This window comes from Gymnoscopelus microlampas, assembly GCF_963454915.1.
Source record: "Gymnoscopelus microlampas genome assembly, chromosome: 15".
Classification (NCBI taxonomy): Eukaryota; Metazoa; Chordata; class Actinopteri; order Myctophiformes; family Myctophidae; genus Gymnoscopelus; species Gymnoscopelus microlampas.
In genome coordinates, this window is record NC_139952.1 from 18912539 (window position 1) to 18984627 (window position 72089).

At 41.8% G+C, this 72089-nt stretch overlaps 3 protein-coding genes and 1 long non-coding RNA gene across 5 annotated transcripts in view; all 4 read right to left on the reverse strand.

Moving 5' to 3' along the window:
• Positions 1-14184: 14184 nt before the first annotated feature.
• Positions 14185-54797, reverse strand: LOC311061081 (serine/threonine-protein phosphatase 6 regulatory ankyrin repeat subunit A-like). Of its 2 annotated transcripts, none has more exons than XM_084079588.1 (29): positions 54657-54797; positions 41858-41941; positions 38998-39076; positions 36223-36293; positions 35078-35278; positions 34783-34870; positions 33480-33622; positions 32201-32308; positions 31649-31753; positions 25916-25994; positions 25349-25463; positions 25054-25136; positions 24795-24858; positions 24590-24658; positions 23969-24109; positions 23253-23364; positions 23095-23121; positions 22253-22327; positions 21322-21523; positions 21094-21181; positions 20674-20791; positions 19764-19983; positions 19265-19352; positions 18456-18539; positions 17518-17666; positions 17192-17274; positions 16919-17001; positions 16672-16763; positions 14185-15867 (listed from the first exon to the last, which is right to left on the reverse strand). In XM_084079588.1, exons 1-29 carry the CDS (start codon positions 54687-54689, stop codon positions 15563-15565), a joined length of 3189 nt encoding a protein of 1062 aa, XP_083935714.1. In that variant the 5' UTR covers positions 54690-54797; the 3' UTR covers positions 14185-15562. The 2 variants fall into 2 exon arrangements, with proteins under 2 accessions (XP_083935714.1, XP_083935713.1); XM_084079587.1 differs by lacking the exon at positions 54657-54797 and adding an exon at positions 44156-44871.
• Positions 54798-57671: 2874 nt separating this feature from the next.
• Positions 57672-58489, reverse strand: LOC311061402. The gene is made up of 2 exons (XR_014602385.1): positions 58351-58489; positions 57672-57894 (listed from the first exon to the last, which is right to left on the reverse strand). It is a non-coding gene; the product is annotated as an uncharacterized lncRNA (long non-coding RNA).
• Positions 58490-61619: 3130 nt separating this feature from the next.
• Positions 61620-64920, reverse strand: LOC311061923 (progranulin-like). Its single transcript, XM_084080630.1, has 5 exons — positions 64802-64920; positions 64344-64487; positions 62460-62804; positions 61977-62151; positions 61620-61729 (listed from the first exon to the last, which is right to left on the reverse strand). The coding sequence occupies exons 2-4, from the start codon at positions 64485-64487 to the stop codon at positions 61984-61986; spliced, it is 657 nt and encodes a 218-aa protein (XP_083936756.1). The 5' UTR covers positions 64802-64920; the 3' UTR covers positions 61620-61729; positions 61977-61983.
• A 4335-nt stretch (positions 64921-69255) lies between these two features.
• LOC311061166 (progranulin-like) overlaps positions 69256-72089 on the reverse strand; it is a 3185-nt gene continuing 351 nt past the window's right edge. The window contains exons 2-5 of the mRNA XM_084079725.1: positions 71372-71521; positions 70942-71157; positions 70022-70159; positions 69256-69480 (exon numbers count right to left, since the gene is read on the reverse strand). Of these exons, the coding sequence (XP_083935851.1) occupies positions 69349-69480; positions 70022-70159; positions 70942-71157; positions 71372-71521 (636 nt within the window). The 3' untranslated portion in view covers positions 69256-69348. The remainder of the gene's footprint in view (positions 69481-70021; positions 70160-70941; positions 71158-71371; positions 71522-72089) is intronic.

The following is a 72089-nucleotide window of genomic DNA, read 5'->3' on the forward strand; positions in this document are numbered from 1 at the left end:
TACTCATTGCTATAGACTCGAGTGTTTGTTCAGTAACAGGAGTCTCCATGTCTCTCCAGCTCTTTATTAAACAGAAAATGCATTTTCAGGTCAGAATACCAATTTTAACCAATCAGGATAGAGAACTCAGACAGGATACAGATTAAACAAGTGAAATTGGAAGTGATGACTGAATGGGTAATCTCCTGAATGGCTGAACATTTGTCATCTACCTGGTCTGATGATCAGGCTCTCAGCACAGAGATTCCATGAAATCCGAGGTCTCCTAATTCAATGCTGGAGTACATTTTTAGTAAAGTGCATGAGCCAAGTGCCTTTAATTATTTTGGGGGAATGACCCATCACGTTCATGCAATGTCAATGTACAATGTTTCTTATGTCTGGGTAGCTCAGTCAGAAGAGCTCTTGACTCTGAACAACAAGGGGCCTATTACACGAAAGGAGAATTAAATAAGCCTGGATTTAAGTCAAATCCAGGTTTGACAAAGTCTGGTCCGTACAGCCTGGTTTATTCCGTTCCATGAACGCCAAGCCAGGCTGAAAAGGAGCAACTTTGTCGAGCTAGACCTTGTCAAGCCAGGACGGTAAAGCCAGGCTTCACGTATACCATGAAAGTCTATAGCAGAATCCTTGAAACCAGAGCGGCGTTCTTCTCTGTGGCTGAACAGTAGCACTGCAGCAGCTCATGGAACAGTGGCGTTCCCAGGAATTACATTTAGGGCAGGCGAGATCTCCATGAATTCAAGGCTTCATGGAGTGTGTAATTGATAGAAAACAAGTATTTTTTGGGAGAACTATTCTTTTAAGTGTCTTGTTCAGGGACACTTTGACACATTGCTGAGGCCTGGGATCCAACCTGGGATTTATGGCTTGCCAGGCAGGCTCTCTAACCATTCAGCTATGGCCACCCACATCATCAGCTGAGGTTCTAAGGCAGTACTCTGTAACAGTAAAGGGGTTTCAGGGGAAACCAGCAAAATGAGGAATAATATAATAAAAGACTGTCTTGCTAATAAAGCGTCATGTCTCTCATTTTTTACAATGTATTTGATATTACCTTTATATTATTTGATAAATTATGCATTTCATCCTCTATATATATTGTCCAGCAACCTTTATGATGAAGGCGAAAAAAGATAGTAGACCCTTGGGAGCCAGATTGCTCAGATGCCAAGGTTCCTGTTCTGTGATTCGATCCTATGATCTTGTGGTCTGAAGTCAAGACCTCTTCCGACTGAGCTATGGATAGAGCAGCCGCATGGAAATCAGAAGTCACACTTTCAACTCCCACCCTCGCCAGGGTCAAAAACTTTATATTTGAAATCCGAACGTTTTATTTAGATGAATGAACGGGTCAAAAATGGAGAAAGTGCAAACACCAGGTTGAAGTTCATCCATGACGGTCATGACAGATCTAGACTGCACCAGCGATTTGTTTTCATTCGACCGCATGGCTCATTTGCATAAGACGTTACCATATTGATTTTATCCCACTGTTGAGGGTTAGGGTTATGTTTTATATATTTTGTTTAAGACTTACAGTAGGCTGCCTTGCCCCACTGGAATACAGTGACTGATATGAATTAATAATATAGCTACTGGACCATATGTAAAATGAAGAATACCATGTCAGTGACATTTTATTACAAATGAAAAATAAAATAAGAAACAGTGCAGTAACTACGTTTTCGGGTAGCACTTTACAATAATGACCCGTTATAAAGCATTTATAAACGTTTATAAGTAGTTTGTAGACTATTAACAAATCATTAACAACCTGTTTGTTGACATTCGTAAATGATTACTAAAACCTTTATAACTACAGTTACAAATCATTTGTAAAGTATTAGTAAGTAGTGAACTATTCATGAATAAGCCATTTATATACATCTGTAAAAGATTATTAAATCATTTGTAACGACCCATTCTAAAGCATTTATAAACGTTTATAAGCAGTTTGTAGACTATTAACAAATCATTAACAACCTGTTTATTGACATTCGTAAATGATTACTAAAACCTTTATAACTACGGTTACAAATCATCTATAAAGGTATTAGTTAACTATTCATGAATAAGCCATGTATAATATATCTGTAAATGATTATTAAATCATTTGTACCTGATGTTACATAATATATACAAGCTATTGGTAGCTTGTTCATGTTTAACATATGCTTTGTTAAACATTCCTAAAGTATCTATAAATCCTTAGTACATGTTATTATGTGCCCTATAGTAAAGTGAAGACAGTTCATCATTTACAACTGTCTGTTAATGTGTTTGTTCATGTTTAACATGCTTTGTAAAACATTCCTAAAATATCTATAAATCCTTTGTACATGTTATTATGTGCCCTACAGTAAAGTGAAGACAGTTCATCATTTATGACTGTCTGTTAATGTGGACTTTCTCCTTACCTGTTGCAAACTACCTGGCTTTCATGAATGCAGACACCAAACAATTACTAGAATTATCATTCATGTTAAGCAAATGATGCGTAAGACATTCGTAAACAGTATGTAAACCATTTGTGGTGTTAGGGACCAAAAAAGTCACTACAAAGTACTACCAATCAACTCTAAATTGCCTGAAACGTACTCCTAACAGGTTTTTGGGGGGACGATTTTGGCCTCCACACTTAGTGATTATTTCGGATTTAACTTTCGTTTCGGTGGTGACCAACTTTCGTTTCGGTAGTTTGATTACAAAATGTAAGTTGTGTAAAAAATAATCTGACTATACTAAGTTGTTATTTGTTTGTTTAAGTCAGGCTATACTCTACTCAGAGTCATAAGTTTACAAAATGTACTAAAGTACAGTGAACGTCTGTGCGGTTTGTCTTCATCACTGAAAATAACGTACATGTAAACTGATGTCATGTGCAGTTGGGGTGAAGAAACACAACCATTTCACTCCTAATAATACCTATTTGATTTGACATCCTGACTTGCTGCTGTAGCTGAGGCTTGAACCTGTTACCTGCGGCTCACTAGTCAGTGACTCCATTCACCTACAGCTGTTTCCTTGGAAGCTGTGGTTCTGAAACGTTTTGTTGTCAACCCCCCAAATTGACATGTATTTGGGCAGTGGACCCCAATGTGAAAAGATGTAGTGTCAGGGCCCCCCATGAAAAAGATTTATATTTATGCTGTAACACATTTTTTTTAAAGTTATTTGTCTTGTTTGTTGTTCAAGTCAAAGCACCAGGAAGGCTGTACTTGTCAGCCATCTGTTAGCTCAATGGGTTGAGACGCAGTATTCATGATCCAGAGGCTATGAGTTCAAATCCCATTGATGTCTTTCCTATGATTCTTTCCTTTGCAGACTGGCTTCCAGAAGATCAACTGAAAACTACCAGGAAGGCTATATTTGTCATCCAACTGTTAGCTCAATGGGTTGAGACGCAGTATACATGATCCAGAGGCCATGAGTTCAAATCCCATTGATGTCTTTCCTATGATTCTTTCCTTTGCAGACTGGCTTCCAGAAGATCAACTGAAAACTACCAGGAAGGCTGTACTTGTCAGCCATCTGTTAGCTCAATGGGTTGAGACGCAGTATTCATGATCCAGAGGCCATGAGTTCAAATCCCATTGATGTCTTTCCTATGATTCTTTCCTTTGCAGACTGGCTTCCAGAAGATCAAGTGAAAACTACCAGGAAGGCTGTACTTGTCAGCCATCTGTTAGCTCAATGGGTTGAGACGCAGTATTCATGATCCAGAGGCCATGAGTTCAAATCCCATTGATGTCTTTCCTATGATTCTTTCCTTTGCAGACTGGCTTCCAGAAGATAAACTGAAAACTACCAGGAAGGCTGTAGTTGTCAGCCATCTGTTAGCTCAATGGGTTGAGACGCAGTATACACGATCCAGAGGCCATGAGTTCAAATCCCACTGGTGTCTTTACTGTGATGCTTTCCTTTGCAGACTAACTTCTAGAAAAACAAGTTAAAACCACCAGGAAACCTGTAACTCTCAGCCAACAGCTTAGCTCAACTGGTAGAGCGTCTGTCCAATAACATGACTTGACCTGACTTGAGTGGGTTCGATTCCCACTGGAGTCAAGTGTCCCCGGTAACTTGGGGCAACGGATAAATTGACTGATATCCTTAGTGATGCTTCCCTTTGCAGACTAACTTCTAGAAAAACAAGTTAAAACCACCAGGAAACCTGTAACTCTCAGCCTACAGCATAGCTCGACTGGTAGAGCGTCTGTCCAATAACATGACATGACATGACTTGACTTGACTTGAGTGGGTTCGATTCCCACTCGAGTCAAGTGTCCCCGGTATCTTGGGGCAACGGATAAATTTACTGATATCCTTAGTGATGCTTCCCTTTGCAGACTAACTTCTAGAAAACAAGTTAAAACCACCAGGAAACCTGTAACTCTCAGCCAAAAGCATAGCTCGACTGGTAGAGCGTCTGTCCAATAACATGACTTGACTTGAGTGGGTTTGATTCCCACTGGAGTCAAGTGTCCCCGGTAACTTGGGGCAACGGATAAATTGACTGATATCCTTAGTGATGCTTCCCTTTGCAGACTAACTTCTAGAAAAACAAGTTAAAACCACCAGGAAACCTGTAACTATCAGCCTACAGCATAGCTCGACTGGTAGAGCGTCTGTCCAATAACATGACATGACTTGACTTGACTTGACTTGGGTGGGTTCGATTCCCACTCGAGTCAAGTGTCCCCGGTATCTTGGGGCAACGGATAAATTTACTGATATCCTTAGTGATGCTTCCCTTTGCAGACTAACTCCTAGAAAACAAGTTAAAACCACCAGGAAACCTGTAACTCTCAGCCAAAAGCATAGCTCGACTGGTAGAGCGTCTGTCCAATAACATGACTTGACTTGACTTGAGTGGGTACGACTCAAGTTATTGGACAGACGCTCTACCAGTTGAGCTATGCTGTTGGCTGAGAGTTACAGGTTTCCTGGTGGTTTTAACTTGTTTTTCTAGAAGTTATTCTGCAAAGGGAAGCATCACGAAGGATATCAGTCAATTTGAATGTGAATAAACAAGCTTAGTTATAGAAAAGCTCAGCAGTCAGCGCTCAGCAGCACACACATCAAACAGTGAGGTGGGAGGAGAACAGTGAGGTGGGAGGAGTGCAGTTCAGGAAGTGACCTCACCTAATTGTCATTGTTACCTTGGTTACATAAAAGTTCAGATAGGTGTGATTTCTTTTGCCATAACCACCTAGTTTTACTGTGTGGAAACACCGGGGAGCTAAACCGCTCCCCGGCCCCACTGTACTGCATCCCCGTAAACCGGGGGTAACAGAGTACATCGATGAGTATGTGCTTCAGTGCCTAGGCGGGACTTGAACCTGCTTTGGCCTTTTACAAGGTCGCCTAGGTATCCACGTCAGAACTCGCTTGCCTATGGCACCTCCACACATTTCCACATGTTTCTTTAGTGCTTTTAAGTGTGGTGTTTAAAACATGCTTCAGATTAAAGAAGAACCACTGTAACTTCCACTGTCCCTTCACTTCCTTAATTACTGCAACAAAATACATATCAAAATATGCAGTTAAAATTATTTAGTTTAGCTTAGATGTTTCAATGTTTATGGAAAGAATCCTCTGTCTTTTTTGTGATTAGTCTATTCTATTTGGCTGTTCTAGCAGTCACCACAATAGCTCACTGTGAAAAGACTTTTTCTGCATGTCCGAAAAGGTCTTGGGTTCAAGTCCTACAAATAACAGTTAAACGTTTTGAAGAATCTTGACGGCCCTTATTATGGCCACGCCAGCACAATCTTTTCAGATGGAGGTCTGTGGCCAATACGTATCAATTTTTGATGCCAGCTTTCTTCCACTACACAGGACTAGTATTATAGTATCCCTACTGGTGTGAGGAACAATATACAAATGGTATACAGTGAAATGGATTCAAATTGAGGGTGAGTGAAGCATTAAACAAAAGCTCAGTGGCTCACCGAGTAATGGCGCCTGCCTATGATATGGGAGATTGCAAGTTCAAGTCCAGGTTCTGACAATGTATCAAGGTGTACCCAACATCTTGCCAAATTGGAACACTCTTTTTCCCCTCCAAGTTATTAATATAAATCTTACTTATGGGGGGTCCTGTCACTACATCTTTTGACATGGGCGTCCACGGCCATATACATATCAATTTGGGGGTCCTTGTGATGAAGATGTTTGAGAACCACTGTAACTAAAGAGACAGCCATAGCTGAATGGGTAGAGTGGCTACCTGGTAAGCAGAAAGTCACAGGTTCAAGTCCCACCTCAGTAGTAAGTTTGAGTATCATTTCCTCCGAGAAGGTGTGGGGAAAGGGACTTTAGACGCAGTTGGCTTTGAACTATACAGTACATTAAAACACAAACATATTGATGTTGTAGAACGTAAATGTTTACATCTAATAGCCTTAGTTAAATTAGTTACTATGTATAAGGTAAGTTTGAATCAGGCATAAATGCATTTAAATAAAGTGAATTCCAGTGGTGAAAAAAGTACTCAAATGTTTTACTTAAGTAAAAGTATCAATACTGCAATGTAGAAGTTTACTTGAGTAAAAGTGCAAAAGTATTGGTATCAAAATGTGCTTAAAGTACCAAAAGTAAAAGTACTAAAATGTTTGAAAATAGCAGATCTACAAGCTCACAACGCTCTGAGATGTAGTGGAGTACAAGTAAAAGTATAGACACTTTGAGGTACCTCAAAAATGTACTTAGTTATTTTACACCACTGGTGAATTCAGAGTTTCATTTATAACATGAATGCTTCCCGAGTCATAAAAGCCAACAGGGACAAAAGTAATAATGTAAAAGTAGTAATGCATATTCATTTTAACCTGTACCTCCCCCCTCCTATGACACATTTTAACACTGCCCCCCCATAACATGTAATAAATGTAAATGCAACGCAAACCATGAGCAGGGCGCCACAGGGAATCGAACCCTGTCCTAGTAAAACCAGGAGAACCAGACCAGCGCCTTTTTTTGGTTTTTTTGCGTTTGTTTTTTTTTATGACGCGAACGGCGCATTTTATGACACGAATGGCGCAACGCAAGTGACCTCCCTAACCCTAACCAGCAGCACCCTAACCAGCAAATAATCAAAAAAAGTTCCTACCTTCCAGCCATCTTCACTGCACACGCTGCAGCAACAGCATCATAGTTCCTACCTTTCTGCCATCTTCACTGCACACGCTGCAGCAACAGCCATAGATATAGAAACCTAGATCGTCACAGCGGATCATCCGTTTCCATCTGCGTCTTCCTCTGTCACTCCAACCACCTGCATGTCCTCAAGATGTCTTCTTCTGGTCAACTTCAGATTCTGGAAAGAAAGACAAAACAGTTCAGTTGTGTAGGCCATTGTTTTCTTTTTGTTTTTTGCGTTGGCGCATTTCTTTTGCGAATGGCACATTTTATGACGCAACACAAGTGACCTCCCTAACCCTAACCAGCAGCAGCAAAGAATAAAAAAAAGTGCCTACCTTCCAGCAATCTTCACTGCACACGCTGCAGCAACAGCATCATAGTTCCTACCTTTCTGCCATCTTCACTGCACACGCTGCAGCAACAGCATCATAGTTCCTACCTTCCAGCCATCTTCACTGCACACGCTGCAGCAACAGCATCATAGTTCCTACCTTTCTGCCATCTTCACTGCACACGCTGCAGCAACAGCATCATAGTTCCTACCTTTCTGCCATCTTCACTGCACACGCTGCAGCAACAGCCATAGATATAGAAACCTAGATCGTCACAGCGGATCATCCGTTTCCATCTGCATCTTCCTCTGTCACTCCAGCCACCTGCATGTCCTCAATTAAAGATGTCTTCTTCTGGTCAACTTCAGATTCTGGAAAGAAAGACAAAACAGTTCAGTTGTGTAGGCCATTGGTTCTCAAAGTGGGGTCCCGGGACCCCCAGGGGGTGTTAATATAGCATCACAATAATTTTAACCACTTTAACCTTTTATACTTTGGCTACTCAAAAATAGCAGATAAACAAGCTCATAGCACAGCACCGAGTACAAGTTATGAGCTTGTAGATCTGCCATTTTTGAAAAAGTAAGTGTGTGTGTGTGTGTGTGTGTGTGTGTGTGTGTGTGTGTGTGTGTGTGTGTGTGTGTGTGTGTGTGTGTGTGTGTATATATTTTTTTTTTAAAGCAAACATATGACATAACACAAATCTTTGCTTCTGGGGGTACCTGGAACCAAATATTTGAGATGGGGCCAAATACATAGAATTTTGGGGGTCCTTGACATGAAAGTTTGAGAACCACAGGTGTAGTAGGCCTACAGGGTCACATTTTGGAAGCCTTCACTACCGTGCTTATAGTCGGTTCTGGTTTCAGAAATACACATCAACTAAAGACAGGTAGCGGTTCTCAAACATTTACATGTCAAGGACCCCCCAAATTCATCTGTATTTGGCCACAGACCCCATCTCTGAAAACATATGCCAGGGACCCACATACAAGATGTGTGTTAATAATATTGTTAGTAATACAACACACATCTTGTAGCCTTACAGGGTCCCTGTCATAGGGGAGTCCTTGATATGGAAGAGGTTTGAAAACAACTGATTGAGTTAGTTTTAGTAGTTGTAGTTTAGTTGTAGGCTATAGTTTAGGCTATAACCCCAATTCTTAAACAATAATGTTAAATATTCAGGCTAAAAAGATGTAATTTTCATATCATTCAAACAGTTTGTATTTACCTGCAACAGAGGGGACAGGTTCCATTCTGAAGTGATCCACCCTGGCATCTCTCACCTGCCTTCTATTTATATCTAATAAGCACTGCTCAAATCCAGTCTGGAGGGAATGGATCCCAGTTTGCTTTCAATTAACACTAATGATGATGATGACACGTGTGTGTGCGTGTGTGCGTGTGTGCGTGTGTGCGCGTGTGCGTGTGTGCGCGTGTGCGCGCGTGTGCGCGCGTGTGCGCGCGTGTGCGCGCGTGTGCGCGCGTGTGCGCGCGTGTGCGCGTGCGTGCGCGCGCGTGCGTGCAAGTTTAGTTAGAGAAAAGCTCAGCTGTCAGCAGACAGGGCAGCAGCACAGACATCAAACATCAAGTGAGGTGGGAGGAGTACAGTGAGGTGGGAGGAGTGCAGTTCAGGAAGTGACCTCACCTAATTGTCATTGTTACCTTGGTTACATAAAAGTTCAGATAGGTGTGATTTCTTTTGCCATAACCACCTAGTTTTACTGTGTGGAAACACCGGGGAGCTAAACCGCTCCCCGGCCCCACTGTACTGCATCCCCGTAAACCGGGGGTAACAGAGTACATCGATGAGTATGTGCTTCAGTGCCTAGGCGGGACTTGAACCTGCTTTGGCCTTTTACAAGGTCGCCTAGGTATCCACGTCAGAACTCGCTTGCCTATGGCACCTCCACACATTTCCACATGTTTCTTTAGTGCTTTTAAGTGTGGTGTTTAAAACATGCTTCAGATTAAAGAAGAACCACTGTAACTTCCACTGTCCCTTCACTTCCTTAATTACTGCAACAAAATACATATCAAAATATGCAGTTAAAATTATTTAGTTTAGCTTAGATGTTTCAATGTTTATGGAAAGAATCCTCTGTCTTTTTTGTGATTAGTCTATTCTATTTGGCTGTTCTAGCAGTCACCACAATAGCTCACTGTGAAAAGAATTTTTCTGCATTTTCAAAAAGGTCCTGGGTTCAAGTCTTACAAATAACAATTCAACATTTTGAAGAATCTTGACGTTTTAAACAAATCCTTATTATGGTCACCCCAACACAATCTTTTCAGATGGAGGTCTGCGGCCAATACGTATCAATTTTAGTAATAGTTTTCACTTTTGATGCCAGCTTTTTTCCACTACACAGGACTAGTATTATAGTATCCCTACTGGTGTAAGGAATAATATACAAATGCAATACAGTGAAATGGATTCAAGCTGAGGGTTTTTCATAAGCATTAAACAAAAGCTCACTGGCTCACTGAGTAATGGCACCTATCTATGAAATGGGAGGTTGCAAGTTCAAGTCCAGGTTCTGACAATGTACCAAGGTGTATCTACAATCTTGCCAAATTTGGAACACCCTTTTTTTCCTCCAAGTTATAAATATAAATCTTTCTTGGGGGGGTCCTGGCACTACATCTTTTGACATGGGCATCCACGGCCATATACATATCAATTTGGGGGTCCTTGACATGAAAGTGTTTGTGAACCACTGCAACTAAAGAGACAACCATAGCTGAATGGGTAGAGCGGCTGTCTGGAGAGCGGAAGGTCACAGGTTTAAGACCCCACCCCAGTATGTATGGGTGTCCCTTCACTTCCTCTGAGACTACGTGCGATGTGGGGAAAGGGACATTAGGTGCAGCTGTGCTGTTGCAGGTGGCTTAGAACTACACAGTACATGTAAGCATATTGATGTTGTAGAAAGTAAATGTTTAATAACTAGTGTTACACCTAGTAGCCTGAATTAATCTAGTTCAGGCATAACTCCATTTTAACCATTTATTTTGTGGGACCAGGAGAATCCTAACTTCTCAAAATCTATTACAATATACTTGTGGGCACATTACCTTACCTATAGGGCATAGCAGTGGCGGCCATTTTCTGGTTCCATCGTTCCAGACCCCATTATCTTTTCCCATAGAGATTTCAAAAAATATTTATATCAATTATATTAAGCCTAGAATCAAGCCATCCAGGATCCTGGTGATTCATGACCATAAAACATTTGATTCTGTGAAAAAACGAAATGTGAAAACCGCAAAACAAAGGGTATTTATTAAATATAGAATATCATATAATATTTGCCTGATGAAGACCTAGAAGGTCGAAACGTTGCAAAAATAAAAAGTGAGTTTCTTGGAGCTTGAGAACAGTGTGCGGACTTCCTTCATCTTTTCCTTGATTCTTCCCTTGATGTCCAGCACCTGGCCTAAATACAGGTGTGGGATGTGCACACAATCTTCTCTTTGAAATGGTCATGATTCACCAGGATCCTGGATGGCTTGATTCTAGGCTTAAATGAATTGATATAAATGTTTTTGGAAAAGTCTATGGGAAAAATGAATGTGGTCTGGAACGATAGAACCAGAAAATGACCGCCACTGCTACAGTATGCCCTATATCAATTTATTACCTGGAGATGTTTCATTTTACCAACTGAAGAATTGAGTTCATTCAGGTTCAAAAGGTTCTACGCACCAAACCTCTTTGCCAAAAATAGCAGATCTACATCCTACTGGTACCTGCTGGTATATGCTATATATGTAGTAGATGTTTGTTCCCTTTATTTTACTCTTCTTGACATGTTTTACTGTCCACCAAATCTTTGTGTGCTATGATTTTCTTTTTTACCGTAACCACTTGAACCCTAGCATCCCTTTTCTGAGGAGAACTTTAGCCAAAAATAGCAGATCTATAAGCTCACAACGCCTCGCAGCGCAGATCTTGTAGATCGGCTATTTTTGGCAAAGAAGTATAGAGGTGTAGAGGGGAAAAAGAGCAGACCAAGTAAAAAAGCTAGGGGGGCCTTGGCCTAAAAACGATGAAGACCCCTGGTGTAGACAGTAATTTGAGCTTGATTGCTGAAAGTAGACCTACATAAAAAAAAGGTTGTGTAGACATTTACATTTCCACCTGTTAATTATACATTTGTTTTACAAAGTTTAACCTACTAAATTTCATTTTGAAATGGAATTGTTCTGCTTTCAAATTTTTTTTTTCACCTCTCATATCATATTTCCTGTAGCCTAATAACCAATAATGAAAGTCAATAATTAAAGTAGCTATTCTTCTTAATAATAAACAAAATGTGTAAATTGATATACGTTAGTTATAGCAGTTTGTGACAGCTGTGTAAGTGAACACACACATGCGCGTCCATGCGGAACCAGACAGACAAGGAATACCTGCCAAAGTTTGGCAGAGGTAGTCAAAAATAAAGAGTTCGAATGTGTTTTTATTGATGATGAATAGAAGTTTATTGAATGACTTGTAGATTTTGATTAAACACAGAAGAGAGAAACATTCCCTACCCCTCCCAAAAATGTCACATCCCTAATGACAGAGCGTGATGATCTAAAAATGTATGATTTTCAATAAGTATTTGATGGGCAGTAGAAGAGAACTGGAGGTCTGCTGCACAGCTGACACCTCATGCAGTAGTGCACTTCATGATGACTCCACCTTGGGACACACCATAAATAGTACCAAGATCATATGAGACTTGTCTCATGGTCAAGCACATGGGAATCTGCTGCCAACCGCTCCCATCCGGAAGTTCTTTGGTAATGCCAACTCTGTTAGGACACAATATTGATGTATTCTGAATATAAATGTTAGTCACATACCATGGTATTGCGTACATGGAGGTAACACTTCCTATGAAGCCCACACACACACACACACACACACACACACACACACACACACACACACACACACACACACACACACACGAATTTTGACCTGATGGTCAAGATTCAATTTATGCCCTGAGCAAGTAGGCAGGCTCTATTCATAGTTCAATGGTAAAATTGGCGGCACTTGTGCAGGAAACCGGGTTCAAATCCTGGGTAGAAGGACAGTTACACAGTGCAGCTTTAAACATTGAAGAGCTATTTCAGTCTAAGACCAGGACTATTTATGTAACATTGTAACTGGCTTGACATTTAGTGGGAGGGGCCTATTTAAAAAGAAAATCCTTATGAACATCCAATCAACCCTAAATTTGAATCCCATGTTGGCACTATTGTTAACCAGAGGATTCCTCAGGTCCTTAGGACTGCATCTCACATCTTGCATCGGGGCAACCACACTTGCAATTTTATGAAATTGCACCTTTCTAGTTTCTATTAATATGTTGGATTCATGTAATGTGCATTTTCAGACAATTAACCATCAATACTTTGGCTCTGTAGTCTAAATAATAATTTGATAAATGAAAACTCACAGGGACATGAAATAGACAATTGGAATAGTATATGAGAAATATGACTGATAGGTTATCTTGATCAGATGACTTCAGAGATAATGTGTACTGATTTTTGGACAAAAGGTTGGGGCCTATTAGCAAACTTGCATCATGGTCCAAGGAATCAAGGGGAAAAAAAGAATAAAGTGCCAAGGAATCAAGGGGAAAAAAAGAATGAAGTGGGCAGTTGAAGTGCCACCATGAGGCCGATTTGAAAACTTTGGGGTGGAGTTTCTTCTTTGGCCTAATGGGAGTGTGTGAGCAAAGTTTCATGACAATCGGACACTGCATTCATGCAGCAATGTGCCATTTGTGGAAACCCTCCCAGAAACATTGAAAGCCAATCATAGCCAATCTGAATGGAATCTTAAAAAGCTGATAGATACATCTTGATCACCGATTTGTGCAAGTTTTGGACAAAATCTGTACGAGTTGTAGCAAAAGGTGTGTTTTGAAGAATCTTGTAAGGTGGAAATGGGCGTGGCCTACATGGGACGTTTTATTGTACACCTGCAGTTCAAGAGTTACAGGCCATGATTGATTTGAAAGTTTTTTGAGGCAGAGGTTAATGTAAGCTGTGTCCATGGTGATTGCACAGATCTGAAATGCCCTTTGAGATAGGAGTAGCTGCTTACCTAGTACAGGTAGGGTTTATCACACTGGCCATAAGGATTTCAAGATTTTATTCATGTGTATATTCATCTGGTAATTTTTCATTATAAGCCAGGATATTTTTTTCTTGAATGTCCACCTTTAGTATTGTATATCCCCTTAATACTCCAGTCAGCTATCAATGTCATAGTCTCAGTGACATTTGTTTATTGCAAGAAGCTAATCCTCTGGGCTGTAGTCAATCTTCTCTATGGAACCTTTTCACAGACATTTCATAACATGGGTTCGGGTATTAAAATGTAAGGGTGGGTACATTTGAATTAGGTGTACCAAAGAGCACAATAGTGTTGTCAATGCTTGCTAACGGAATTGATACCTATTGAACAAGGCTGTGACTAAATCACTGTCGGCCAGTCTCCGCCCCTTACATGTACAGTATGCATCATCATTTGATTTCTACAACAGAATGCTGTAAGAACTCCAGAGAAATTTCACTTTTATTTATTCATATTTTTTTTATTTTACATTGCACCAAGATAAGTTAATTGCCCAAATGTTGCTCCTAAAAAGGCAAAGTTTCTGCACTTTTGTCACATACACACACATATACACACACACACACACACACACACACACACGCACGCACGCACGCACACACACACACGTGTTCCTGTCTTACAGTACAGTACATAGACAATAAGTAGCACAGAGCCCAAGGTTGCTTGTTAAGGTTGATTCATACTTGGTTGCGTGCTGTGTCATGCACCGAAAACAACTGATAGAGCGGCTGTTTTCGGTAGACGACATGGTGCGCAACCCAACCATAAATCAGGCATTAAAAACACTGAGGGAACTGTATCGCCATCATAATTTCTCGAAACAGCAGAGATAAACGCCTCAACAGGTTTGATCTCCAAATGAATGTGTGTGGTAGTCCACTGGTCAGCCAATCACGTAGTTAAACACAGCTTACTGTACATTCAACCTGCTGCCATAAACTAATCCCGTCTCCATCAGAAGGACACAGCATTCAGCCCCCTGTGAGAATCATTTTGCATCATTCATTTCACTTCTCCCGGGTAGGAACCGACACACGATTGAGGGGCAAAGAAACTGAAAACAGGACTTGCCGTTTCAAATGTGAGCGACAGCAAGCGGTGTCCACTGACGGCTTGGAGGACGACTCAGGAGACAAAATCCGAAAACAAAACCACCACAAAGTAAGAGAGTCCTCAAGCCTCTTGGTCCCTTGAAGATTGTCTCTCTGCTATTGCTGTAGATGCATGTCGATGAAGTGTTTCAAATCTGGTAAAGGAAAAAAAAAAGAAGCAGCAGCAGGCAATAGGGTGCCCGTAGTGTCATGACCTTGGCTCAAGGGCGCGCCAGCCAGTTAGAGCGCACACCAAATCATCACAACGTACAGGGTTCAAACACTAAACCCCCTTACCTCCCTTCCTTGTCTCTTTCCTACTGTATTATACAATAGAAAAAGCAGGCCTTCACAGTACAGTAGTTCAACTACCGTTCTCATATAGTGGAGGAAATAATGAAAAAGCCACCAACCATTGTACAAAACATGAGTGAAAAGAACAAAAAGGGGAAAAAAAACAACACACACAATGCTGCTTCAAGTTCACAGAAAAAACAACCAGTAACCACACAGTGAAGTTGGTAGAAATAATGTAGTGTGTGCATACATCTTAGGCTACTATGCTTGTCTTGCTATCTGGATTTGCTTTCTACCCTTTGGACAAATCAAACACAAAAGAAAGCCCAAAAAATGGAATCCAGCCACTACTTTTTTTTTTCGTTCTTCTTTCTTTTTTGTAGTAGTAGTTCTCCACCGTTTTCTTCTTCTCTGGTTTACGTCTGTCCCCATCATTTCTGATGGGGTTCCTGAGTAGTGGGGCCGGTCCGCCAAGTCCTTTTTAGGGACCGAATCCAAATAGCAGAGTTCGGGGGAAAACGCCGGCGAGAGGCGGTCACCCCTCAGTACGTCTCCGAGTCGGAATCGTTGAGTTCGTCGTCCCCGGAGACGGAGGACAGCGACGGGCGGTCCGGTCTGCAGTATGACGCGTGGTCGGGGCGCAGAGAGGGCAGGGAGTCAAAGGTCACGCCTTTGGAGATGTGGTTCGAGGAGGGTTGGTGGTGGTTGACCGCCGAAGGGGCGAGCGAGAGCGCGGGCAGCGTCGCTATGGTGACCATGGGCGAGGCGGGCATCATGGAGTTGAGGATGAGCGCCAGGCAGTCCGCCACGTCTCTGTTGGGGGCGCACGCCAGCGCCGGAGTGTAACCTGATGACACAGAGGCATGGGGGAGTGAGACATGGTCGTGATCTCAAATATGTTCCTCAGTGTTAATTATGGATCCGGTCCATTAGGGCATTGGTTCTCAAAGTGGGGCCCGGGGACCCCCAGGGGTCCTTGGGGGGGGGGGGGGGGGTACCAGGGGGTCCCCAGCAAAATTTGTTAATAAAGCATCACAATCATTTTAACCACTTTATCCATATTTTATACTTTGGCTATTCAAAAATAGCAGATCTACAAGCTCATAGTGCCGTGCTACTGTATGAGCTTGTAGATCTGCTATTTTTTTTTTTAAATCTTGAAAATGTGTGCAAATCTTTAAAATAAAAATGTAAAGGCGAAAACACAAATCTTTGCGTCTGGGGGTCCCTGGCGCAACACATTAACAGGTGGGGGTCCGCGGCCACATACAGTACATATCAATTTGGTCCTTGGCACGAAAAGGTTTAAGAACCACTGCATTAGGGTCCATTTTACTTGGGCTATATAAATACTTTGTTAGTACACAGTATAATCCTCTGTTAATTGATCCATTTGTGTAACCAAATCGAAACTTATGGGTCTGTTTGGTTATATTTGTACATTCTCAGAGTTAAATGAGGAAGAGGATGTGTGTGTGTGTGTGTGTGTGTGTGTGTGTGTGTGTGTGTGTGTGTGTGTGTGTGTGTGTGTGTGTGTGTGTGTGTGTGTGTGTGTGTGTGTGTGTGTGTGCGCGTGCGTGCGTGCGTGTGCGTGCGTGTGCGTGTGCGTGTGTGTGCGTGTGTGTGTGTGTGCGTGTGTGTGTATGCTGACCATTCTCATCCACTGCCAGCACGCTGGCGCCTTTCGCCAACAGCTCCTGGACCACAACTGTCAGACCGTTCCTGGCTGCTACATGAAGGGGCCTGGCGGAGGGGGAGTGGACACAGTGAGTACAGTTACATTTTTACACCTGCTAGTGAAATTGTTATTTAGTTTTGATTATGGCCACAGGAGGCAAAGATACTCTATCACTGCCTGCCGGAGTGCGTATCCTTATGGCTTGTCTAACAGTACGTACGTCTGTAGAGCACAGTTGGTACAGTTGACGAGGTTCTTGTCGTTGACCTTCTCCAGAATCAACAAGGCACTCGTTTCGTGACCCTGGGAGGATCAGAATGTGGAGAGAGAGACAGAAAAGAAGGTAATGAACAAACGTCTGGATACTGTATGTGTGTATGGCATAAATATACCACGTCAGGACTGTACATTATTTTGCATTTGGCTAATGGCTAGTCTGATTGTAATATAGTCCTGTAATTTTGGTTATTAAAACAGTCGCAGTGGGGGTTACCTTGCTGCATGCCAGATGTAAGGCTGTGTTCCTGTTGGAATCCTGCACTGTGAGGTCCGCTTTAGCACTGCTAACTAGCACTTCTGTAACAAACCCAACAGAGGCAAACGTCACTTTTACTGTCTGCTTGCCCATGGAATTCACTTGGTGGATAATATGTAAATGTGTGTTCAGTATAGAGAACAGAAGATAAAAGTGACTGGCGGTTCGACTACAGAGACCATTTAGAGATAAAATGCCAACACTGATACCGTGTGTGTGTGTGTGTGTGTGTGTGTGTGTGTGTGTGTGTGTGTGTGTGTGTGTGTGCGCGCACACACACTGACCGACAGCATTGGTCTGTCCATTGTGAGCGGCCATCATGAGCGGCGTGCTGCAAGTGTGTGTGTCAGCGGTGTCAGGCTTGGCTCCGTGACTCAGGAGCAGGGACACACACTCCATATGGTCAGAGAATGCTGCAGCATGGAGGGGGGTCCTGCGATGATATATAACACACACAGTTGACATGTACATTTCCCATGTCTTGCGGGTTGTGGAATGTTGATTTCGTCGACTAAAACTATGACGAAAAATGTTCGTCGACTACCTTTTTTCACTGAAGAAAACTAAATAAAAACTAAGCTATGATGACTAAAACTAAGACTTAATATATTGACAATTTCGTCAACAAATACAAACTAGACTAAAATGTTAGTGAGGGACGAGTGGAGAAAAGATCCAGTAGAACTAAAAGACAAGTCATTTTTCTCTGAAAATAGCAGATCTACAAGCTCACAACGCGTCGTGCTGCGACGCGTTGTGAGCTTGTAGATCGGCTATTTTCAGTATGCAACCAAGTGTAAAATCAGCCATTACGACGCCATCAAGGCACCACCAACATACATTTTAGACGACTAAATCAACTGCAGATTTAGTCAACTATAATCGTATGATATTAGACAAAAACTAAAACATTTCAAATGACTAAACTATCACTAAAACAGACTAAATAAAAATAAAATGGAAGCTTATTAAAAAGACTAATCAAAATTTGCTGTCAAAATCAACACTAGGGTTGTGGAATGAGTGCCAGTTTTCTGGTGAGTAGTTCATTTGACTTATGTTAGAGCGGTTGGCTCACTGAAAGGTAACTACAAGCAAAATGGCTGCCAAGTGGGGTCAACGTTCGCCCTTCTTTCCGTATTGGTTGGGGCCTGGTCAAAATTCACCAATGTTGAACTCCATGCCCTTCACAAGCGCCGTCAATGTGACACAACGGACTCACCTGCCCTTCGAATCAGTGTTGTTGACGATGGCAGCGCCCAGAGTTTCGATCAGCATCTCAGCCACCGCCTCATTATCGCTCATACTGAAACAAGACAACAAAAGCAATGTAATGTAAATACATGCACATTCAGTCATAATGTATTGCAAATCTCATTTTTATATAAGAGAAAGTGTTTCAGCTACAAAGTATGAGGCTGTACAGAAGTTCAAGACATTAAACCAAACTTTTGTTTAGCTCTCAGTATCCCCGGCCTGCCCCTTTTGAACTGTATTTGAGCCCAAAAATATGCAGCAATATGACTTTCTCATCAGTATCATGCAGCCCTAAAAGCTTTGTTACGACTGGAGTCAAATCCAATTTATTTTTCAAAAGCGATCTTCAGGACTGACTGTCCACACTTTTATTTGCAAGTTAACAGAATGGATTTTGTATTCCGGCATCGTTGGCCTATCTGAATTGCTTGCTGTGATAACGACATAGGCACAAGTAATAATATTTATATGGCGGTGTCGCCCACTGAAAATAGCAGATCTACAAGCTGACAAGGCACCGCAGTGCGACTTCGTGCGACAACATTTTAATCAGGCCTCAGAGTCCGAAAACACACACACTGAAACACATATTTAGAAATCAGACTTGAATCGCATTTCAAAAAACACCTCTGAATGCGGTTCATATCTGATTAGCAAAAATCAGTTTCCAAGCTGTTGCTGCTGACCAAAATGACTCCAACCTGGACAGGCTTGGGTTGCCAGCCTGAACATAATGTACATGCACTTCAGACATTGACAAACACACAGTCTTACACAGCACAGTGCAGTGGGCTGAAGGGGTTGCCCTGAAGCTTCTTGAACGCCTCGTGTTCCAACAACATCTCCACACACGCATCATAACCTGGAGAGCAACAAAGGAACAACAACTGAAGATTGTTTACTCAAGACAGTGATTCTAAACCTTTTTAATTTCAAGGACCCTCACTTTGATATGCATTAGGCCACGGACCCCCATTTTATACCATTTATTTTATCTCTGGGTGTGTCCAAGTGTCCATTTGGTCAATCAATTTCCGGGGAGCTTTAATGGGAATATAACAATGTTTCGGTCTAAGACCTTCATCAGGTTATCTTAAAGAGTAAGATAACCTGAGTAAGTAAAATACCTCAAAATAGAAGAATAGATGTATGAGTTATATGTAGGAAAGGTCCTATATAAATTCTTTATTGTTAGCAGTAAACAGTAAAATGCTCAGCGTTCATTTACTGTACCCATTTATCACGGAGGATTTTACAGGGTAGCTATTAATACCATTGTAGCAAGCCCAGTGCAGTGGTGTGTAGCCCTGGCTGTCGGTGTGGTGCATGTCATTGTGTGAAGTGCTGGTAGCCCGCAGCAGGTCTCCCAAGACGCCCACACGGCCGCAGGCGGCAGCCAGGTGGATGGGCGTGCGGCCCCGGATGTCCCTCACACACACTGTAGCCCCCCGCTGGAGGAGGGCCTCCACGCACTCCTTCTGGCCTGTCACTGCCTGGGGGAGAAAGGAAATAACGTCGCTGACACAACATCGTGACATGATCTACACAAACAACTTGGATTGATCAGAACAAAGAAAATATTCTATCAAAAATGGTGTTGGTTATAGGTAGCCGTGTGTGTGTGTGTGTGTGTGTGTGTGTGTGTGTGTGTGTGTGTGTGTGTGTGTGTGTGTGTGTGTGTGTGTGTGTGTGTGTGTGTGTGTGTGTGTGTGTGTGTGTGTGTGTGTGTGTGTGTGTGTGAACTTCTACTGCTACAGGATAGCAATTTGAGTAAAAGTAAAACATTCTGCAGGTCCTCACTTTGCAAGAGGCTGTTTTAGGGTTAGGTGATATAATTACAGTTAGGTAGTTAGTGATATAATTAAAGTTATAGGTAGGTTAGGAGTAAGGTAGGAGTAAAAGGTCAGGCATAGTGGTGGTGGTTAAAGTTGCAATCCATAATTTACTACTGGTTGACAAGAGGTATTCCTTGAAGCAATATCTCCCATACCCAAAAGGGCTTTCCGTCTTAGCTCAGCAGTAGACATTTTGGCACTCAGGCGGCTCGAATGCCGGATAGGACAGATGCAGCTTTAAGGTTAGAGATTAGGGAATGAACGCAATAGATGGAAAACAGTCTAAAGTCTTCACAAGTGTAGCAATGCAAGGAGATGTGTGCGTGCATGTGTGTGTGTCTGGCTCACCCCGCGGTGTAGTGCTGTCCTGCCCCAGCGGTCCCGGGCCTCTACACTGGCTCCCTGACTGAGTAGAGCATACACACACTCTGTGTGTCCGCTTAGTACTGCTAGCATCAACGGACTCCTGCACGCACACACACACACACACACACACACACACACACACAACAGAACAGAACCATCAACTAAACAGACAATAATGTTGTCATTGTCATTGAGTACACACACAGTGTGTGTCTACTTAGCACTGCTAGCATCAAGGGACTCCTGTGCAACCTCCCCCCCCCCACACACACACACACACTCAATGAAAACTTCCCACTGAAGCCATTTTGTACACACACACACACACACACACACACACACACACACACACACACACACACACACACACACACACACACACACACACACACACACACTCACTGTCCGTTGGCATCCTGTATGTCCACAGAGGCGAGTTGGTCTTTGTTGTTGAGGAGAAGGCGCAGGCACTCTGGGTGGCCATTCATAGCTGAGGGAACACATGCACACAATGTTATTTAATAGACCGATTTATAATGTATGGCCAGCAGCCCCGCACCCAAACTTGTTGAGCTAACCATGCCAGTAACATTAGTATAACAAAGTGTGACAAACCAAAAACCTGTGTACCTGCGGCATGTATGGCCATCCTCTTCTGCGTGTAGTCGCGGGCCATGGATGAGGCTCTGTGGTGCAGCAGCAATGACACACACTCCTGGTGGCCCCTGGAGCAGGCCAGGCTCAGCGCGGTCCGCCCCTCTGGGCTCCGCACGTCCACCTCACACAGGGAATTCAGGAGCACCTCCAGCGCCCCACAGTGACCGTGGTATGCCTGGGGAGAGACACATGCAAAGAGGTGCCATACTAGTCAAATACAGCTTCATTTCATGCTATTGTTATGGAGGGGAGAGAATGGGTGAAGGTAAAACAATTACAAACAAAAATTAAACTATTTCAGAAAAAAAGAAAATCCCCAAATAAAAAAACATAGCAGTTAAAATAGCTGGTCTACGAGCCCACAACGTGTTGCGATGAGACGTGTTGTAGGGCATTAACGACTTGTGGTTTTAGGAAGTCGACTCGACTTCAGTAAAAGTCGAGTTGAGGTAGTGGCGCATACGATTTTAATGTTGGATGCATTCATGCAATGTTGGAACACAATAAAGTGTGGGGCTTCTGTTACTCCTCACATAGTGCAGTTTAGCCTGTTTGAATTATATATATATATATATATATATATATATATATATATATATATATATATATATATATATATATATATATATATATATATATATATTATATTATAAAAATAAAAATAAAATACTTTTCGACTTTCGACTTCTCCTGTTGGGAGTTAAGTCTAAGTCGACTTTTTAGTGAATGCCCTAACGTGTTGTGAGCATGTAGATCGGCTATTTTTTTAAATAGGGCTTTAGTGGTTAATTCATATGATGTATTTGTGTAAGCTTGTGTCCCGGGGAGAGCCCAAAACTATCTTTTGTGTGACAAGCTGATAAAGTTTGGTTAACTCTGCAGTAGAGGAACACTGAGGACTCACCGCTAGGTGTAGCGGGCTGAGGGGGGCTTGGCTTTCTGAATCATTCAGGAGGTCTGTTCCTGAAGTGTCCAGAAGCTGAAAGTGACACACACACACACACACACACACACACACACACACACACACACACACACACACACACACACACACACACACACACACACACACACACACACACACACACACACACACGATAGAAAATTGTCGATCTCCGCGTCATATAGTACAACCTCACAGCAAACAAATTAAAATTCTGCAGCATTTTAAAGTTGGAGCAGGGGTATGCCCTACTGGGGGTCAAGGGATGTGACCTTTGTTAATCCCACAGGGCAAATTCAGAGGGGGACGGGAGGCGGGGCAGCTGTTAGGGGCCAAGTGTCTTTCTTGCTCAGGGACTCTTTGACACATAGACATGGGCGGGCCAGGAGGCGAACCGGTGACCTTCAGATTACCAAACGACCTCTCTACACACTTGGCTACGCCCCGACCCCAGTGGGATTGTGTATTCTACATACAGTAATCTATATACCTCCATGTTATTTTGCTACTGGTTGCTGTAACCATCCAAATTTCCCCTAGAGTAAACATGATTATATCATCATATAATAATGCAGAATCCTAACTGCAGACTAATATTTTGACCAGCAGAGGGGGCTCTTGCCACAAAGAGCATTAAGTTAACTGAATCAGATGTCCTTCCACTCTGGCCCCCCAACTCATTATAGTTTTTTGCAGTATGTTGGAAATATTTAGATCTACTTTTGAAGTTGTTGCCCTTTGAATTATTTCATTGAATTAATGAAATATGTAAGACAGAAAACTGTTAGTATTGCTAATATTACCACATCAAGAGGTGTCTCAGCTGCCATCTGGAAGTGAAAAAAAGAAATACTTTTAAGTATACCAGTTATTTGCAGGGGGATATTACAACATACTGGATTGTTTTTATACATTATTTTTTATTATTATTATCATTATTAAATTCCGTATTAGTCCCCACCAGCTCCAAACAGAGGATGTGTCCGTAGGCGGAGGCATAGTGCACTGGGGTGTAGCCCTGTCGGTCTCTTATTCCTGGGTTGGCATCATTTCTCAGCAGGTACTCCAGACACCTGGCACAGAGAAAATAACATGAGTCACCACATCCTGAGTTCTCCCCCAGCCAGGACCCGTGTCACACGTTCGCCCCTCTCTCTGCTATCCTTTGGCTGTGTCCACCTCCACAGTACTGTCTAGATAGAGCTGGGATGCCTTTACAAAAAAAGCATTAATTGTGAATAACCTAACAGGACATAAATACATAACAGAGTATGATTAATATCTGGACACCAGCCAATTGTGCCTCCTGGCTCCAAACTCTGCTTCTTACGCACACACATATACTGTAGTCACCTGGGTATTCGTTGTTGAATAATATGATGGCCACGATGAACACCGGGTGATCATTTGTTTATCACATACCCACAGCCTTAATTACTCACAAAGACAATGAGAAAATTGCCATTTGGTTAATATCTTCAATGGTTTCCGTTTTCCACTGTGTGTTGTGGCTTCTTTGTATCCGGATAAACACCAGGGTCTCCTCAGTTGTGAACTCTACTCTACCAAGCCACCTGGAGCTACCGGGTTTGTATATATATTTTTTGTATCACAGCTTTATGTGATAAATATGGATAAAGAGGCATATGTGCCCACACAACAGTGAGTAAGGCTTACTTTCCCTCTGTATCGGCTGCAGCAGTGTAGTGCAGGGGGCTGCAGCCTCTCTGGTCCACCTCGTTGACACTGGCGCCGGAGCCCACCAGGGCAAAGACACACTGGTAGTTACAGTTGGCGGAGGCATAGTGGAGTGGTGTCCTGGGGATGGACGCACCATTAGTTCTCACTCAGTGGGACACCACAGTACAGAGTCTAACTGGTGAGTGATGACCCAGCCAATTGACCATACTCACGCGAGAATAATGTAATGGCCGCTGTATGATTAATATGGTCAATTAGAACCAACAGTTACCTCCAATGCAGAACGGCTAGAATCTAGAGCCTAACCATCATGGGTTGATACAGACTGGCCAAAAAGTACTGTATTTACAATTTAGTTTTTCGTTCTCACTGCACAGGGATGAACAATACATCTTTGAATGTACTGGGCCATTCTAATACATCTGCCTAGAACGTTTAAATCAGAGTGTATCACTGATCTCTTCCTGCTGCGCTCAGAACAGATGCACACATAGTACAAATCTGATATGAACAAACAAGTAACTGAAAATAATAATACGACTGCCAATATATCAGCAGAATAAATATAAATATCTAGTTCAAAGCCTGAAACCTCACCTCCCAAAGTGGTCTTTCCTATTGAAGTCTGCTCCTGTGTTCAGCAGCAGGTTCAGACACTCCAGGTTCCTGGTCAAATAATAATAATAATAAACATATCATTGATCATAACAAAAGAGGAAAAATTATGTACAGTAGAAGTAGGGAGCTTGGCATGACGGCTTGAATGCTCAAGACCATTTGCGGTGAGGAAACACAGATTTACCCCCCAGCTGCCGCGGCGTGTAGACAGGTCCTTCCGGAGTCGTCAGGAGTGTCTATGTCAAAGTCTGAACAAATACAACATCGGTTCAGAATGTCAGTTGCAGGTAATGGCAGCCGAGTTACATTCTCAAAGAGTGGTCCCAGGGGACCGGATGTGTGTGTGTGTGTGTGTGTGTGTGTGTGTGTGTGTGTGTGTGTGTGTGTGTGTGTGTGTGTGTGTGTGTGTGTGTGTGTGTGTGTGTGTGTGTGTGTGTACAAACCTGAGGTCAGCAGCTTCCGGCAGCAATCGGAGAAGCCACTGAGAGCTGCCAGGTGCAGTGGAAACATCCCATGAACGCCTCTCCTAGGAGAGAGACCAGACATACATACAGTCACAGACCACCCCACAGGACACCAGCAGCCAGGCTCAAGGACAAACCGCACTGCTGCATTACTTTGTATTTATGATGATTATTTTAGTCATATTATTCATTTGACAAAAAAAAACAGTGTTATTGTTTGTCAAAAGATTAATATAGCAATATAAATTAAATGCAGTTAATGGTGTATACTGACCTGGTGGTGAGTGCTCCATGGTTGAGTAGTGTGGTGATTATGAGCTCATGGCCGTAACGAGCAGCGATGTGAAGGGCTGTGTTTTTGCTCTTGTCCTCACAGTCAACCTCCGCTCCTACTCACACACACACACACACACACACACACACACACACACACACACACACACACACATTGTTTAAGAGCACACATTAAGGCAGCACTGGGACATACACATACTTTCACTCAATTTAGCAAGTAGTACATATTGATAGCATCCAAAATCACACATCCAAAGGGAATACTGTATATATATTACAGGAAGCCGTTGAAAATAAGAGCAGGCAATGAACAGTTGCTTGATCCTGCCCCTAGACAGACCTGCCATCTGTGGGTGTCTCACCATCAGTGTGCGCACACACACACACACACACACACACACACACACACACACACACACACACACACACACACACACACACACACACACACACACACACACACACACACACACACACACACACACACACACACACACACACACACACACACACACACACACACACACACACACACCAGAAGGCTCACCATTTGTAATGAGGGCTTGAGATCGAGAGAACCTGCCGTGGGCAGCAGCCATGTGGAGAGGCGTCTTACCATCCTCACTCTGGAGAGAGAACGACAGGAAACGGAGAGAAATTACAGTTTGATACAGACCGAGAAAAGGACGGAGCGTGTTTGACAGTGTGCAGAGAATAGAGATAGAAAAAGAGAATAGGCTCAGTGCATTGTGGCTTGAACATCCTAACCGCTGACAGAACTCTTCATACAATCTATGCAAGAAATAGTGCATTACTCATTCCAGCAGCAGGAATTCAGAAACAATGGTCAGAATCTCAGATGAACAATCGTTTCTTTTGCAAATGTAATATCATAATTGGTATTGGTTCCAAGAATACCATATTGGTTGGGCTTTAGCCTCAAGGGGGAGATAACCCCCCCTCCACACACGGCTTGCAGCCGCAGGGAGTTAGCTCCCTCATTCTTCCATATGGCCTGACTATAACCACCAACTCATTTATTTCAGCTTTGTGCTGGTACTGTACCATGTAGGGACGAGTGTAAATATGCAGTGGATATCTGGTGCATATCTTAAACTATCACATAATGATAAAGAATGATAATTAGCCTACACCTACATTTAAGTGTAAAATCTGTTACCACTGCAGAACAAAAAAAAAAATAATTTTCTGCAAAGACATAACACCTAAATTTGTGTCCATAACTTTGTCAGAACAGATAGTAATCTGTATAAAACAAAAATATAAAAATGTAAATGCAAATCTTTTGGTACACTCCTCAGGCTAGTCTCCAGACCAAACAGAGCTATGCATTATGAACAAATGAGCAAATCAAAATATACCGGAAATACCTACGACCTGCTACTCTCAGTTGATGATGGAACAAAATACATTCAGCGTGACACAAAAGGATAGGCACAACAATAACTCAAAACGTTTAAATATAATGTACATCTATATGTACTACATCACTGGGGAAGCAACAATGACTCGTCAAAATTGACAGCTGAATAATTGCTTTCTTTGGTGCTGTAAGAGGGTGTGCTGTATGAAAAGACTTAAACATTATCAGAAGTGGGGACACAGATGATGAGCTCGATTTCCAGGCAGGGATCGATCCACTCAAGAGAAGGGAGATTTGAAAATACAACGGCTTTCTCTCTCTTGATGTGTTGAGAGAGCGAGACCAATAATGGGCCAGGGCAGCACTGGTCCATTCACTAAGCCTGGTTATCCTTAGTTGCGTTTGCGTGCCGGTGTCGCTCACCTAAAATACCCGATGTACAAGCTCACAAATCATCACAGTGCGATGCGATGTGAGCTTATTGATCAGGTATATATATATAAAAGTATGGGGCGCCCGCTGGCCTAGCGGTCCAGGCGCATACCACATATGCTGGTAATCCACCACCTTTACTTTGTGTCACCCCCCATCTCTCTCCCCATTTCCTGTCAGCCTACTGTCCTGTCAAATAAGGCATAAAAGGTAAAAGCCGCAAAAAATATCTTATCTATCAAAAAAAAAAAAAGGTATATGTAATACCCAGGATACAAACCACTAGCCTAAAGGGGAATTATGTGTAACGCCCAGGATTCTAACCACTAGCCTAAAGGAGAATTCCCCCTTGGCCGGGGGAGATATTAGGCTTTTGGTCGTCAGGCAGAGGCTCTGAGCCACTACTGCTACATATACATCAGGAAAAAAAGCTCGACTTATACTTCCGCTAAGCATTGAAGCGCTGTGAGCTTGTCGAGCTGCAATTTTCGGTGCGAGATACCGGTGCACAACTAAGTATAAATCAGGCTTAAGGATGGAGAAGCTTTGCTATATTGTATTACTTCTCGATATATTTTCTGTTTGATCCCGTCAGACAAATTTGAATGTTATGGATTTCGATTAGAGATGAATTTTGCCGGTGAATTGATCATGTTTCCTTTCAGTTCTTCATGCATGGCTTCATAGTGGCACTGTTGCCAAAATATTTATTTCTTGACTGCATACTTGTCATCGGGTCTGTGAGATGTGTCAACGAACACAACGTGATGCCGCTTATTAAGCTAAGAATACATACACTGTCCTTCATATAGGACCAGGTGAGGTTAGAGACTAAACAAAACTAATTCCACTGTGGGAGATAACAGCGTTCTAGAGCCATCATGACAACAGAACCAGCAATGAGGTCAAAGTTCAAGGTAATTCAGCCATCAGCTTTTGCATGTGTTGGAGTTCAACTTCAGTGGCATTAAAAAGTGGAACAAGGTCAAGAGTTGCCAAATGTAATTAATATTCAAACGACAACACAGAAATTATTCAGGCTCATTTACATATACAGCAATAAAATAGCTGTAGCTTTGCACTGCTTACTGCTGGCACTGCATTTTAGTGGTCTTCCTTAATTTAGTATGCATGCTGCCATACATGCTCCACGGCTAAATCGCTGTATGCCATACTTCTTTCATCTTTGAAAATACATGTATGTACACTTTCTACGATATTTATTCACTCTTGTGTGTATCCTTTCAGTGAGTATGGCCTGTAAAACCCTGATGTTTGTATTATCTGTGACTATCTAGCGTCATGTGCAGGGGGTGTACTTTACTTGTACATCAAGCCGCCTCATGCTACAGAAACAGGAGATAGAATCCTGACCTATGGGCCACATGGCTCTGGAACAGTTGGTTCCCAAGGTTACTTACTTACTTAGTATTATCCAAAACAATGAATGACATGAAAATGATATATTGTTGTGTAAGCTATCTGAAATGCTTCAATAGAACTATATTTTCTAGAAAACCCTGATGTTTGTATAACACGTTTTTATAATGGAAAAAAGAAAGCATATGGAAGTGTTATTATATTGGTGTGTACCGGTAAGCTATCTGAAATGTTTCAATAACATTATATTCTCTAGTCTAAAAAAAAATAGAGTCAGCCAATAAAGTCAGCCAATCATATTACAGCTAGCATTGAATGTGTAGGGGTTAGGGGTGTACAATGGTGGCCAGTGATTTGCATTGAATGTGTAGGGGTTAGGGGTGTAGGGGGGTACAATGGTGGCCAATCACAGTGCAGCGAATGTCGATGTCCAAACCTCACATATAGGGGCGGTTGCACCGCTCAAAAATACAAATGGACTGATGTGTGTAATGAGGAATTTTAACTGTACTGTGTAAAGCCTATCCTGGATGTCATTCGCCTGCCTATCTCAATACCACACTAAACTAAATTTGGCAATAGATGAGATGAGGGTAGCCACTAAGGCCAATACAGGAATATCCAAATATAAAAAAGCAAAGCCTACAAAGTGGGAGTTCAAGCATTTTGGAATGGGAGACTTGAGAAAAAGGCACATTAACTATCCTGTAGTCTCGCGTCACCAGACAACTATTCCACAATCTCTGAATGCTATATAGAGTCTGGAACTCCACTTCCCGAAAGCTGTTTAACGGAAGTTGTTCAGACCGGAAAGACATTCGACCAATCACGAGGCGGAAGCATAGTCATAGGAGCGGTAGATTCATGTTATTTGTGCGAGGATTGTTTATCACAGAAAACTGAGAAAGGTATCATGGAATTAACGCCGAAAAAACTGTGAAAGAAGACAAGTAGACATAAACAATGTTTATGAGATTCGTTGATTCCAGTCGGACTCCTTTGCGCCACTGCACAATGCTAAAACGGAAGTGGGTAGGGGAGGGGCATCCGCTTTCCCCTTATACATTATCAGAGCTTCCGAGTCCCAGACTGTATGCCGGAAACATTTGTAAATTGTGGGAGGCAACAGTCTGGTAACGCGAGACTAACTATCCTGTTAAATCATGGAGATCACTGAACAAAGGTTTCATAGTTCATAGTCCCTGACCATGCCTGCATTCTTGATGCAATCTCTATGTGGATAACTTTTACACAAGTCCAAAGCTTTCCAAAGACATGTATACCATGAACTTTAGGGCCTGTGGGATACAGGGAGAACGATCAAAGGCACTGGCCAGGCAATCCCTGTGTGGGTCTATAAAATGGATTAGAAAGGATCCACTGGTGTTTGCAAAGTGTCTGTTTCCTGGGAACACGGTGCAGAGGAGAGTGAAGAGCAAAACTGTAACAAATCTCCCTTGTACAACTCCTATTAAGGAATACAACATGCACATAGAGGTGTTGACAGGTCTGTCAGCTCCTGCAGTACTACACAGTCCGCCACAAAACCATGGATTGGTACAGACTGTTCTTTCATAGACATTGCCAAAACGAACAGCTACTTGCTCCACACTGAACTGAGTCACTCCTAAGAACGTGAAACCACACAAAGTGTTTTGGGCAGCAAAAACACAACACTTACATTTCAAATAGCAACCTCTGATTGACTGGTGATATAAATATAATTGACAGAAGGAATGAGCCTTTATCAAATTTCACATTTCTCTGTAATCTGCAGAATCTGCAGAGAGAATTATGGAAAGAGTAAATGAATGTGAATGAGAGGGAGAGGGAGGACAACAGTATAGACAATGTACTACTGGTAATCAGATGCCACGCTACACTGTCATGGGCTACATATAGCATATATATGCCTCTGGACAGAGATTTGCGCACGACTGAGTGCACCTTTGTAGTTGGTCTTTACTTTTGGGACAAGGGAGAGGAGGGGCTGTCAGTCACAGTCTGGCAGCCAAAAGTGCTCTCCCACCAGGAGCCCTCTATGAGGAGAAAGAAAGGCTGTGCAATAATCAAAAACTACTTGATTTAAAAATGTTAAAAAGGAACTTTCTTAACATGACTTACATAAAATGATATGAAATTGCCCAAAACTGATATATACTAGGGCATTCACGAATAGTGATTTTTAGTATTCGAATTATTCGACCTATAAGTATTCGAATATTCGATTAATCGATTTGATTATAAAAAATAAAATAATAAAAAAATAAAAAATAAAAAAAATAAAAAGTTTTTTTTTTTTTTTTTTTTTCAATGACATTGATGACTGGACTCAAGGAATGCGAGTTGACGTCACACCAGAGCTCACAGCTGCGTGTCTGCTGCAGAAAAGCCACTAAAAAAAAAATAAATAAAAAAATAAAAAAATAAAAAACTTTTTTTTTTTTTTTTTTTTTTTTATCGAATAATCGAATAGTGGTTTGATAGTCGAATAGTCGGTTTGATAGTCGAATATTCGAATATTCGATTATTCTGTTAATGCCCTAATATATACACAACTCTCCATGGACACGATATTCTGCCTTGCACAGCAATCGTTTTCTGTTGCTACAGCACAAACATGCAGCTACATACCTAGTCCATATATTCAATCGATTGGCCGGTATAATATTGTGTAATATTGGCTTAGTAGTCCTGTTAACGATTGCAGCCGGCTGAGTCAAGCTCCCGACTGACCCAAGCATCCGACTGACCCAAGCAGCCGGCTGATTTAAGAACCCGACCGACCCAAGCACCCAATTGACCCAAGCATACTACTGATCTAAGGAACCGGCTGACTCAAGCAGCCTGCTGACCCAGCACCTGACTGACCCAGCACCTGACTGACTCAAGCAGCCGGCTGACCCAGCACCTGACTGACTCAAGCAGCCGGCTGACCCAGCACCTGACTGACTCAAGCAACCGACTGACTTTGGCTGCCTTTGTTATGGTCATGTGGATTCATCATGTATTTGCTGAGTCCGTACATAGAGACACCCACACACAAACCCACACACACACACAAAGGACTGTAAAGGTACCCACTCTGATGTTGACGTGAGCTCCATTGGCCAGCAGCAGCTCCTGACACAGTGCCCCCTGGCGTGAAGAGGAGGCAAAATGGAGCGCAGAGAACCCCCTCTCATTCACCTAAGACAATACAGAGATTTCATGGTGTAATATAAGTGTAATTGAGTTTTTATCTCTTCCTCCTCTGTCTGCATGGAAGACATATCTTCCTAATGTGTGACCTGTTTCTTCATATCATTTAGAAATAAAAAAAGGTAGAAAAAAGCTAAAAGTGACAGGTCATTGACGCGCGTCAAGTGCCGCATTGGGAATCTGCCACCTGAGCATAAGAAGAGTTGCCATGCCCAAGGGTATCCGGAACTGGCACTGGCAAATACATCCGGCACTGAATGTTTTATTTTATTCAGTAGCGGTTAAGCATGGAAATAGAGCGGTGGTGTGAAGGGTTGCTGGTTGGCGCGTCGTCAAGCATCGCCAGTGTGGGTTGTATGTGGGCAATAATGGGGGCAACTGTTTTAAGGCGCGCTGTTTGCCAGCAGTGTGTTTTAAACGTATGTATGTAGGTACCTGGTTGACGTTGGCTCCAGCCTCAATGAGTTCATTGACCACCACATCTTGTCCGTTGTAACAAGCCACATGGAGCGCAGTGTTACCATAGGCATTCACTGCATTGATCTACACAGAGACAGACAAATACATTTAGGTCCTGGGTACGGGAGCTTAACCATTTGAAACCGCAGCATTCCAATTCTGGGACTAATTTTCTGCGTAGATCTACAAGCTCACAATAGCAGATATACAAGCTCACAATGTGTCACATTCGCAATGCGACACGTTGTGAGCTTGTAGATGGGCAATCTCGTGTGTGTGTATCTCGGCAAGGATATTTAGCGAAAACTGTAGGTGGCCTAGTATAGAGCCGTTGGGAATCCGATCAACTATGTATAGAGTTTAAGTGGTTAAAGCTATTCTTCATCATCTGCATCTGTTCTGCTTCTGTGCTACTGAAGTACTGAAGTACTGAAGTAGTGTTTCCCTTCACTCTCATTCTATGACATTCTATATCACACTTTTATTACATAAATGAATGCAAACAAAGCAGATTCTGCCTGTATATAAAACCTTTAGCAACTCTTCCTGCCTACTTGCGTTGTCATCACTATCACTATTATTTTTGTTTCGCTGGAGTTTTTTTATATATTGGCAGAATCTGCTTTGATTGCATTAATTTATGTAAATGGGCTGCTTCGCTATAGTACCTTTAGCAAGTGTCTTGCTCAAGGACATTTCAACACAATGCCATTATTTGGATTCATATCACTACAGCTACAGTACACAATACAAATTTCTACCAAAGTTCAACAGTGCTTTAATACTTAGCAACCATGGTCATTCATCAACAAAGAACGGCAACCAAATGCACATGATGAGTGTTTGTTTATGTGCATGAGTGAAATTCTGTATGAGTATGCGTACGTGTGTAAATCCATGCGCGTCTGTTATAGCACATGCGTGAGGATATGTACAAATTAAGCAGAAGTGCTCGACTTTTTCTGGATCAGGGCCCCCTTGAGAGTCTCGAAAGGTTCAAGGCCCACCCATCTGACCACTTAACACGCCAGCCATTTGGCTGCCGTGTTAAGTGGATTGGTCAGCTTGGATCAATAGAACTAACGTAGGATACTTTAAGTTCATATTTAACTGTATCACAATGAAAACTAACATGTTACCATTTTCGAAAGATACACAGTGGGCCCCGGCCCAGAAGCTGAGAACCACTGAATTAAAGTGTGTGTGTGTGTGTGTGTGTGTGTGTGTGTGTGTGTGTGTGTGTGTGTGTTCTGACCTGGACACCCAGGCCCAGCAGGTAGCGCACGGTGCTGTTCATGCCACTGGAGGCAGCAGCGTGCAGTGGAGTGTACGTCTTCTTATCTCTACAGTCCACCTCCGCTCCACTGGCCACCAACAGCTTTACTACCTCCAGGTGACCTGAGACACATATTTGAATACAACTTAATTCATTTCATTCACACCTAAAAGCTGGAATAAGCAGTATTTTGCTTAATATCATCGTATCAAATTACGCCCTACAATGTTGATGTATTGAGAAGAACTGCTGTACCAGCTCATCGTTTACATTTTGATGGTCCATCAAAACAGTGGCACCCCTATGCATGTGCATTTGAAAGTGAGAAAACATAACCATTGGTCAGACAGACTATAGATTAGTTAGTAGTTTGCTTCATCACTGTCTGCTTGAACTGCTTATAGTAAGAGTAACGCAACATGATGACACATATGATACAGTATCTTTATGGGTCACACCGACCAATTACTGGACACGTGTGTACTAGTCACTAAAGGTCTCTGATTTAAATAACGATGGGAAGGAGACAGGGCTTAATACTGTATATATCAACATGAATGCTGATGATGGATGCATGATGCTTGATTAAAACCCCTTGTGTTTGGTAGGTAAGAATACATTTCACGCTGTCTGCTTGATAGGGAAAGAAAGAGGGTATATAAACAGCCTGAAACTCAATGAAGGAGCCTGCCGCCGCCGCCTGCTCTCGCGCTTGCTTAGATTAGACCTAGAGCTAATGTTGTAAAATGTACTTTGTGATGAATAAATAGCGAACATGCAGACTGGTCGGTCGTCTTTGCTTTCTCCTCGAGGGAACCCACAACAATACATAAGGTGGGATGAGCAGTGCGGCTGAGGGTTGCACTGATGAAAACAGCATATAATTTCAACAGATCTCTTAGTTACTGCAACACAGTTCTTATGTAGCAGGTTTTGTGTACTTACGGTTTAAGTAATGTTTAGAAACATTGCTACTTCCATTCGGCCAAAGAAGAAGAAAGACAGCCACCATGCAAGTTGAAATGGACAAAAGTGTCCGGTTCATCAAAGCTGTATAGTGGGGCCTCGCCACTGAACACCGCTTTGCAATTTGTGCAGCTTATTTTAAAGAAACTTCCTATTCACAGAGACCACATTGCTTTTAGACACTATAATGTCTTGTATTTTCTAGACAGTTAAAATGCATAAGGGTTACTACTTGCTGCCCTCTCTGGCACCATTAGTATTTATCCACCACATTTCTTGAGCGTTAACAGAAGGTTTGCATGAGTGAGGGTCTCACCCATGTAAGCTGCCCAGTGAATGGCTCTTCTGTCCTTCTTATCAAATGCATTGATGTTGGCTCCTCTGGACAACAGCAGTTTTACCATCTAAAATACAAACAGATTGACAGTGTGAGAGAAAGTCAGAAAGAAAGCCAAATGGACCCATATTTGAGGATTTTACAGTGCAAGAACGTGAGAGGGACTAGGAGAAAGAGGTGGAGACATGGGCACAAGTGAAGTAAGACAAGTACAGAAACTGAGACAATTAGACAAAGACATAACATAGAAACACAAAGACAGCCACAGACCAACCTCGGTATGTCCACTGAAGGCAGCATGGTGCAGGGCCGTGCGACCGGCCCGGTCCGACACGTTGACGTTACTGAGCAGGGGGACCAGGGCCTCGGCACAGCCCACGGCCTTGTTACTGGCAGCTACGTGGAGCGGAGTCTGCCAGTTCTTGTCACGGGCATTCACATCAGCATTGTGTTTCAGCAGCACAGACACCGCATCCTGTGCACGCACACGCACACGCACACACACACACACACACACACATTGGGGTCAGTGTGCATGAGATGTTAATATTTTCTTTGTTAGGAGATTTTGGTATCCGTCTGTCTGTGTCCTTTTATGCCTGTGTGCCTGTTATAGAGTTCCGTGTGAGGCATGCCCAAATATGGAGTCCAGGCCAGTCTATGACGTCAGTACTAGGTCATATTGATGGCACCAGGGTCCTCCATAGTATATGGGGATTTGCGGAATTATCTATATTTTTTATAGATCCGCCAATCTGACCGACTTGCCTCTCGGGTACATCACTCCCTCGGGTCGTTGGTGATATGCACATTGAGTTTTAAGTTAAATAACAGCGTTGAACCAAAGAGCTGTACACTCAGTCAAAAACTATAGTAAAACAATAAAAAGTGTAAAAAATAAACCCTTTGTTTTTTACACTTCTTATTGTATCTATCCACAAACTGGATAAACAAGGCATTGGAATGGAAGGTATTCAATTTCATAGCTGTGGTATATGGTTATTGTACCATGGCTATTAACCAATCAGATTGTGTGATTTGAGCTGCACGGTTTTATGAAGCCGTATAACAAATTACTGTTGTACTAATACTTGACGGGCTCCATAAACATAAAATTCCATACTAGAACATTTTTAGAGGCCATATTGAGACTAGCTATAGAATATGTTTAGCTCCACATAGACCTTGTTTTAGTATTCTGTGTGTGTGTGTGTGTGTGTGTGTGTGTGTGTGTGTGTGTGTGTGTGTGTGTGTGTGTGTCTGTGTGTGTGTGTGTGTGTGTGTGTGTGTGTGTGTGGTTGCGTGTGTGTGTGTGTGTGTGTGTGTGTGTGTGTGTGTGTGTGTGTGTGGTTGCGTGTGTGTGTGGTTGCGTGTGTGTGGTTGCGTGTGTGTGTGTGTGTGTGTGGTTGCGTGTTTTACCTCACTGCCAGAGGCAACAGCTCGGTGGAGAGGAGTCAGCCACTTGTTATCTTTGGCATTAACTCTGGCTCCTTGGTGGGCAAAGTATGGAGAGAGACAATACACAGAGAAGAGAGATGAGTGTGTGTGTGTGTGTGTGTGTGTGTGTGTGTGTGTGTGTGTGTGTGTGTGTGTGTGTGTGTGTGTGTGTGTGTGTGTGTGTGTGTGTGTGTGTGTGTGTGTGTGTGGGGGGGGAGGAGGGTGTTGGGGGCAGACAAGACACAGAATAGAACATTTAACTCAAATATCACATCAGTCATTGACTGGTGCAGACAAATGTCAAATGTGATGAATATTGTTTTGAAAACGGTACATAAATAAGGTTTGAACAAGGCATGACTGCCTTTTAAAAGAAAAAACATGGGAAGAGACTAGATGCCAAAGGCCATAGCTGAGTGATGAGAGGATACAAACATTAACAAGAGCAGGAGAAAAGACAACACATCCTACTATAATTCTAGTAACCTCTGTCCGTCTGTAGTGGTGTCACAACCCGGTTCTCCTCACTGGCTGGAGCAATTGCTCTGATTTTGCACACAGCCATTGACCATTACCATCTGAACGCAACTGTGAAGGCCGTTTTTCAATTTCATCAAATCTCAGCTTCTTATTAGCATTTGTGTGTCAAACAGTGAAACAATGTCGCCTCCCGGGTTGCCAGATCATGTGCGCATATCCCCCCACGGCTGCGTCGACCGGGTATGGTCTAGTTGAACTTAAATAGCATACAACATAATTAGAAGGATTTTCTCCATCTCTTCTGGGAGATGAGACCCCAAAGAGCCATCAGTGCCTGGGGTGGGTGGGTGTGTAAATCTCCCATGATCTTTTGTGGCACGTCTGTTGGGGGGCTAAAATAGCCCCGACATAGCACCTGTTGCTGCTCATTCATGTTACCGAGAAATGTTAAACATACTGTACACACACCACCACGTGTGTTTCATGACAGCATGGCCTTTCTGTGAAGTCAGCTGATCAGGTCAGAAGGCGGAGTTTTGTAACCCCAGGAGAAAGGTAACAGTTGCATCAGTGAACAGGCATATGCCATCTGGGGGATGGGACAGAGCTTTGGGACAGAGCCTCTGATTAAAATCTAAACTACAGCCAGTTTATTATATATTCATTTCAAGTCACAAGAGCATAAAGTTCCATAATGTTTTTACCTGAACTAGTAAGAGTCAGACATTTATAATAGAAATGTTACCCTATATACGAGGAAAATCAATGATTATTTTTTTTTTTTCTCAAAGCATTGCACGCAAGGCAGTTTTTTGTACAATGGTTTCCACACACAAAGAAAGGAAAAAGCTGAAAGTTTCAGAAAAGGTTTAAATGGTATTGATACTAGAGCTTTACACATTAGTGACTTCAAATTAAAATATAATAAAGAGCTCCTGCTAACTAAAGTCTAGGTGAGGGTTTGGTCTAGCCAACGCCACAGTGATAGGAAGACCATCAGACAAACCCGACCAAAAGTGTCGATGTAGTTGCGGTATCTAACGTTTTATAACATTTCTCTCTCTCTGGCCCTCTTTCTCTGTCTTTTCTGCAGTGCACATCTCAAATGCCTTGTGTTATATACACCAGGTGGCTTTCCTCTCCGGCCTCCTCATGTTGCATTGTTATTACACCTGTCTGCTATGATTGTATTAGGGTGAACAAGTATTGGGTAAAGAATTTTATGAAGTGTACTTGTCCATTATGTTCTCTCCACACTTTGAATGCTGCCACAAAGCCTTTTAGATTACTACAGTACTTGCTGCTATTGCTGTTATTGGCACACATGTAAATCATCCGCGGCTCATGCCATCTGTATCTATTCATCATATCTCAACCATGACGGGCTGATGTCTCAATCCTGCACAGAGCACACGTCCCTGTGTTCACTGCCGGGAATTCATTAATTTATGAATCCGCCACTGCCAGCGTTTTTATTAATCTTTCGAGACCCACAGAATTCTTCTGAAGATGTAAACATCAGATGTCTGGGGGTAAAGACGAGGGTCTGTTCTTTCATCCGGAAGAACAAAAATTGTAACCGCGTTCTTTAGTTATCAGCAGTTGAATATCGCAATCTGTGAAAATAAATCAGAGATAAATGTATTTTTATAAATCTGATCCCATTAGATCGGACGGGCTGGAATTTGTTTAGATCACGTGATTTCCGGGTGTATTCCTCTCCGGGAGTCCTAGGATCAGTCACAGGTTGCGGAAGAGCGCCCTCTATCGCAATCACTGAAAACACCAAATGATGTCTATAGAAGTCAATGGCAGTGACGCGTTGGATTTGAAATGACTTCTATAGACGTCAATGGCAGTCAATGTGTTAAGTGTTAGGCGATGATTAAAAAATGAATGGAACCCTTCCAACAGAAGTAAAAGGTACGGTATATTAGTATTTGGAGCGATGAATAAATCGATGCATGGGTGGATAAGCTTCCAAGTAGTACAATTAGAGAGGCAGGTTTTAGGAGAGCTTCGAATAAATGGACGAATAGGTGGTTTTTAAACCGAGTCAGGTTGCAGTGTGTTGTTTTTTTAAAGGGCGGCCATAGCTGAGTGGTTAGTGATCCCGCCTAGGGTTGCCCCAGGTTCGATTCCAGGCCAGGCCAGCATATGTGTCGATGAAATTTGTCCCTGAGCAAGACTCTTAACCCCTAATTGCTCACAGGTTCTCATTGGAAAAAAGACCGCAAGGACTTTCATGAACGACCTGTTAAAAGGAATTATCCTTACCTGAGAGGATGAGAAGCTCAATAATCTCTGCGTCTCCCAGGTAGGCAGCGGCGTGCAGGGGGGTCCGCTTTTCATTGTCCTGGTCATGGAGTACAAGTTGCACGCACAATTACTTAATTTCATTCTCACACCCAACTGTACACACAGAATTGTTTTTTTTTGTTTTATTCTCTCACAAACACGTTGTACAAGCACACACACATAGGGCTGTCACGATTCCAAATTTTAGTTGACAATTAATTGTCACTCAAATAATTGCGATTGACGATTTCATTGTGTGTTTGGCATTGAACATTGGAACATATGAATAACAAAAACAATTATATTTCTGTTTGCCTTTTAGGCTTCGTAATCATAAATTGCACAGGGCAGATATGACAAATAATTTAATATACAAATGAACTACTGACATATTTAATCATTTTATACATGTAAAAATAGCAGAAATAGCTGATCTACAAGCTTACAACGCGTCACAAAGTGTCACAAAGTGTCACAAAGTGACGCGTTGTAAGCTTGTAGATCTGCTATTTCTGCTTTTTTTGTGTATGAACGAATGGATGAGCATTTTTCAACATGGAAACAATTATGCAAAAATAATAGCGATTATCTCAAATGATTGCGCTTAAACGATTATATAATAATTATGACAGACACACACACACACACAAACACGGCCATTACTTCTCTGTTCTCGCAAAGACACTGTTTACACACAAATATTCATTCACAAACATACACAAACACACAGCGACTGTCAGTGGCATCCATCACAGCCCCAACCACACGATCAATAGGACACATTCCTTCCATCATCCCTTCATTTGTATCTCCCTCCTACCTTCTGTCACTGCAATTACACTTTCCATCCTCTATCATTATGTAACCTGCTATAGTCTCATTTTGCTGGCTGTTTGTGGTTGTATTTCTATCCTTGACTAAGGAAGTTGACTAATAATCATAGGTACTTGTTGAATATTTAATCGACAAATTGTACAATTGTCTTTGCCACATACAATCACGCATACACCAGACATTTCATGTTGGTGACTTTGAGAACTGAACATTCTCTACTTGATTTCACAATGTCTACCTGCCATTGGCCTATAGACAGGTAGATTTAAAGGATCATCTAGAGTGGTTTTTCAAGAAATATTTCATTCAGCATGGGAAAAAAACAAACCTAACCAGTACTTAATTATTCGACTATGAGGGGGAAACCCTACACATTTGGGCTTTCGTGGTTTGTGAAAATCTTTATCCATTCCAGGTGTGAAATATGGTTTTGAAGCTTTTAAATGGTGGGTGCCGTGCTTGCAGAGCACCGTTTAGTAGGTAATCACTTAACAAGTTTGTCAACAACACGACCACACGGTTTAGTTTTTCTCCCTTTGAAAACAGGACTTCTTATTAAGATTTGTGAAATGAGCTTGCGGTATAAAGACAAGGGCAGAAAAAGCTGAGAAATCTCAATGTCTCCATCTTGCATCCAACTACTTAATTTTACATTGCACCCTTGAGACCTCTCTCAGAGTTTGGAGATGTGTAATTTGACCTATCCCTCGGAATATTTGGAGTAGAAAAATAACATCTGACATCGTCATTGACATTGTCGATCGACATCGATACGGGGAGCTAACATTAGAATCATATGCATTTACCTTAAATATAATTCCAGTGATTCTGACTCATTTATCAGGTCACGTTTGCATTCCTGAGGACTCGCACACTGGCAGTTTGTTTAATTCGTTAAACTTTCTTTTCATGATTCCGCCTGTGGAACTAACCAGGCTTGCCTCTGCCAGAACAGAAAATGGACAGAACACCCCCCCCCCCTCCCATTCTCTCATTGAACTGCAGTGGAGGGCAATCAGCAGAGTGGGGCTATAAACAATGTCACGTGAGCACTAACTCATCTGTGATTGGCCCAGGCCAGTGTTGCTGACTCTGGGAAGATCAAGTGTGATAACCCCAGCATTATTATACAGAGAGAGAGAGAGAGAGAGAGAGAGAGAGAGAGAGAGTGAGGCAGAGAGAGAGATGGCTCCGTCATCTAGCCTACTTCCTCAATATTAAGCAATGAGCAGCTTTGTCAGCTGTCTAACGTAGAGTCTACAGTCTGAGTGCACTGTGCTGTACGTACCGTAATGTCCTGTTGTACTAATCCTGTGTGTCCGTGTACTTTGTCAACAGTCCCATCAAATGTCAAAAGTGTTTATTTATCTTCGGATTGTCACGCAACCGTATTCCTCTTATGAGTATCAGACTGGGCAATAAAATACTTTATTCCGATGATTCCGATGATAAGAGACATCAAAACATGTTAGGGATGAGAGAGGAAAGAAAATGTATATGTTGGAATATAATGGCATTATGGGAGAAGGTTGTGTTTTTAACCCCATCATTTTAATCCTGTGCCATTTCATTATGGGTGAATTTATTTTTCTGTTCATGATGCAAAGCATTGTGAGACTTATAGATCGGCTACTTTTGCTGATCTTGCAGAGATTTTCAAACGATTTTGAAAATAAGAGCTTGAGTGGTTAAACAGTAATAAACACTAGCATGTGGCTAAGCACCATCATGTATGCACCACTAGGTCCATGGTTCCTGTCCATGCTTGGCAGTTATACGAGACAGAGCGATGTGGGTAGGATGCTATCGAAAGGCACTCTTACTCAGTCAATAAGTCGTTGGGAGACCAGATCAATATATAGCAGCCTGCTGGCTGATTGCTCAGCTCTCCTGTGTCGTTTAAGATACATACATAAAGTCCATGTGTGGAGTGTGTCCATGTAACTGAAAATGTCATCGCTGATGATAAGAACTACTGAAGAGGAGACAGGGAGAGTGATTGTACCTGTATGTTGACATCCTCTTTCTTGAATATGAGGTTACGGACTTCATCGGTGTCCACGTTGAAGATGGCTCTCAGTAGAGACGGCTACAGAGACAAAACAACAACAGCTGTTTAAATTGAGTGTGTGTGTGCGTGCGTGCGCGTGTGTGACTTGTGTAGCATGTAACATTTCAAATCTCAAACGCCGTAATTAGACATTCCCACGCAAGTACCATAATCCAAGAATGTGACGTGGCCACAGTGGCGCCAAATGGCTAGAGTTTATGAGAGCGACGCAGCTGTAGTGCCTTATAAATGTACACCGTACATATGTACGATAAGGATTGACCAGACAAAGGTTTTGTAGTTGTGTGTTGTGGTATTGTCTTACAAAGTTTGCATATTGCATTAAATGTTTGGCCGTGGTTCTTATCTGTTAAGAGAGTCATCTGTGTTGAGAGGTACCTGCCCCACAGCAAGTCACATTCCTGTGCATGTTTTGAAATAGTCAAATTGTCAGATTCTCACGCACTCCCACACACTCCCCCACCCCCAAACCCCCCCCCCCCCCCCCCCACACACACACACACACACACTCCCACACACAGTTGCCAGCAGGTGTGAAACCAGCTGATAATGTAAGAGTAGTAAAAGACAAGTGGTACTGTATAGGGACATTCCTCAAAAAAGGTCAAGAAAGATATAAAGAGATCTTAATATGTTTTGGGATGGATGGGTGTAGATCAGGATAACACAAAGTGCTCCCTCTCTCTCTCTCTGTGTGTGTGTGTGTGTGTGTGTGTGTGTGTGTGTGTGTGTGTGTGTGTGTGTGTGTGTGTGTGTGTGTGTGTGTGTGTGTGTGTGTGTGTGTGTGTGTGTGTGTGTGTGTGTGTGTGTGTGTGTGTGTGTGTGTGTGTGTGTGTGTGTGTGTGTGTGTGTGTGTGTGTGTGTGTGTGTGTGTGTGTTAAAAATAGAGAGGCACATCAACAATTGATGTAAAATGTAAACAAATGATACAAATGTAAACATCCTTGCTCAATGAAACAGAAACCCACACCACGACATCCAGTGGTGCCACCAGAGATACAGAGATCATTCATTCATTCGTTTTTCCATATTCAAATGTTTCTGCTGCTGTATCTAGATTTGTCACCCCTCTTGTTTACTCTTCATATTGATGCTATTCCTTCTTTGGTGATATACAATTTCTACTTTTATTCTGCTACTGGCTGACCAAATGCCACCTTGGGGCCTTCATTCATCTTGCAGACCTCATAGCATGTTTCCCCCGCCCAATCATAACCACTTAAAAAAATAAGTGGAGCAGAGGCATGTCGGTATCTGCCTAAAACCCCTAAAGCCCATTTCATTAAAACTGCAATCCGTTATTTTATGTCCTACCCCTGGGCCTGCATGAGTGGCCAAACATCTACTGGCTGCACATTCAAGGGGGAATTCCCTTCTTGGCAGGGGAGACAATACACTTATGAGCTTCAGGCAGTACAACTGTACTGTACAACCGGTATAGGTGTCCTACCTGGTCTAAATGTCTCTCAATGGAAGAGTAGGGAGACCACTTCCAACCACTGCAGATGTGCTAGTCATTTAGTAATATCATATTACTCCGCCATACAGTGTGGTTGAAATAAATAATGTTTCATTCTAGCAAAAATAAAAGTTCCGGATCGCTGCTTTAATTACCAATGGAGGTACGGCAGAGAGCAGAGGAGGTAGACATGAACCAACAGCTCTAATCCTGTCATCAGAGCTGCCCCATCTTCTCTCTAATACTGCTCCCGCCCCCCTGCCTTGGTGTGCACTTCAAAGAGAACCATTCCCCCCCCCCCCCCCCATAGGATGAAAAGCCTCATCATATTTCTGTGGCAGGGAATTGCGTCCGCACACCTCACACAATACGTTATTGTTATTAGGACAATACGAGAGGCCTTGCCGGGGGACCTCTTCTATACAAAGAGGCTGTCATCTCATATGATGAGGCTATAGTGGTGATTATGTTGCTGCTATATTCAGTGGGTCACAGGTCATCCCTTCATTGTATTTTGGGTGAACAGACTAGCTAACGGACCAACAGAGTAGCTGTGTCCTTCATAGCGCAGTAATGTCCCCGTATAGGCATGCATTAGAAAGGCTGCTATGTTCTGTCCAGTCTTATAACCAGGTCCAAAAAAAGGTACCGGCTAACGTCCGGCACACTGGCTCGATAAACCCCCAAACGGACTGTGACAGAGATGTCTTCAGCCATCTCTAATCCAGATCGGCAGAGAACCTACACGGGACCAGGGGCCCTCTCTCTCTCACCTTGTCTTCCTGAGGGCCGGCCCTGCGAGATGCGTGGGGGGATCTGTGGTCCGGAGAGGATTTGGGGCGAGGTGGTGGGGGTGCTGAGGAGGGCTCATCCTCCTCCACCTCCTCCAGCACCACGATACACACACGGCTCGCCCGCTCTGACCGCATCAGGGCAGAAACAACGCGCGCCGCACACCGAACTGATCGCTCTCCTCCCCGCACACACGCACATGCATACGCACACTCATACAAACACACTGCACCCCCCCACCCCCCTCCTCCTCACATATGTGCGCAATTCAGGAGCGCCGTAACGGGCAATAAAACCTCCAAATACATTCCATTCGTCAGAAAAGCATTCTTGCTCGTCAAGGTAAAAAAATCCCAGTGGGAGAGCAGTGTTCCGTCCTCTGTCGTCCGGCGTTGCTGTGGTTACATGTCAACCGCTCTCTTCTCTCCTCTGAAAGCACACGCGCTCTGTGTGGACAGCGGCAGCAGGGAATTCCTTTGCGTAATGGTGGCAGCAAGCGGCATGCGGCAGAATGAGCGCGGCTGCCTAGCAGCAAACAGGAAGCTTCATATCCTCGCTGCCTGCGCTGCAGCTAAGCACACGCGCACACAGACACACGCACACTCTCGGACACGATCAGATGCTCACACATATGCACACGCACATACAGAGAGACACACAGAGGCTGATTAACGTTCACAAAGCTGGGAGCTGTGTGTGCGTGTGTGACTGTGTGTGTGTGCGTGTGTGCATGTTCTATTCAGCTAGGCTGCTGAAACCAGCTCTTTCAGAGCGAGAGAGAGAGGACAGACGGGGGAGGGAGGGAGATAGGAGGAGGGGCAGTGAGAGAGAGAGGGAGGGAGAGACAGCAAGGGAGGGGAAAGGGGATAGCGCTAAAGATTAACTGCAGGCAGCCAGGTACCTAGTGTGTCTCTGCAACACACACATCAGGCCTCCCCAATAAATAGATGAATGGCAGGGGGTACAAGACAGGACTGTGAAGAGAGAAAAATAGTTTGGAAAAGTTAAGAGGTGAATAGATCCCACAAAGCTGAGTGTAGGGCTGCATGTTATGTTATACCAAGTTATAATAACATTTGCACAACATAGCATGGCATCGGATCAAGCACACCTTGGTCACAATGGGCGCCGAGGCCAAGCATCAGATCTTTAAAAAGCCATTACATACAAAGAGTTGCACAACCCAAGCTGTGCTGTGCGTGCTACTCTAGTTTGTTGTGATGCCATTGCCAATTGAGCTAAATTAGTGTCTGAGAACTCACAAAGTTACTGCTGAAGTAGAAGAGGCTTTCATTATTCCCCAGATTTAACAAGAAAAACTGAAATGAATGCCAGATCTGAGTGTGTTCACACGCGCGCGTGTTAGTGCGTGCGTGCATGCATGCGTGTGTGTCAGTACTCAGTATCCCCTTTGGTTTATTGGTGGTGTAGCTTCAAAATGTCCTCATCGCCTCATTATGAAACTAGAACACACTGCCTTTGTTGGAGAATGCAAGGCTAGCTAACAAGAGCAGTGAGTGTGTGTGTGTGTGTGTGTGTGTGTGTGTGTGTGTGTGTGTGTGTGTGTGTGTGTGTGTGTGTGTGTGTGTGTGTGTGTGTGTGTGTGTGTGTGTGTGTGTGTGTGTGTGTGTGTGTGTGTGTGTGTGTGTGTCAGTCTCCTTTCATATTCAAGACAGCCCCTAAAAGAAGCAATCTGGCCAAGCCAAGCCACATAACCCCATTAACCCAGAGAAAGTACTGAATTGAGACTTTAATGAGCCTACCGTTTATAAATTACAGTATATATACAGCCCAAGGTTTTCCTGCCCTTTTCAGCAACTGACTTTCCAATGTAGACTTTGCTCAAAAGGTAAAGAACATTTGTTTGTTTGTAGATACAATTTTGCAAACAGCACCTTGTGTAACAGTTCCAATTCCCTAGAATTCTTTTGAAGCTATGCAACAACTGAGAGCCACACTAATCAATGCCTCATTTATCATCAACTTTATTACTAGCCTACACGGGAAGAATGCAAGTTGGGAATGATGCAAGTTGGAAATGCATGCACCACCCATTTATGCAATACCCATTGTACCAATTGTCAGGATACCTGTTGTATCCGTCTGTCTGTACCCCTTTTATGTGCATATATGAAGTCCAGGCCTGTCTATGACGTCAGTACTACGACATCATATTGGTGAAATCTGGGTACTCCATAATATGGGAATTTGCGGTTTTATCTATATTTTTGAAGTTGCCCATTTATGGGCATATCGGTCAGACCAGCGGTTCTGGAGAACGAGATCTCCATATGCCTATATATGGGAATATCAGTCGGATCGGCGGTTCTGGACAACGGCCGATCCGACCGACTTGACACTTGCACTACCACGGGTCCTCGGTGACGCGCGAGCCAATTTTGCAGTCAAGCGGTTCTCGACATACGTCTGTATGTCTACTACAGACAGACACACACACACAGATATTTCGCACATTTACAGTAGGTTGTAGAAACAGTATGGTTTCACATTAACTTGAAAATAATCAAAAATCTTTATTTTGTGTTTTGTGCAAAATCTTTAGTCTAAACACGAATCAACTAATTTGAACACTTTACTTCGTCAGATGTTGGACCTTGACCTGGTCTCGTCACATTACACAAAGCTTGATATAATCAGAACGCTGTACAACCAATTTCCCCATTCATCAAGGTTCACTGCAATACAATAAAATTACAGAGGCCATTCAGACCATTTGGCTAAAGACACAGTATGGTACCGATAAGCACAATGAGCAACAAAGCTATTATAAAAATCACTAGCATCATCATTAGTGTTGTCCGTTTGGCTGGTGTGTTTCAATCAGGACTTTTAAGCTGTAGGCCATGGAACAGAGTTGTTGGCGGGGTGGGGGCCGGCACACTGAGACAGCTTGACTAACCAAAAAAAGTATTCAGCCTCTGCCGTTATCCTCTGTTGGTTAAACATTTAGCAACACAATTAATCATAAATTGATCAGAACACATTTATTTAAGAATTAAGACAACATGTATTGTCTATTATTGTGGACAGCACCCATTGAAGCTCCAGGTCATGCTGTGCACTTTAATCAGTTGGTGTCTTTGTATGTGCTTGTCTGGAACCAGTTTGGCATTCACAGCAGCACAGTAAAACATTGGACAAACATGCGATATGCTGACCTTAGAAAGTAATGATTTGTCAGAGTGACGTGACTCCCAGTTCCAGTCAGGAATGGGAAGATGTGCTGTAAGTACCACGGACAGCTATGCCAACAAACCAGTGACTGAACAGAGCTAAATGCTAACCATTTAAGATTCAAGCTGGGCACATTTGAATTGACCTGAACCACACCTGATCATGTCGGATCCCGTGGGTCTACTAGGGCTAGTGGTTCTCAACCAGTGGTCCGGGGACCACCAGTGGTCCGTGAGGGGGTTCCAGGGGGTCCCCAGCCAAATTAATAGTTAGGTACCAAATTGACCCTTATGTTTTATCTGTAACTCTGAGAGTGTACAAATGGAACCAAATGGACCCTAACGGGTCCATTTGGTTCCATTTGTACACTCTCAGAGTTAAATGAACACTAATGATGATACAGTGTAGATTGGGACCCCCCCCAACAAATCAAAATGGTTGAGTCCCTGGCATATCTTTTCAAATGGGGGTCTGTGGGCTAATATGTGTAAATTTGGGGGTCCTTGACGCGAAAAAGGTTGAAAACCACTGTACTAGGGAATCGGGAGGGTAAATGGTAAATGGTGCATTTATATGGGGAAGACCGCTACAACATTTTAAATCGAAATGTGTGATAGGAGACTGAAATCCTGAAACATCTACTGTATATTCAGTATGTGTGCACGCGTGCGTGATTTTTACATGAGACAAGCTGGGCTTAAAATACCAGTGTCGGTGGCGCTGAGCTGGCGTTTCTACAGCAGTGAGAAAAACATAAATGCAGCCTAGTGCACCATGTTTCATCAATACAATGAGATGCACATTTCTCTCACTGCCTTGAACACAAACACGCACACACAAACTTGACTCCAGCACTGACCCTAAATCCATGTGGACAGCATATAATGACAGAGTATGCCGGGTTGCACAGACCTTTGGTCTGACCTCATGAACAGGAAGCACTGTGTGCAATATAATCCCTATATGTGCGTATAGTCACACACTTGCACATGTTCTCAAACCGACCACTTTTACTACCCTATCAAGCCGACCCCAACGTCTAATCCTCGTCTCTTCTCCGCCATCTCCCATAACCTTTTGGTTTTGGATTACCAGCCAACGTGGCTGGTCGGTTTACAAAAACTGACAGCCAGGCAGACATGAATAAACACACAATAAAGACATAAACCTACATCAATTATATAAAAAATTCTTAATGAACTACAGGTTCCTACTCCACTACTACAACATGAAATATGTTTTCAATTCCAAATGCATATCACAAACCCCCTCTGCCATCCTGACTAAGGTCCAGCCCAATTACACTGAATACACAGAAAATGTAATGTTAAGCATTCAATCAAACAGAACAATCAAAACTTCACATTATGTTGCATTTCTCTATATGGCACTCTAAACCTAACACTTAATATTGCGCTTGCTCTTAAATGTCCATCTATTACACTTGCCCATCATGATTCACCCAACACCAAACATTTGGTTGCATTTCCACGGGAAACACAGAACTAAAATGTTCCAACAATAAAATCTGTGCGAATTACACTGTGCAAAAATCTAAAGTGCCAATATGCTGTGCAAATAATCAGGTTACAATATACTGTGGTAACAGAGGACCTCTCTGTTACAGCCACTCTACCGGTGAGGTCGAACCAGGTCACCTGGATTTACCCTTTTGACCGGCCCTGTAAGCACAACACGTATCGCATGCTACTAATCGACACACACCGGCTGCACCACTTTAAAAAAGTAGCGTTTTAGCTAGAATCACAAATAAAACAGACAACAGAATGAACATTTAAAAATTCAGCAAGTTGGCTCGTAATATTGTTTTTACAGGCCAGAGTGGCTGGTTAGTCTCCATAATCTACCATTCAAGAGAATATCTACACGCCATAGGCGGCTGGAGTGTGTTTATTTTGTACACAGAACAGACCAATGTCACTTGTTTCCTTGCTTTCCAAAACTTGAATAGATTGTTTCTAACAAGCACAAGCTCTCTGTCAAGCTCTCACAGCATAACTGTTTAGATTCCAACCAGTCAGGATTCCAACCTGCCCACACACTCAACACCGCACATGTGGCACCGCCTCCCACTCTTTGATCCTCATCCTTCTTTTTTTTTATCCTGAGCATGTACAAATTAGACGGGTCCATTTGGTCACATTTGTACACTCTCATGCTGAATTCACACCAAAATTGCCGTGTGCTTGAGAAAGAGGCCTGTCAAAGTACTTCAAAAACGTAAATTACGTCCACAATCACAACACCAGAGGCAGCTCCACTGATGACGTCCAACCCAGATTTGGCACAAACAATGGGGTTAAATTTGTTCTCCTGCTATGCCACAAAAATGTGGAATGCCCTACTCTCCTTCAAAACTGCCCTAAAAGAGTACCTACAGGTGGCTGCAATTCGAAACTGGCCCCTGTAAAAGATAAAACCTAATTTCTGTCATTATTTTAATGCACTAGATGTGAGTGGACGCATGCGTTCGGCGTCAGCGTTGCGTTGAAAAATGTAACCAGAGTGAATTTTCAGGTTGGATGCAGCCTTCGAATACAACGCAGGCAGTGGAGCACCTTTCATTGATTACAAAGGGAACGTTTCCTGCCACGGACGCTAACGCAACACGGCACTAGATGGCTTCGGTGGAGCTCAGCCACAAGGCATGCCAATCATAATAAACATAATGGTAAACATCCAATGACAATCAAATTGACCTGGATGTACCATATTTAACTGGATGAAGCCTAATTACATATTACCATTATTATCTATTTTATGTTGACTACTAGTATACTGTGTTTGTCTTTTGTCTCTTGCTTGCAATGCTTTTTATCTGTTGCTGTGAAACCAGTGGCAATAGTTTATAATTCTTTGCCTTTTATTTGATGAAAATGAAAAAAATGAAGAAAATAAAACCTAATAAAATGTGTTCTCGTCGTTATGATGGCATCCAACAAAGGAAGGGAAGGGTGCGAGTATCAGACAAACAAGACAAGAAAATAAAAAAGATTTGGCACCATATTATGTTTTGGTTTTGCCATTTCATAACGCTCATGTTTTTGTCCAATGAGGGAGAGGGAGGTATACAGGCATGTTTAAGTAACGTGCAGCACTCATGTCCTTACCACACTCTGAGGGAGGGAGGGAGAAACAGACAGACAGACAGACAGACAGACAAAGAGCGGGAGAGAGAGAGAGAGAGAGAGAGTCATACAGTACACACAGGCAGAGAGCTGTTTACAGGTTTGGCTTTCAGAAACCAGCTTGGACACTGCTGATGTGTGCGCAATGGATGCATCTGACATTCCCCTGACACACCCACCCACTCACTCAGCATTACAGTGCACTCTGCCCGTCTGCTTGGCTGATCTTGTGCGTTCTTGTCCAGTTACATGTGGATGGGTGTGCAATCCTTTTCTGTGTAAAGTATATGTGTAGGCGTGTGCGTGTGCGTGTGTGTGTGTGTTTGTGTAAAGTAAAAGTATGCATGTGTGTTTGTCTCTGTCAGATGCCTCCCACTTGCTCTCTCCATTTAAATGCAACAGCCAGGTATTCCACAAACTAAGCTACAGCGCGCCCTCTAGAGGCCAGATGGAGGTACTGTATCTGTCCCACTGGCAGCAGCAACTGCCAAGAGAGAAATGCTGTCCCATCAACCCTGCCCTCTCTCTGGCTCACTCAGCCTGCATCAGTGTCCGGCTATTTTGGTCTCTTTGTCTGCTTCTCTGTCAGCACGCAATAGAGAGAACAATAGAGAATGGAGAGGGGGATCTAATCTCAAACACGCTTCCGCTGCCTGACGGCCGCCCGGAAGAGTGGTCAGGGCAGGACAGGACAGAGCCTTGCACCATCACTGACCCAGTTTTGGCTGAACTCTATACAGCCTCAAGACAGTGTCTCCCTATCCACATTTAGACCGAGTGTAACTGAAGGAGGTCTAAAGCAGCTTTCATTGACAATGCCTCACTGTTCCCGTTTGTCCTCTTCTCTCACTGTCTCGTCAGTTCAATTTACAATTACAATTCAGGCATTTAGCAGACGCTCTTATCCAGAGAAACTTACGTGTGAGATCGGAATAAGCCGAGTAAGAACACTAGTCAACAAACAAGGTAGAATGGTAGATAGTCACTTAAGTAGACTACTAGAGCAGAGACAACAATGTGTAGTGCCGAAAAGAAGCTGCATATAGGATGCCAGGTAAACAATGAACCTTGCATCTGTCCAACACAACATGATATCAAAATAACATTGTTACGTAACAGTTGTGGTTGAGAGAAAACAAATATAGAGGAATAGTTCACCCAAATAATGACTTATTTTCTATCAATTACACACCCCATGAAACCTTGAATTGATGGAGATGTTCTTGTTTTTGTCACATTCCTAAGCCAAATATTTGATGACCGGCGGAGTGACTCAATTGAGTCTCCTACTGACCGATGACCCGGTCATCGAATTATTGGCTTAGGAATGAGACAAAAACAAAACAATCTCTACTCCTGAACTACTCCTTTAAGTAACAAAAACATGAGAACCAGTGACTAAGATATATCTGCACAAGCTATATCTAGTGAACTGCATCGTAAACTAGCATTTGTCTTTATGGACTAAACATTTATATTGGTAATGTCTCAAGAATGTCATATCTTTAATATGCAACATCCTTAGCTGGACTATTGAAAAATGTACTTTTATGTCAAACCAGCTACCAGCTTTAGACCACAGCGAGAAGCAGCAAGACTAAAATGTTAAAGTATTTACAGTAGAGTCCGAACAATGAAAGACTTTTGGGTCGGATCCCAATTTGGAAGAGAGAGAGAGAGTGAGTGTGTGTGGCATAGATATTTAGTTTTGACTTAAATCAAACTATTTTCAATCTTTCCATTTGTATTCCATGGAGACATGACTAGTGAGCCAAGATTAAAGTCGAACTAGACAGAATTTGGTTATGGTGAAATCATTGTCTTTACACTGCTGCAAGACACAAAACAGTGAACACTTTTAAATATTGTGATGCAATATTGACATTTTCTAGATTAAATATATAATAGTAGTATATTACCCAAGAACTATGAGATGCTAAATATCTTTTGTAAGTGCAGAATGTCAATGCGTGCAAGTGAGCCACAGTCCAGTCTACTCAAATGTCACACTGACAACAAGGCGTTGCTATGTCATTAAATCAACAGGGGGCAACCTGCTACTTAGGTACTGATGCCTGTCAGAGCTCACTTTGTGTCACTACTATTTGTGAAAGTACTGTCACTATTATTTATAACAGTTGAAAATTCAGTGCATTACAGGCAGCGGTGCATTGAAGAGGGGTGTGTGTGTGTGTGCGTGTGTGTGTGTGTGTGTGTGTGTGTGTGTGTGTGTGTGTGTGTGTGTGTGTGTGTGTGTGTGTGTGTGTGTGTGTGTGTGTGTGTGTGTGTGTGAGTGTGAGTGTGAGTGTGTGTGTGTGTGTGTGTGTGTGTGTGTGTACATAGGAAATCAGGCCTTTGACATTAGGGCTAGATTCTCTAACAGAGAGGCAGTGTAATTCTATGTTTTTTCTACAATTATTACTGTAAAAAGCATCGTAATTCAAACAGTTATGCAATTATGTTTTCTAATACATTTGAAGTTTATGTGCTTGATTTGCTGTTTATTTTCCTTTATTATTGGCTCAGCCAGGGAGCTTGCCAACACGTAATTCCAGACAGGCTTGGTTCAATTCAGCAACAGGTGACTGTCCAAATCTCCAACTCAGAAAATGTTTGGCATGCGAAAGTTGCTGGCAGCCAGTCATAAGGACAACTTGAGCCAGCACTGTTACACAAGGCTAAATCACATTTAGTTGCCCCAAAAAGTTCTCTTTTTTTAACTCATTTGATGCATTAAAGTTCAAAGGGGACTATTGCAGACAGTACGTATGGCTTTCTATTTGCACAATAGTTCAAATAACTTAGACATATAACTACCTACACCAAGCAAGTAAGTTGACATTTGGACTGCAGAGCAGGCTATACTGTGGCAAGCCATTATCCATATGGTATCACCACATACAAAATAAACACCACAAACAACATAACAAACCAGCTTACAAGATCCATTAATGTAGGTTAACTAGCAGTGGTAACGTTAACCACACTAACTTAGCCAACAAGCAGTATCAATTCTGCAATGCAGAAATACTCTGTTACAAGTAGGAGTCTGTATAATAGTAGTAGTAGTAGTAGTAGTGAGTAAAAGTAAAAGGAGAAAAGAGTAAAACATAGGGCTGAACTCAAAGTGGTCAAAATCTACAAAGTCTACAAAGTAACTCGCAACTAAAGTGTTCATAGAATTGTAGTGGAGTAAAAGAACAATATTAGCCTCTGAGATGTAGAGTAGAAGTACAAGTAGTGAAAACTGTAAATACTGAAGAAAGTAAAACATACCTCAAAATTGTACTTTAGTACAGTACATGAGTACATGTACTTTAGTACAGTACATGAGTACATGTACTTAGTTACTTTACACCACTGCACACAACAACACATACGTTAGAAGTAGAAGGTTTTTTTTATGTGTCTGTCACTCTCTGACGTTAAACAGCATCCCATACAGTCCTTCATGTTTAAAAACAACTCATTAAGACATGATGAACTCTGAATGAAAACAATTACTTTGTAAACAGACATGGACTCACTCTACTCCATTGGTTCTCAAAGTGGGGTCCGTGGGGGGTACCAGGTTTTTTTTAAGAGGGGGGGGGGGGTCCGCAGCCAAATACATATCATTTTTGGGGGTCCTTGACATGAAAAAGTTTGAGAACCACTGCTCTAACTCTACAGAATACAACTGTTACTGAGTGGTCCACCAGCAAAAAAAATGTTAATATAGCGTCACAATCATTTTGACCATATTTTATACTTCAAAAATAGCAGATCTATAAGCTCATAGCGAGGCACCGAGTGCCGCGCTATGAGCTTGTAGATCTGCTATTTTTGAAAAATCCCTGGCACAAAATATTTTTTAAGAAGGGGGGGTCCGCAGCCAAAAAAACATATCATTGAGGGGGGTCCTTGACATGAAAAAGTTTGTCTCTACAGAATACAAACTGTTACTGAGCAACAGCGTGGTGCTTCCTAATAGACACTCTGCTACTGTGTAGCAATAAGCTGCACACTGGTTAGCTAGTCGGCTCAGCTAACAGTGAGACACACACACACACACACACACACACACACACACACACACACACTGTCACTGATCACTGAACTACACGTTAACTATGAGTGTGATCTCTCCAGTATTTACCTGGTCCCGGATCTTCAGAACCATCGTATTCATTGATTCCCCCCCGAGGCGAACAACACGATCTGATCCGTGTGTTGAGCTCCTATTGCCGGGGGTGCAGTCCTCCTCAGAAAGAATCCTGAGCTCACAGTGGAGCTGTGGGTCTGCTGCTTTCCTTCCTGAGATGGTCATACATGGGAGATCGGGACCAGTGGTGGAAAGTAACTGAGTACATTTACTCAAGTACTGTACTTGAGTAATTTTTGGGGGGTATTATTTTACTTTATTGGAGTATATTTCCAATGTTCAGTACTTTTACTTCCACTCCACTACATCTCAGAGGCAAATATATTGCACTTTTTAACTCCACTACAATTATTTGAAAACTTTTGTTACTAGTTACTTTGTAGATTTTGATTATTATTGCAAAACATACAGTAACCACTTCAGCCCTATATACATTTTGGCCATTTGAAAATAGCAGATCTACTATATAGATCTGCTATTTTCAAAAGATGTTTAATACATTTTATGCGTTTGAAAACCTTTGAAATGGGAATAATAATCAAAATCTACAAAGTTGGCCTAACTAATAACTAACATTGTAGTGGAGTAAAAGTACAATATTTGCTTCTGAGGTGTAGTGGAGTAGAAGTAAAAGTATTGAAAATTGGAAATAAGTACAAATACCTCAAAATTGAGTACATGTACTTAGTTACTTTCCACCACTGAATATCTTATTGTTACAAGCGCACAGCATTGGTGGTAAGCTTTGTAGATCTGCTATTTTCTGCTGGGGTTTCATTGTGGGGGTATTGGGATAATAAGAATAATGACGTATATGCATTTATTCTTACTTTGTACTTATGTTGTTAATGCTGTTTTGTGAATGTGAATTTTTAATGGATTATGTTGCAAGTGCAACAGATTGACTAAAGCGTTGTGGCAGTTTTCCAATCGACTCATTAAGGAGGGATAAAACATTAGCATACATGATTATACATTAGATTATTACATCACATAAAGTCTTATATTTTATGATCTCTGATATTTAACTGAGTGTACAAATTGCTAGAGTCTGGAATGACATCAAGTGGCAAATGTCATGATGCTTTCTATACGAGCAGATGATTTTGGAATGTATTTTTTAGACTTGGGTGAAAACGTTTTTAGTTCAAATATATCTAATTAGTTACCAAGTAAGACATTGGCTCTGAAGTCTTATTGTGTCCCTCAATGGAGTAGGCTATGTAGCTATGTATTATATGTAATGTAGGTGATACTTGGTGTCATCAATCAGATGCTGGTTTCTACGTTGGCAAAATGTTCAGAAGCCCCCCCCCCCCCCCCCCCCTCTTTTCTTTTTTTCAGTGTTTTAAATAATTTAAAACATAAATGGCTGCGTGTCAGGTTATTGGATATGTGGCGCCATCCAGTGGGGAAAGAGTGCAAATGTGGGGTGGGAAAGTGTGTTGAGCTGTTCAGGATTACCACTGATATAGGAAGGCAAATAAAATGGTTATATATCCATGCTTAGACTGCAGAATAGTTTTTTTTATTTTTTTTTATATATATTCGGAGACACATATTTGATGTGTCATAGGTACAACTCAAAAGTTATTGAAGGTTTGTTGAAGAATGCAAAAGAAATTATGAAAATATTTTTCATTTCATTTCAAAAGTTGTTTTTGTTTGTTTCTTTTGCCTCTCTGGATCAACAAAACAAAGTTATTGTATGGAGGGCGGGGGGGGGGGGCGTGTGCAAATAAACAAACAAACAAACTACAGATTTAGTTTTCTATTGATGAATTTGATGAACCAATGTTACCAAGTGCATGGTCAAATTCATCGTGCATAGTGAAAACTATGCAAAGTCTCAAGGCCTAGGGTCACCTGTATCCCTGTTACATTCTCTTTGACCCATAAAACCTGTTGCCAACTGAGACTACTTGATCACATTTCAGCCATATTCCAGTGCAGTAAATCTCCACGGGAGATATGAACTTCAGCTTCCTTGTTGCAAAAATTATGAAATGACAACTTGTGAGAAAGAAACACAAAGAGTTCTTATGCAATCAGTTCATTCAAGTTGATGAAGGATTGAATGAGTCATTGAGCTTTGATATGACTGTCACAGTCTGACAGTGATTCACATGATAGACAAAGGATATTGCATACAGTAGGCTATATACAAAATGTGATATTGTTATTTTTGGGTTGTCCTCAAAATCACGTTGATGAACAGCCACAGGACACATAGTTGGTGCATAGACTAGACATAGTCACAGAACAGCCCTAGGTCTGAAAACAAATACAGATCAGTGCTTTTATTGCATAATGCATAATGATGCTACCATTATATTATGCAAAGGCGCCGATACTGTGGGTGCCTCGGGGCTAAAGCATCCAGGAGAAATGACAAGCACCCATCAAACTCATCACAAAAAAAGAAAAAGAAAAAAACTCTGACATCTACTCTTCATGGAGTATTTTTTGTACCAAATTAACCGAATTAAACGCATTAAAGTAAAAAATAATTCTTCTTTATTTTTTAACTTAACTTCACTGTCATTTGGAAACGTGTAGTCAAATGATTTGTTGGTTTGTGAGTGGCATCATCTACCACCCCCCCCCTCCCCACACACACCTTTTCTGTGAATATATCTTATATAGCTTTGAGCGTTTTTTGTGTTTTTGTAATGTACTATATGTATTGTATGTCATGTTGATGAATTGAGTACAAAGGACACAATGGAAACAAGTGTGAGTTGTGACCCAAAAGCACAAGAACAAACACAAGAAACACTGCAGACTTCATAAAGATGGGATTTGGGTTCAAAATCGACAAAGTGGCCCTTTGAGAAATGCTAGCTAGGTTAAATTCACAGTGCATGAAAATGGGACATGGCCTAAGCTGTAGGTCATATCCCTGTTAAATTCTCTTTGACCAATGAAACATGTTGCCAACTGCACGACTTTGTCACATTCAGTTTCAGTCATATTCCAATACAGTAAATCTCCACAGTAGAAAATAACCTTTGTGAAATTTTATTGGAGGAACAGAAAATCAGCAGCACACATAAAAAAAAAGTCAAATTCATGATAATGTCAGCATACAGTGTTAATCTCAGTTTTGCTTTGCATCTTCCTTTGGCCCCGAGGGGTTCTGAGAGTAACACCACTTCCTACATTTCAAGTTGGTTGCATCACAGGTGTACCCATACTGGCAGCAGTGCCTACCATCTGCCCAGCACATCGCCTGAAAATTGATACAGTTCCTAATTTCAGTAAAAGTGTGACATGTACAGTAAATGAATAAGGCATTTTGAATGCCATTTTAAATCAAGGAAGGCATTGGATTAAGGGGACCATGCTGAACACTAGTGACAAAAGTCACAAAACATATTTCAGCCCTCCCTGTGTGATTTGGTCAAGATCACTGTTTGATGGGGGTTATTTTAGGCTTGTATTTCCTTGTTCATTTCTTTGTAAAAAAATGTCTTGATTGTTCAATGTTTTGTAGGCTTATTGTTTGTAATCCCCTCCATGATGCATACACCATTCTTGCCAAATGATCTCTCATGTTAATTAGTAGTCTGGGTCCTCAGGACTGAAGTTGAGAACCAGTACCTGGTAGAGATAAATGCAAGCAGTTGTCTGGGTCTCCCATCACTGGAGCCCAGAACCATTGTTCTAGAGTATATAGGAGTCTTACCAGTGGGTAGGGACAGCAGACCCATTGGTCTCTAGGTAGCTTGCAGCATGTGTTCCCTGCCGGGCAGCAGAACTTGTTGTCACAGCGGATGACTCCAGCCTCAAGGGCACTGGGCTTTGTTAGAGCTGTCAAAGGTTTCTGCAAAAATACATTATCGTAACAGTATAAGCTGCTGTCTTTGGCCACAAAGTTACAGTATTGGTATGTTGAATGTTCACACGCACATCCAAATGTGCAAACACTGCACTTCTTGAGTGATCAAAGCTAGTATAAATAAAATGCTTAAACATTTATGTGCCACCAAACACATTTTCTACAATTTTGGGTTTTGATACAATCAATTTTTTTTTGTTGTTTCAAATTATACTAAAACTCCTGCTCTCCCATTTCTGTGTTTATACACATAGGTGAAATGTCTTCCAATCAATGATAATCTCATCAGCCATCAGGTAAAAACAACCCAGTTTGTAGAAGTGGAGTGGTTTTGGCCCCTGTACTTGGCTTATATACAATACAATAAATATATAATAATACAATAAAATCATGTTAATTTACCCATGTCTAACCCAGAGTGTACAAATGTAACAAAATGGACCATTGCAGGTCCATTTGTACACTCTCAGAGTTAAATTAACACTGAGTATTTTACTGTCCATACATATTGCTGATGATTGCAAAATCAGACCGATATTAAGTCAGGAGGGGGAACTGCTATGGTCTGCAGGTCCCCACTGAACTGTGCACTGAGAAGCAGTGTTTATATGTGGATGATAAGAACTGAACTCTATATATATATAAAATATAGGTATATTTCCTGAGTCATCAAAGCATTACCTTAATCCAAATTTATACTTTGAAGTATGACGGTGTCGCTTCACTAACAAGATCACTGAATTTCAATTGAAGTATAGGATTGGACTACCAAGCTCTCCTTCTCCACCTCCTCCACCTTGATGGACAACAGTGGGCCTTGTCGGAGCAACACTGCCTATACACACACACACACACACACACACACTCACGCACGCCCGCACGCCCGCCCGCCCGCCCGCCCCACGCACGCACGCACGCACGCACACACACACACACACACACACACACACACACACACACACACACACACACACACAGAGTTAAGTTGTTCATTGCCTGAATGGCTAAAGATTTTTTCAGATCATGAGTTTTATGGTTGTCATTGTTCAGCAAGCCTTGACTCACGTTTGGGTAATGGCAACATCCGTATCCTTCCTCGGTCTTACAGCAGGTTGAGTGATCAGTGCATTGCTTCCCGTCAGGACATGTGATGGAGCAGGACACCAAACCCCACCCTGCTACACCCATAAGCACCAAGCTGGTGATCCTCCACATCTAGACAGAGAGTGTGTTGTTGAGTGATTACACTTGATAGGGCAAAGTGTGTATGATACTGTTATGGTGATTGATTGGCCAAATTTTCTATTTGGATGTTTAAGGAGTAGAGTTGTACAAACTTTTCAACTCCCCACATTTAAAGATATAGAAATAGAAAAGATATGCCCAAAGGGGAAATTCATATTGTCACCAGCAGAACATGGTTAAAAAAAACCAAAAGGAGAAATAGAGGGGACAGCCACCATTACACATTACGCATAAAACAAAGATTTCATACTTTGACTCTCTCTATTCTAGCTTCCAGCTGTTTACTAAGAGCTGGATAGCAATCATTGCTATGGAGTGTTTGTTCAGTAACAATCAGGATAGAGAACTCATACAGGATAAACAAGTGAAATTAGAAGTGGTGATGAAACAAATAAGTGGACAGACAAAATTGGAAATTGAATACTATAACATTCAAGCTGATTAAATGGGTATTCTCTCCTGATTGGTTGAAATTGGCAACCTAAATTAAAATGTATTATTTATTTATTAAAGAGCTGGATCGACAGGGAGACCGCTGTTACCGAACAAACACTCTATAGCAATGATCATCAAAATATAGAGCGTTAACTTTTCAACCAAAATAAAACTCATTCATTAAATAGTTACCAATGCCAACATTATTTGTTTAAAATAACATGTCTACAGTGACTCAATGTGTCATTCATTTTGTGCATTACCTTGTGCCTGGTTGTTGGTTTGAGTTTAGTTAGCTGTCATAAGTTAAGCACCACATACCAAAGTGTCCTATGTAACCTATAGCACTCCTTTTTTATACAGGAGGGTTTGTCCTCTCACTTTACAGAAAACAGGAAGTAAAACTTCATGAAACTTTGTGTGAAGCTGTTCATATACCCTGCAGAATACCTACTGTTCACACATCCATTAAAGGAGCATTTCACCCCTGGAAGAACTTACAATCACTCAATGTTAATAATATTTGTTGTAGATAACAGTAGCAAAATTTGAAATTTGCACCCTATGGCCAGAAAAATATAGAAGTCTGTGTATTTGACTGGGGTTTGACTGGATTGCTGCATTACTACAATGACCTGCTTTGGGGCACTGCCCTTCCTTGTGGGGAGGGGAGGCTGCGTGGGGGTGTGGTCTACATTGTAGTCAGGAAATAAGGTGAGATAAAGAGACTATGAGTCAAATTACTCATAGTCTCTGAGGATATGGATAAAAATCTAAAAATACAGATAAAACACAAAAAACACACCAGGATCATGTTTTATGCTAGACCTAGATAAAAATAAGGGTTTGATGCAAAATCGGCGAAATGTCCCTTTAAGCTTTGATAACCTGATATTCCTCCTGGACCCACTGCATCTCGTAGTACTGTATGCTGTTTTATCACAATGCTATTAACAAGTTTATTCAGAGGAACTTTGGGTACCAGAGAGATAACGGTGGTAATGGCAAAAGTGGTAACTATAGGCTCAATACTTTCAGTAGGCTACTGAGTATAATGACAGCGTAAGTTTATTTTATTTTGTGTGTTGTTGTTTTTTCATTCATTTTTCAGACAATCATCAAGTATTGAGTAAGTAATATTTAGATTCAGTGGTTGAAATGAAGATAGGATCAACATACTGACAGACAAACATGTAGAAATACTGTAGATCACAGACCACAAATAAAAGGTCAAGCAGTCTCTCCAGCCTCCTCATTTAAAGAATTATGAAATCACAACTTGTGACAAAGACACATGATGAGTTATTGTGAAATCTGTTTATTCACGTTGATGAAGCATTCAATTTAACAAGGCGACAGTGATTTACATCGAAATTCTTGTCAAGCTGAAAACAAGGATTTGGTGCCTAATACTAATAGAGACTAAATGTGACATTCTAATTTTTGGTTGCCTTGCATGTTGCATGTTGACAAACCACCATGGGACAGCATTGGGACACACAGCTGGTGCATGCGCTGTCTTCAGAGTCACAGAACAGCACTAGATCTGAAAGTAAATACAGATCAAGGCTTAATATCATCATATCATTCCATAAAGCATCATAACACATGATGTTACAATATATTATGTACAACATGCTGGTTTCCAGCAATCCAGCTAGTAGAGGATAAGGATCAAGTGTTACTTTTGAGTTGAACACTTTTAACTTGTTTATCCTTGTGAAAAGTCACAAACCTTTATTTATGACAAAAGGCTCCATAACCACACTGTAAATGTATATCCTTATGCTTACCTCCTGTTCATACACTTGGTTCTTTCACTTGGGGATGTAGTTGGCTGGGGGCAGAGGCCAGGGCCGGCCTTGGGGCAAAGGGGTAGGGCAAGCCCTGTCTCTCACATGTGGTGAATGTCTTGTCACAGTCGTAGCCATAAGGACAGCACATAACCCCATTCAAACAGCACTTACTCTGAGAAGGACAGAGAAACCAACAAGAAGCCCAAAAGTGGTCAGCTGATAGTTCACACAAATCTTGTTTTCATGCAGTTGAAAATAAATCGGACACTCATTAAATCATTTAATATTTAGCAAATGTTTTTTTCCGTTCTACCAATATAGACAGCAGCCTACATACTTCTTATTGTTAGCAATTTCTTAATACACAGTGATTTGCTTAGACTTCTTACAAATAGTTTGGGCGTATTGAGCCTCTACAACAAAATTACATCCATGGTTTAATGCTGTACTCAATAAATCATAACTTAACGCTTAACGTACCGGGGAGTAGCCGCAACACCACCATTCGCCCACCAGTGTGAAGCAGCAGGAATAACCATCATTACAGTAGGTCGTGTCGTCACACCACACAACTTCAGTCTTGGATGGTTGGACCATCTCCTCGCGCAGGGTCATCTCCAGCTCCTGGCTATGGTCGGGCCTGGTTTCAGAATCTCTCCCCAGTAGGTGAACCATTTGGAGGGACTGAGGACTTGGCTCCTGTGGCTCCACCTTCTCCAGCATGGGAAAGCTGTCCTGTCCAGACGGTCCGTTACACGTGATTGTTGCAGAATTGCAGATACTGCCACTAGGGCAGCAGTTTACCTTATCAGCACAGCACACAGCCTGGGGAAAAATAAACATAGGCAATAATACAAACTGTTGTGCATACAGGAAGACTCATTGCAATTAACACATAATTGCTAAGCATTGTCTGACACAATTAACGGTGGAAGTGGGCCCTATAATCGATATTCACACATAGGCCACATCTTACTGGTGGGGTTTCCAACCCCGAGTATGACATAAGTGCAAAATGGCTGCTGTATAGTTATGGTCAAAGCAACCGGTTTGAGTAAAAGTAACCTTCTGTCACCCTTCTGCAGTATCTGTATTATCAATTTTAACCAGTGCTATCCGGCTAGGGTTAGCAGAATCTCCCAAGCTGCAGTTGACTTTCAACAACACAGGTGCCCCTTTGCGAGTGCTAACTCTGCATCTGTTGCTGTAGTGTTGATAATGTCTTAGCTACAAACATAGCCTACTGCCTCCTAGGTCACACCACGCATGCCATGGCCTGTTGTCGCTGTCCATTGGCGGTGGTGCTGAATTCAATGCATGAATTGTAGACAGAAGTGGACTGTCATTGTATCGTGACTGGCAACTGGTTTTCTTTCTCCTTTAGAACAAGCTTGTCGTGTGGCTTGCCTGGCTCGATAAGTTACAATTTGTGTTTATGATTGTATTAGATTGTCAGGCCATCAAATCCAGTCCTATATTACTCTGATCAGAGCAATGGTCACCGAGTTATGGCCATTTGAAATGTTAGAAACTGCTGTGACACTACTGTATTGCCCCACACGTGTACACTTTTTTGGGGGGTTTGTGACTATTGTCATGGCAGTTCCCAGAACAGTATTTGTGCCGTGTTTGGTGATGATTGGAGCAACGGTGTGCCAAAGCGAGAATCATACGCCTGGACCAGTACATTTTTCTCATTTATTTTTGTTTGGCTTACCACATTTTGTGTAGCCTACCTCTATTCACACTCACAATGTAATTAAACACTGATTCACCACTTGCATCAGTTTCCTTTTACATTTATAAAGCACTTTCCAATAACGAAAACCTTAAAATGTGGGCAAATGTGTTGCAGTTCATTGCACCTGGTGATTGCCATGGGGTGTACTCATAGAGTTATAATATATCGGGTGTACTTCATGAAAATCAAATGCTCCTCCTATGTACTAAAACTTTATCTGGTCATTTTTCCACTCACACATAGCCTACATACACACACCATTTCTAAATATATTGATTCTCTTGACTGATTTGCAACCTGGCAAAAGCAAATTGATCCCAATCTATAGTCAGTTTGATTGAATAACTTAGATGAGAATAAGTTGAAATATTGAATCACTTTGGCCACTCAACTTATATATTCTTTTAAGTTCATGTTGCTTACAAAAGTTCATTTAGTTTCATGGATCCGTTTCTTTTTTTTTAGTAGTTCTTCATTTTTAAAATAGCCTACATTTTCAAAACATGTGACATTCATTTCCTGTCTATTATTATATATAGTATCAAATTATTTTACTGCTAAGTCTTATTGTGATCATGCAAATTCAATAGCAGTGCTCAATATCAGTGCTGTTGTTGACTTACATTGGAATAAGGGCAACAGCCAAATTTCCAAGGAGTCTTGGTCGCACAGCAGGTCTGGCTATCTTGGCAGCGACTACCATCAGGGCAGATGTAACCAAGAGAACATCCAGCTGCCATCAGCAACAGTGCAGCATACTTCCACATCTAAAGAAGAGCAGTGATGGAAGAAGTACTCACATTTTTTACATAAGTAAAAGTATCAATACCACAATTTAAAACTACTCTGTTACGAGTAAAATTTTGATATTAAAAAAAAAGATGGCGATTGATTAATTCTGTTTAAATCATAGACTGTAAAAAGGTTTAAATAGGCTACGTGATTTTCATTTAGATTAAAAAAAAAAAAAAATCTTGTTACCTTTAATTGGTAATTTTCTGTATGTTTTGAACCCCATGAAATGTTAGGTTTTTTTAGCTAAAGGAAATAAGACTAACTTCTTGGCAGAATTGTGACTTACCTTGTATGGCTGCGTAGGTGTTCTCAGATGTCTGGGTGAGGAGGGTACAAAGCAGTCAGACAACTCTTCACCAAAATAACCCGTCTTTATATACAGCTACACAGCCTGATCCCCCCCCGTGTCTATAGGGTGTGTTCGGAAATACAGCACTGAGCGCACTGAGCGCACTGAGCGCACTGGTTTTCCCTCTGGGCGTTCGTTTATTGAGTGCACTTGGTGTGGTGTCGTTCGAAAATTGAGTGCGCTGCGCCCCAGTGCACTGAGTGCCCGCACTAATTATACACTGAGTGCCCGCACTAAGGCACTAAGTGCCCGCACTAATAGTGCGGGCACTAATGCCCACACTGAGTGCCCGCACTAATTATACTTTCGATAACTGCTGCGTTTGTCACCAGGGAAATGGTGCTTATGTTGTTTGCGCCGGGTTCTGCCATGTTGCTTTTCAGATAAACTTTTTGTTTACCTTCAGGCTGAAAAGCGCACCGCTGCCCCTTACTGGTCGTTCGTAAATCAGAAGAACTCAGTGCGCTCTATGACGTCACCGCCAGTGCACTCAGAAAAATGGGCACATTCTCGGTGCGTATATCCGAACGCACCCTTAGTTTGTATTGGCCAGTGAGCTCAGTGCTGTATTTCCGAACGCACCAGGGCGAGCCAGGTGTCATCAATCAGATGCTGGTTTCTACTGGCAGTGCCATCTATTAGAGAGTTATGCCAACTCCGTTCACTTCTTCGGGCCAGGTCTTCTACATACATTGGCGAATAGAGCCAAATCCCTAAACCGGAATTTCATGGAATGCATTGAAGTCGACGGCTCCTAGCCTCCTACACTGTCACTATTTCCAGCTACATGAACCACGTGACCGACGCTGTTTCTGACCCCTCAGTGGCGTAATAACTCTCTAATAGAAGGCTCTGGTTTCTACGTTGGCAAAAGTTCAGAAGTCCCCGCCCCCCAGTATGTTTTTATTTTCTTTTTTTCAGTGTTTTAAATAATTTAAAACATAAATGGCTGCGTGTCAGGTTATTGGATTAGTGGCGCCATCCAGTGGGGAAAGAGTGCAAACGTGGGGTGGGAAAGTGTGTTGAGCTGTTCAGGGTTACTTACTTATTTTTAACTCTATGGTTACTTACCACTGATATAGGAAGGCAAATAAAATGGTTATATATCCATGCTTAGACTGCCAGAAATATTACTACCAAGAATAGTTATTTATATTCGGAGCCACATATTTGATGTGTCATACTACAACTCAAAAGTTATTGAAGGTTTGTTGAAGAATGCAAAATAAATTATGAAAATAGTTTTCATTTAATTTCAAACGTTTTTTTTTGTTTGTTTCTTTTGCCTCTCTGGATCAACAAAACAAAGTTATTGTATGGAGGGGTGGGGGGGGGGGGGGGGGGGGGGGGGGGGTTGCAAAAAACAAACAAACAAACTATGGATTTAGTTTTCGATTGATGAATTTGATGAACCAATGTTACCAAAAGCATGGTCAAATTCATCATGCATGGTGCATAGTGAAAACTATGCAAAGTCTCAAGGCCTAGGGGTCACCTGTATCCCTGTTACATTCTCATTGACCCATAAAACCTGTTGCCAACTGAGACTACTTCATCACATTTCAGCCATATTCCAGTGCAGTAAATCTCCACAGGAGATTATGAACTTCAGCTTTCTTGTTTCAAAAATTATGAAATGACAACTTGTGAGAAAGAAACACAAAGAGTTCTTATGCAATCAGTTTATTCAAGTTGATGAAGAATTGAATGAGTCATTGAGCTTTGATATGACCGTCACAGTCTGACAGTGATTCACATGATAGACAAAGGATATTGCATACAATATATACAAAATGTGATATTGTTATTTTTGGGTTGTCCTCAAAATCATGTTGATGAACCACCACAGGACACATAGTTGGTGCATAGACATGGTCTTCAGAGTCACAGAACAGCCCTAGGTCTGAAAACAAATACAGATCAGTGCTTTCATTGCATAATGATGCTACCATTATATTATGCAAGGGCGCTGATACTGTGAGTGCCTCTGGGCTAAAGCCCCCAGGAGAAATGACAAGCACCCATCAAACTCATCACAAAAAAAGAAAAAGAAAAAACCTCCGACATCTGCACTTCATGGAGTACATTTTTTGTACCAAATGAACTGAATTGACCGCATTAAAGTAAAAAAAAAGGAACAAACTTTAAACTTGTTTTTCCATGTCAAAGTGAAAACCAAAAAACCTGCCTTAGAGACAAAATACTCCATAAGTGCACTGCATGAAGATGAATACCCATTAATCATCAACAGGTGATTGCCTAGTTGTGAAATTAAAACGACATACACTTGGCTTGTACAGAGGCCTTTATTTCCCCAGTTCATTGTGGGATTACAAATATCTATTAACAATAAAAACGAAAATACAAATAAAAATTCAAATAAAATCTAGGAAGGTTTTCATGTCAATCGGGTCAGATTTATAAATGTGTTTAGTGTTCTAAAAACATTTTTTGAAGAGGTTCCATTTAGATCTCATTCAGCCTTAAATACAGGCCAGTCTAAATTTACATACATTTTAGTTCCAAAAATGTATTGATTATACCAATCATTAATATAATTTATAGATTATTATTTATAGATATAATAATTATTATTAGACACCAAATAGGTATCCTCTCAAAATAGATACATTTACATTTCCAAGTCATTTTTTACCTTCCTCCATGTGGAGCCATGTCTGCTTAACATCTGAGCAAGGTGCAGGAGAAGACGCCCAAAAGCCCCAAAAAGCAAAAAGCCTAAAGATGCTCTCGTGAGATGCAGTCATGTTCGGGGGACCTTCCCAGAACATGAGTGAATGTATGAGTGTCACATGGGTGACTCTTCGAGAAGGCGAAAGTTCGAGAAGTCAGTGTGTCTGTGTCTTATTTTTAACTCTATAGGTCTATGTGTGTATGTGGCTGTTTCAACAGCCACCCACACACACACACCAAAACCCTTACTTTGCACCTTTTCCGACAGTGCTTGGGGTGGGGGAGGTAAATCTCCCCCAAGATGTGTGTCTTATACCTGAGCATAATTCAGTAAAAGCAATTATACTGAATATGATCAGCAATTACATATACAGTACATGAGTAAATTAAATCATTAATAACATGAGGTTAAATAAATGAGAAAATCAAATGATTCACACATGCATGAGTGCGTGTAACCTCTCAAATCTCTCAAATCTTGGGTATTTTCTGAACAAGTTATCTCACTAATCAGTCATAAATACAGGCTGTATGTCACATACTGTGGTGGGTGCAGCTCACATAAAGGAAATGCAAAGCCACAAAAGACCTCTGCCTTTTGCAAGCGTTCGAGTGTGCCTCAGCAGGCATTTCAACCAGTCAATATCATAATCCTTCTTTAGGCAAATCAAGTGATGTTATAATTTTAAGCCTGTATCCCAAAGTGAGCTGTTGAACATAAATTACCTTCTAATAAATTCCCATATTTCCAACAGGGGTAAAGGGTACCTTACACTGAGTAGGAAGTAGAGACCCAAGAACCTAGACCCCCTAAAAGGGGTCTAGGTCTTCTTATTATTGATCCTTACTTCTTAAAATTAGCAGCAGACTTTATAGCTAAGCCTCTCGCATATCTTTTTAACCTGTCAATAGTCGATGGAGATTAGAAAGATAATGAAGTCTTCTTTTGTCCTCCCCTTATTAAAAGGAGTCGATCCACCTATTTTAAATAACTATACGCCAATTATTGGCTAAGATTCTTGAGGCTCTGGTGGGTGATCAAATAAAATATTTTTAATCTTTTAGCTAGATATCAATCAGGAAAAGAACCACTGCACCACCAGAGCTGCTTTGAAGCTGGTGGGTAAATGACATTTCTGTTGCACTCGACAACATCGCTGTTTTTCATTGCTTTTTGCTTGCCCCCCTACAAAAACACATACACACACCTAACTCAGGGGTAGGCAAACTTTTCAGGCACAAGATCTACCACTGCCTGACAAATAAAACCTCCTGCTTTTTGTCTTCTTTATTTTTTAACTTTACTTCATTGTCTTTCTGTGAATATATCTTATATTGCCTTGAGTGTTTTTTGTGTTTTTGTAATGTACTATGTATTGTATGTCATGATGATGAATTGAGTACAAAGGACCACAATGGAAACAAGTGTGAGTTGTGACCCAAAAGCGCAAGAACAAACACAAGAAACACTGCATACTTCATAAAGATGGGATTTGGGTTCAAAATCGACAAAGTGGCCTTTTGAGAAATGCTAGCTAGGTTAAATTCACAGTGCATGAAAATGAGACATGGCCTAAGCCGTAGGTCATATCCCTGTTACATTCTTTTAACCAATGAAACATGTTGCCAACTGCACGACTTTGTCACATTCAGTTTCAGTCATATTCCAATACAGTAAATCTCCCCAGTAGACATAACCTTTGTGAAATTTTATTGGAGGAACAGAAAATCAGCAGCACACATAAAAAAAAAAGTCAAATTCATGATAATGTCAGCATATAGTGTTAATCTCAGTTTTGCTTTGCATCTTCCTTTGGTCCCGAGGGGTTCTGAGAGTAACACCACTTCCTACATTTCAAGTTGGTTGCATCACAGGTGTACCCATACTGGCAGCAGTGCCTACCATCTGCACAGCACATCGCCTGAAAATTGATACAGTTCCTCATTTCAGTAAAAGTGTGACATGTACAGTAAATTAATAATGCATGTTTAATTCCATTTTAATTCAAGGAAGGCATTGGATTAAGGGGACCATGCTGAACACTAGTGACAAAAGTCACAAAACATATTTCAGCCCTCCCTGTGTGATTTGATCAAGATCAATGTTTGATGGGGGTTATTTTAGGCTTGTTTGTCCTCGTTTACTTTCACATTCTAATTTACTTATTCTATTTTCCGATCAAATTTTCGGACTATATTCAATCAAAGGGGTGGTTTAATTTAAGTAATGGCAAAGCCGTTTTAAAAAGTCTTGATTGTTCAATGTTTTGTAGGCTTATTGTTTGTAATCCCCTCCATGATGCATACACCATTCCTGGCAAATGATCTCATGTTGATTAGTAGTCTGGGTCCTCAGGACTGAAGTTGAGAACCAGTACCTGGTAGAGATAAATGCTAGCAGTTGTCTGGGTCTCCCATCACTGGAGCCCAGAACCATTGTTCTACAGTATATAGGAGTCTTACCAGTGGGTAGGGACAGCAGACCCATTGGTCTCTAGGTAGCTTGCAGCATGTGTTCCCTGCCGGGCAGAAGAACTTGTTGTCACAGCGGATGACTCCAGCCTCAAGGGCACTGGGCTTTGTTAGAGCTGTCAAAGGTTTCTGCAAAAAGACATTATCGTAACAGTGTAAGCTGCTGTCTTTGGCCACAAAGTTACAGTATGTTCACACGCAAATCCAAATGTGCAAACACTCCACTTTTGAGTGATCAAAGCTAATAATGAATAAAGAAAATGCTTAAACATTTATGTGCCACCAAACTCAGGTTGGTCCAATTTGCTACACAGTTTGGTTTGGATACAATCAGGTTTTTTGTTGTTTGAAATTATACTAAAAACGCTTGCTCTCCCATTACTGTGTTTATACAAATAATAGTAGGTGAAATGTCTTCCAATCAGTGAGATTATCATCAGCCATCAGGTAAAAACAACCCAGTTTGAAGAAGTGCAGTGATTTTGGCCCCTGTACTTGGCTTATGTACGATACAATAAAATCATGTTAATTTACCCATTTGTAACCCAGTGTACAAATGTAACAAAATGGACCATTGCAGGTCCATTTGTACACTCTCAGAGTTAAATTAACACTGAGTATTTTACTGTCCATACATATTGCTGATGATTGCAAAATCAGACTGATATTACGTCAGGAGGGGGAACAGCTCTCTCTGAATATGGTCTGCAGGCAGGTCCCCACTGAACTGTGCACTGAGAAGCAGTGTTTATATGTGGATGATAAGAACTGAACTCTATATATATAAAATATAGGTATATTTCCTGAGTCAGCAAAGCATTGCCTTAAGCCAAATTTATACTTTGAAGTATGACGGTGTCGCTTCACTAACTAGATCACTGATTTTCAATTGAAGTATAGGATTGGACTACCAAGCTCTCCTTCTCCACCTCCTCCACCTCAGCTCGGCTTTGCATCAGGTTACTGTCAGGTCCCTGGTGTTGAAGTGGAGAGACGGGGAGGGCAGCCACCTTCTTTAGCATCGGTACACTCATCCACGTCTGAGCAACTCTCTCACACGACTGTGTGGTGAGTTCGCAGCGGAAACCTGATGGACAACAGTGGGCCTTGTCGCAGCAACACACTGCCTATACACACGCACGCGCGCGCGCGCGCGCGCACACACACACACACACACACACACACACACACACACACACACACACACACACACACACACACACACACACACACACACACACACACACAGTTACCGTTAAGTTGTTGATTGCCTGAATGGCCAAAGATTGTTTTCAGATCATGAGTTTTATGGTTGTTATTGTTCAGCAAGCCTTGACTCACGTTTGGGTAATGGCAACATCCGTATCCTTCCTCGGTCTTACAGCAGGTTGAGTGATCAGTGCATTGCTTCCCGTCAGGACATGTGATGGAGCAGGACACCAAACCCCACCCTGCTACACCCATAAGCACCAAGCTGGTGATCCTCCACATCTAGACAGAGAGTGTGTTGTTGAGTGACTTGATAGGGCAAAGTGTGTATGATATTGTAACTTATGATTGGCCAAAATTTCGATTTGGATGTTTAAGGACTAGAGTTGCACAAACTTTTCAACTCTCCACATTTAATTAGAAATTATATAAAAATAGAAAAGATATGCCCAAAGGGGAAATTCATATTGTCACCAGCAGAACATGCTTTTAAACAACAAACAAAACCAAAAGAAGAAACAGAGGGGACAGCCACCATTACACAACTGTACAGTATAAAACAAAGATCACTCTTCATACTTTGACTCTCTATTCTAGCTGGATAGCAATCATTTCTATGGAGTGTTTGTTCAGTAACAATCAGGATAGAGAACTCATACAGGATAAACAAGTGAAATTGGAAGTGATACATACGTATACATATATGTGAACAGACAAAATTGGAAATTGAATACGATAACATTCAAGCTGATAAATGGTTATTACATTACATTACAGTCATTTAGCAGACGCTTTTATCCAAAGCGACTTACAATAAGTGCATTCAACATAGGTAGGGAACGAAACTACT

What these genes read in the sequence shown, in the direction of transcription:
- LOC311061081 (XM_084079587.1), bottom strand. Translation starts at nt 44,311, where the DNA reads ATGCGGTCAGAGCGGGCGAGCCGTGTGTGTATCGTGGTGCTGGAGGAG. An exon ending in TGCTGGGCCTGGGTGTCCAG is followed by an intron (nt 32,309 to 33,479) that starts GTCAGAACACAC and finishes GTCTCTGTGTAG; the next exon opens with ATCAATGCAGTGAATGCCTA. An exon ending in CACGCCGCGGCAGCTGGGGG is followed by an intron (nt 24,659 to 24,794) that starts GTAAATCTGTGT and finishes TTATTTGACCAG; the next exon opens with GAACCTGGAGTGTCTGAACC.
- LOC311061923 (XM_084080630.1), bottom strand. Translation starts at nt 64,487, where the DNA reads ATGTGGAAGTATGCTGCACTGTTGCTGATGGCAGCTGGATGTTCTCTT. An exon ending in GCTGTTGCCCTTATTCCAAT is followed by an intron (nt 62,805 to 64,343) that starts GTAAGTCAACAA and finishes ATTTTTCCCCAG; the next exon opens with GCTGTGTGCTGTGCTGATAA. An exon ending in GGTGTTGCGGCTACTCCCCG is followed by an intron (nt 62,152 to 62,459) that starts GTACGTTAAGCG and finishes TGTCCTTCTCAG; the next exon opens with AGTAAGTGCTGTTTGAATGG.